This window comes from Lagopus leucura, unplaced genomic scaffold, assembly GCF_019238085.1.
Source record: "Lagopus leucura isolate 7727_CA_CO unplaced genomic scaffold, USGS_WTPT01 Super-Scaffold_100076, whole genome shotgun sequence".
Taxonomy (NCBI): domain Eukaryota; kingdom Metazoa; phylum Chordata; class Aves; order Galliformes; family Phasianidae; genus Lagopus; species Lagopus leucura.
In genome coordinates, this window is record NW_024962316.1 from 359,477 (window position 1) to 414,918 (window position 55,442).

Below are 55,442 nucleotides of genomic sequence, written 5' to 3' on the forward strand. Positions count from 1 at the left end.
CCCCCCCCCCCCCGCCCCGCACTGCGGCTCCGCCCCGCGCTGCTGAAGGTCAGAGCGGCTGCTGCCTTCCGACGGGGCGGCCTCCGGAGAGTAAACAATAATTAACCTTAAATTAAAACTGGTTGTAATCTTTGATTACCCGCCTGGCTGTGCGATGTGCCAAAGCCCATTTTGTTTCTGGTTTCCTTGGAGATACCTCCTGGGTTCCCCACCCCCTCCCAGCTCCGGCTTTTTTAAAGCAGGTTTAAAAACAGCTATTAGGAGAGTTTGTTAATCACCATACCAGGCTGCTAATAGCACTCCGGCCAGCGTTAATCACGGAGAGCTGCGGAGATGCTGCAAATGCTTTCAGCGGATGTCATTCCCTGCTCCATCCCCCTCTCCTTTTTAGCAGCAACTCCTTTTCCACCCAAGGTGGGAGATCCGGGCCTGCGGTGCTGCTTCGCTTTTTGCTTTCCGGGTGCTCCTCTGGTGGTGACACCTCCACAAGGACAGGGATGGGGACGGGCAGCACGGCAGCAGTGTCCCACGTTGGGTTGGGGGCACTGGGGACCCAGGGTGAGGCATCCCCAGGGCCGTTGGCGACAGGTGATGGCTGCAGCATCCCATCTCAGTGCTTGCCATATCCAGGGGTGCTGCCAGCTGCATGCACAGCAGCCTTCTCCCCAAGAAAATAAGCAGATGGAGGTGAGGATGGGGATAATGCATGCCAGGGCCAGCTTCATCCCTGGGCATCCTCTTCCTCCCTGGAGCTCCTCCAGCTCCGTGCTGCTGCAGGTGGGGCAGGTTTGGCCTCCAAGGCTCCAGGCTGTAAATCAGCTCAGGGAAGCCACTGCTCAAGCACTTTGCTGCACAGGGCTGGAGGTCGAGGTGCTGCCGTAGTGCAGAGCTGTGTGGGTCGGGGGTTGTGAGCCAGCAGTGGGGTGGGGGGTTCAGCCCCAGAGCCTCCAGCCTGCCCTGTGCCGCCCCTATTGAGTGGCACTGGCAGAGGGTGGCCGTGTGCTGCTCCTGCTGAAATGACACATAGGGGACAATTCCACCGGTTGGCAATAATTGTTGTCCTAATTACAGCAATGACATTTACTGGAAAGCCGCTGCAATCCCATTACCTTCTTATGCTAAATTCTGCGACTTTAAAACTGCTTTCCCTGCCTTCCTCCCCCGGCAGGAGCCCTCTGGATACAGCCTTCTCTACATCCGTGACCACACAGCACAGCAGATCACCCTGCAGTGCCCTGCGAGAGCTCCTCCATTGGCCATGGGGTTTTTCTGGGGGTGTCCCACTGGGTTTTGCAGATCTCATCCCCTCACCCAACTGGTGATGCTGGTGCTGGGACAACCACCAACGCCCTCCAGCCACATTCCTCTTCTTGCACTGCAAGGAGCCCATTGGGGCACACGCGTCCTCATCCTCCCCCCATAAACAAGGCTCCCATGAATAATTAATTTTTTAGACCCTTAATATTTTATAAATCGCTGTAACGAGGTGACGTTCTGTCTTGCTTCGCTCTGCGTGTGCTGTTAAAGTCAGGAGGCTGTGAACAAGAAACTTTAATTTAACACGCTGTCCTCTGAAATCTCTTTTAATAAATAAAGCACTGTGATTCCTCCCTGGAGAGCCCTTGGCAAAGGCACTGGGATCAGTGCAGCCCCATTGCTCTCCGCCTGGGTGCAGTTATCCCATTCCATCACCCCGTGCTCCTGCCCGGCGCCCACTGAGGGCTGAAATTCCATCAGGAAATGCTGCAGAGCGGCCCGTCCCTCCCTGCCATGCGGAGAAGTCGAAGACGTTGGCCAACCTCCAGGGGCGAGGAGCAGAAGTGCTGCCTTGAATTATAGCTCTCCCTTGAAAAAAAAAAAGGCCAAAAAAAATCATCTCTCTCTCTCCAGGACAACTGCTGGGAGGTGATCATTTTTCTTTGAGAAACTGAGGCTCCCTTGTAAAACTCACGGAGAAATAAGGTCGTTTGTCAGTTCGGATCATCCTCGTCCATACATAAAAACATGGCGAGTGCAGCTTTTGTGAAATCTAAATGGAAAGTAAATAGCAAGCAGGAAGTTCTTGGTGATAAAACCTCCCATTCTGTAGATTTCTGGTACAATATTTATTTTATCCTCTTTATAACTACAAGGGCTGTCTCCGTGTGTTATTAAAGTAATGCATTTGCTTAACCTGCACTTAAATTCCCTCCCAACCTTCCCTGATTGTACATCTCACTGCAACATGTTCCCAGCCTGCTGGTCTCAGCTGGACAATTATATTAACTGCTTCTATTTGCAATTACTATGAATCATAAAGCAAGTCTGAATGGATTGTTTTTCCTTATTGAAAATGTTTAAACTTAATGCATCGCAAATGTCACTGCTGTGGGGCGGCTGCCCCGCGCCTTCCGTGCTGGCAGCGGAGCGATGCCATGGAGGTGGGCGCTTCCTCCCCTCTGCCCATCTCCTCCCCTTGAAGAGAAAATGGAGATAAAGAAGGGAGATTTGGGTCGGATCCTTCACCCAGGGGGCGCTGAGGTCCCCGCACTGCCCACAGCTGTGGGTGCCCACGGCCACGGATGGGACCTGGGCAGGCTGAGCGGGGGGCAGCCGGCTCACAGCAGGGGCTGGAACTGGGTGATCCTTACGTCCCTTCCAACCCAACCGGGGTGGGATTCTGTGGTGCTTTCCCCAGGCTTCCCCATGCTGGTAGGGCACAGCCTTGGAGGTCTCTGAAGCTTTTGGCTGCCTTCGCTCTCTCTTGGCGCAGAGGAGCGCAGTGAGGGGATGATGGATTCTGTTCAGCAGGAGCTGGATTATGTCCCACAAAGCACTCTCATTCCCGCAACTCATCTTGCAGCCTTCAGCTGTACTTCTTTTTGTCAGCCCTGCCAGGACAAAGTCTCCTTGCGCTGTGGCTCTGGTTTGGCCAATGCCCCTGCATTGCTGTGCTCTGACCGACACCAAAACCACCTGAAACCACGGGAAACTGGGAGGAAAAGGGCATTTGTGGTTATGGTGGGCAGCCTTGGTGAGGACCGTGCCTGCAGCCAGGCGGGGTGTGCCATTGCCTGTGAGTGACAAGGACTGTGCTGGGATAAGAGGCTCAATTAGAGGAATGCATTTTGACTTGTTAATCGGTGGGTTTAAAATGTTACTGGGGTGGTTTGTGCCGTTCAGCTGAGAGAGCCGACGGGACGCGTGTGGACGGGGCTGACCCACCCAGAAGGGCTGGGTTTGGCTCTGCGCAGAGCCCGTGTCACCACGTCTGACCTGCGGAGCCCAGCGCACGAGGCGATGAGCCATGCACGGCAAAGCACCGTGCTGCATGAGGGCTGCGCAGGGACTCGGGGTGGGACGCAGCCTCGGGTGCCCCCATCTCATGGAGCAGTGCATGGGGAGCCCTGGTTTGGGTGCGGATCTTTGCAAACCCTCTGCAGCTCCAGGGTTTGCTTTTCTGCATCGAGGATCTGCATTTGTGACATCGTGAGCCCAAGGTGGAGCCGCGCCAGCACTGAGCGCTGGTGGGCAGAGCGCGGCTGATCTCACTCTTATGCCACAAACTGGGAGGAACTCCAAGGACGTGGGAGAGGTTGGACAGTGGCTCAGGATGAAGCGGGGCTGAATGAAAGCCAAAGCAAATCCAATTTTCCTTCCACCCCTGAGACAGAAACTTACAGAGTGGAGTTCAGATCCGGCTCTGTGCTGGGGCTCAGCTCTCGCTGCTCCTCATTGTGGTATCATCAAAGTCTCCTTAATGAGATTTGTATCTCCGACACATTCATTTTCAACATGTTGTTAATGCATCCAAAATGGCAACGTTCTACATCCCATAATAGTTGCATTTTTGAAGAATTATATGTGTTTTTTTTGTTGTTTTTAAATGACTTTTCAGGTTCAGGCAGAACCAGATAACAGTACAGACGGAATCAATAGCACGCAGAACTGATACAAAATTACCCAGGCTTGATAAACTTCACGCATGGCTTCCTATTGCAGCTGTATATCAAGAAGAAAAACAAATAGAGATGCTGTTTTGGAGAGACAGTGAGGAGAAGTCAGCACTGTTTGAAATAAGATGGTTATTAAAAGGGTTACAGATGATGCAGCTTTTATCTTTTCCGGGTGATTTTGTTTTCCACACAGCTCTCACGACGCTCCCAATGGTTGCATTTTGGATCTCCATCTCTTCTTTCCCCAGGAAGCCCCAAAAGGGGAGAGGACCGTGCCCACACGGCTCAGCCCTTCCCCAGATCTGCGGAGGCATCAACGCAGCGCAGTAATTAACAACTAATAATCACAGACCAGTGGCAAAGGAAGAGGCATAAAAAGTGGGACTAATTTTATGACAAGAAACGAGGCTGTAAAACAGGAGCAATTAGACCACAAAGGCAATTAGAGCGTTTTTGAAAGGCTCTGTGACATTTATTTACTTCTTCTTTTTTTTTTTTTCCATGGGAGCTTTTGGGGAGCAGGGTTTTCCCTCAGGCAGACGCTGGTCGTTCCCTTCCTTGCAGGCATTGCAGCAGCGCTGTGACGGAGAAATGGGGCTGCGTGGGGGAAACCCGCATGACATCCAGTCATTCCATGGCCTGATTTTTGGCTGCTCCTGTGTGGGGTTGGCCTCGATGATCCCAACTCGGGATATTCTCTGATCCAAAAGCCCTTTGGTGCTGCCTGGGGAGCAGCCCGGCTGTGGGTGCAGAGATGGCAACCAAAGGCTGCAGCAGCCCAGTGCAGGAGCTGCAGTGCTGATGAGGCAGCAGCTGAGGGGCTCGCAGGGCTCACCCTGGGAAGGGCTCACGTGCAGCAGTGCTGAGCTGCACTCCTCTCTCACTAAATACGAGTCTATATATATCTCCATATTCACTTAAAGGATGCGGTTGGAGCCAGCTGACGTGAATATTTATGGCTGCATTCCACGTGCTGTGTGCTAACAGAGCCCTGGGGTGCAGCAGCATGGTGTCGCAGCCCTTTGGGGGCCATGAGCCCCTCACCCGGCCTTGGCTGACCTCTGGGGGTTCAGCCGTTTTGTTTGGCCCCGCTTCCCCTCTTCAGCTGCAGCCCAGTGCTGTGCCTCATTCGGCAGCTGCCCGTTCTGCCTGCAGCATTCAGGATGGATGGACTCCGAGGTCCCTCCCAGCCCAACGTACTCGTGGCTCTGGGAAGGAGGGCTCTGCTATTCCACATTCCTCGTTGGAAAATACCAAAAATACCAAAAAGAGCCAAGCAGGGGGGGAGGAAACTGCTCCCCTCCAGTGCCCGAAACAAATGGGTCTGAATCTGTCCTGATTTCCCTGGAAGATTTCCTGGTTCACAACCAGAGAGAGATGAGGGTCTGAAGAGCCCATAACTGGGACTTATGCTGTTCCCCTTCCCTTTGAATTAGGAACCATCAATAATCACAGTGTATCACCGGGTATTTCTTTTTGCCCCCGCCGCCCCGCCGCCCCCCCAACCCCCACCTCCTGTGCCGATTTCTGGCAATGTGAATCAATTGCCTGCACTCCAAACCCACGTGGTGCTGAGGGCGTCCCACAGCTCCGTGCTGCCTCCCCTGATGGCGGTGGGTGCAGCGGCAGAGGTTTCCCCCTCCCTCTTCCCAACTGAAGGCTCTGGGATCCCACACTGCGCTCTGCTGCCCAGCCGCTCGCTTTGGGCCTCACTGATATACTGGGATGCACTGCGTGTAAATATCGTGTTATCCACACTGATGAAGTGAGACAGAGTACCTACAGTGATACGTGGAAATATATGGTGCAAATATATGCTATTACTTATATATTTACATGTGCTTATATTTGAAGTATCCAGGGTGATGTATGAAAATGTATGTTATTACTTCTGTTTACACACATATATATATGAAGTAATACACCAGGTCTGCAAAGTAATATCACAGGAAATAAATCCTGGTCTATTCATTTACAAAGGAGAAGGAGCAGCAGACATTGGCTCCGTGCTGAGCAGTTCCCTCCTGCTCTGGGGCAGCAGGTGAGGCTCAGCCCTGCGCCGCAGCCCGGCTCCCTTTGGGCGCCGCTTCCCTTCGTCTGTTTTCTCCTCTCTCTCTTTCTCCAGAAGAAGGGAGAGATGGAAGGAGGGGTTGGAGAGGGGAGCAGAGGAGTGCGGAGTGGATGTGACCCATTTCTGTGCTCACCAAGGCGATGCGCAGCGCTGGGGGCCCGATTGCCTCCTGGATTTGAGGAGAGCTGAACAGGACCCAGATAGCTGACCTGCTTTCCGGCGCCGTGCGGATCTGAACACAAACAGAGGAGTCCCTCTGGGTTTGAGAAACTTCAGCTGAAGTTTTACCACTTGCAGCAAACGTGAGCCTCACCAGGTAGCTTCATTTGGTTCCCTTAATGAAGGCTGCGCAGCGGGGTTAATTCTGCTTTCTGTGTAAAAAGATTAAGTAGTAGTTGGGTAAAACACTTCATCACTGGAGTGATTTTCAGGATGTACTCACTGCGAAGGCACAGATGTAATACCTGCTTTTAAATTCAATTAGCTCTGACTCAGTTGTGTTGCCTGAATACATTACCACAGCTTGAGACACTCGCTGTTATTCTTTAAAGCCAGAAAAAAAAAAAAAAAAGAGAAAAAGCCACAATTTGGAGGTTTCCCTAAGTGTGCCTTCATGCCCTCAATGCGCCACGTGCCGACCGCAGCCGGGGCTTCCCTGCAGCCATTGGGTGCAGCGCCCACATTTCATCGCCTTCCTCCTCTTTTGGGCCCCCTCTCTCTTTGACACCTCAACTTTCCAGGCTTTCCCTCCACTCCATCCACCTCTTTATTGAATTTTTATACGACATCAGAGGGAAAGGCTATTTGAAAACTAAATTAATTAACACTTGTAAAACACTTTGAGATCCGACGATGAAAGGCACAATAGAAATGCAATTCATGTTATAATTATTGAGACAGACCTGCAAGACAACAAGGCTCCGTTTGGTGAAGGACAGTTTATTTTAATTAAACCTGGGGGCACGGCTGCACATTTCCAGGCTGCTCTGCTGGGGACCTCCTGGAAGTGATGTGAAGTGAATAGATCAGCACTGGGCTTGGGGCTGCTGAACTGGCAGAACTGGGCCATGGACACCCAGAGGTTTGTGCTGGAGGTCTCAGCTCTTTTCTCCACCTGACAAGGTGGGGACAGCATTGAAGCCTCCTCCTCTTCTTGGGGTGGGAATGGGCAGAGCCATCACAACCTCCCACACTGCAAGGAGTGGAGAAAAAGATCAATTCAGAGCAACTTATGAACTGGGGAGGGAAAAAAAAGAGCATTTTTGAGGTCATTCCAACAACCCTGAATGTCTTTTGTCGGCTGTTCCTCGCTGCATCCAGTCGCTGTTTGCCCGTTCCTCTCAGCTGCAGACATCTGTTCGAGCTTTGATGCCGATGGAAGTGCTGTGGTTGCAGCGTTGGCTCAGCCAGGGCAGAAGGGAAGAGAACAGAGAACACACTTGATAGCTGGAAATGTGGAGCACGCAGAAATGACGTGAGCAACCCAAGATCATAGAGAAAACCTTTAGCAGAGGCAGGAGCTGCCGTCAGATCTCCCCTCTTCATCTCAGTGCATTCCTACAGGCTGGTTTGCTCCTCCTGGGCCCAAACCCCACGGGAAGCTCCGGGTTCGTCCTGCAGAGCAGAGATGCTGCCACGCTTTTTGAAATCAGTTCCATCACCGCGTGATCCCCACGCACTCCTTTCTGCCCAAGGCAGTGGGATCTCTGTCTGTTGAGCCTTGGCTTGAGGAATTCTGATTGAAACTATTTTAATAGTGTGTTATTTTTGAAAGCTGTATGAGCTCTGCAGCTGCATAGCAGATCAGAGCAGGGCAGGGCTCCCCACGGTGAGACAGGGGGCTGCGGGAGGTGAGTAAATCCAGCCAGAAGTGCTGCAGCTCCTAATGAGTCTCCCTGGGTTCTCTGGCTCTGAGAATCCTCCCGCACTAATGACAGAGCGAGAGGCCCCGGTTGCCTTGCTTATCTTAGCAGCAGGCACGTTGGCTCATTGATTTAATGCAGCTTTGCTCCATAGATTCTTTATTTGTAGCTGGGAAGGGTCAACTGGGGCTGCAAAGCCGCCCCTGTGGGAGTGGGGCACAGCCACGTGCAGGGCTGCAGGGTGCGAGGGGCTGCGGGGAGCGGGAGGAGCTGTGGAGGGGTCTGCTCACAACCCGCCTTCTCCTTGCCTGGGGCACAGCTTTGGCTCAGGGTTTGATCCCCATCATCTCGGTTGTTCTGTGCTCTCCTTTCCCCCCATCGCTGCCCCCACCATTGCATTTCCCGGGGCTGGGCGCTCACAGATCACCTCCCCAGCGTAACCCCCAACGTGGATTTGGGGATGTGAGGCCAAACCGCTCTGCGGTCACCCAGGGACAGCCCCATCCCACTGCTGTGACTGGGGGGAGCTGCTCTGGGGCCATGTGCTGGGAAGCAGCAGCTTTCTCCGCTGTGGAGAATCCAATTAAGCTCTTATTAAATTCATTTGCGTTTTTCTTCCCATCCCTAACATGCTTTTAGAGCCCCAGGCTGAAATTTTCCTACAGGAGCCTCTAATGGGGGTCACTTTAGACCTGGCAGGATGCCCCTTCAAGCAGTCCCTGGGACAGGAGATGTGTCCCCATGGGGATCTGTGTCCCTGTGGGCGTCCATGTGTGAGTGCTAAAGCTGGGGGTCTGTGAGCCCCCCCAGCACACAGACCGCTCCACCCCCACCTCACCCCACTGGGGGCTGCAGCTGGGAGGGGGTTTGAGTACAAGCCCAGCCCCAGGGGCAGGGTGTCCAAAGCACCACTAATGGCAGCGTTCGAAGCACGGCTGGAGTTTTGTGGGGAGAAATGTTTGATTTATGGTAGGAATCAATTATACATAAAAAGTCTGAGCTGGTGGGGCCAAGGCTGTTCCCGTAATGGTTTGTTGCCTGGGGGGGCAGGCAGGGATGGGCCTGGTGACCTCCACGGACTGTGCGGGGATGGTTCAGTGCGCATGGGAAGGCCTAGGAGAGAGATCCTGTGTACATGTGCATGTAGAATACATTTATATATGCACATAAAATACATCGGCAGTGACAGTGCAGAACACAGCAGCACAAGCCTTGGATTTTCCCACTCAGTCCTCCATGTGGATGTCCACCACTGGACGTGGACCCATCGCTGCCGACATGCAGTGTGGGAGCCCAGGCCAGGTACCAGCGGGTGCCATTTAATCTCCATTTTAAAAATCTAATGATTTTGCATCAGTCTCGTGATTCCTGAGTCCTGTGTAATGATTTCTTTTCTGCTGGGAATCCGCAGCCCTGCACTGGACCTGTCAGCTTCTCTGTTGTATAAAGATTTCTTCCTTAAATGACAAGGAACACATTTCCCTCAATATTTATATTAATTCCACGCCACTATTTCTTTATTTCTGGGCTCCAGAAGCACGAAGGTTTGTGTTTTGCAATCCATGCAAGAAGACCGAGTTGATATATTGGGTGCAAATGAAGAGAAGCACGTGTGGCTGTTCCCTGGGAGGTTTAATTTTACCCATCTGGCTCCATCGTGGCAGCGGATTAAGAAAAAAATTTTAGTGGAGTCGCAGTGACATAATTTGACTTTTTGTCCATTTCTTTCTTTATTTTTTTCCCTTAGTTACTGATATTCCCCCAGGTGTGGGGAGGCCTTTCATTCTGTGCTTTTGTGCCTTTTCTATTTTCTGCAGACCCGTGGGCCCAGCTGGGCACCGCTGGCAGCTGAACTCATAGATTTGCTTACAACCAAACCCTGCACCGAAATCAAGCTTTGAACCCAAACCCTCAGATCTGCACAGCTGGGACTCACTCCAGCACCGTCCCACGGGAGAAGCACCAGGGCTCAGGCACAGCCCTGCACCAGTTTATTTCCTTACTGGGGGTGGCGGGAGGTTTATTTTTTTAATTCCACCTTCTTTCCTATCTTTTTTTTTTTGCTGAAAGCACAGAAGCTCACCATGATTTACCTCTGGTGCATCAGAGCAACGCCTGCAGGCAGCTGCACATCAGCAGTGGGATGAGGGACTGCCTGGAGTGCAGCCACGGAGTGGGGCTGCAGTGGGGCTGGGAGTGAGGAGATGGTGGGTGATGGGATGGCAGGCGATGGGTGGTGGGTGACGGGGTGACGATGTGATGAGGTGGTGGGGTAACGGGTGATGGAGCGACGGTGCGACGGGGTGCTGGGGTTGGGGTCACTCAGCCCTGTGTTCTTCCCCAGCTCCACACCCAGCCAGCACATTTCTAACCAGGTGAAATCCTTCCTTGGAGAAAGTGGGAGGCGTTTCCACATGTCAGGAGCCCCAGGTGGGACCAGATCTGCAACTGCCAGCATCTAATTAACCTTATAATTAACCTTAGAGAGCAGCGATGGAGTTGTTAACGTCCATCCCCCCCTGGGACGTGAATCAGACCTGCAGAGAGGGGCAGAGCTGGGCCTGCTGTTACCTCCTCAGCCCTGTCCAAGCCCAATGGCTTCCTTCACTCAGAATCATGGCGTAGTTGTATTGGATCATTTTGGGGCTGTTTTGGGGTCGTTTTGGTGCTCAGGGCCACGTTTTGCTCCCCTCACCCTGCTGTGCGATCAGCCCAGTGCTGGGAGGCTGCCCGAGCCTCCAGCCTGCCATTTAATGTGCATTACGAAATGTTTGTTATAATTAATTACGATAACTCTGAAAACTCTTCACATAAATAGAAGGGCCCTTTTCTTCCTAATCTCATTCAATTTAGCTGTCGTTCCATAAATTTCACAGTCATTTTGCAAAATGCTGCAGAGTTTTCCAGTAGGCTTTTTATTCTTGTTATTTATTTATTAATCACCGAATTTTCATCTTTTTCTCTTTAAAAACAAACCATTGAACTGAATGGATTCTCAGAACAAAACGGAATCCTTCCGAGTGACGCTGTGATACTTTGGGACGCGGTCAGAGTGCACGGCTGGGGGGGGGCTGCTGATCAGTGATCTGCGTGCTCTTTTCCAACCTTGGTGGCTCTGTGATGACAAAACCCAGCTGAAGTCACACACCGACCCCGGGCGCATCCCTGCGCTCTGCCCTCTCACACAGCACTGCTTCTGAGCGCTGAGCGCTGCTGTGCTTCCGAGCAGCCCGAGCTGGAATGGAGATATTTTTCCTCTTTAAGAACCAAGACATAAAATAAATACAACCCAACGTCCTCTGCTTTTTCACCCAGTAAGTGCTGCCCTCCTTCACAGGGCCGTTTGAAGCAGCCCTGGGCCGGCTGGAGCGCTGATGCTCCTCATCCCTCGCCCTGCTGTCCTCGTGCCTCACTGCTCACCATAAATCACCTGCAGCGCAGGAAAGTGGGGGTTAACAAGGCATGACTCTGCCCTCCATCTCCCTGTCCCAGGGCCCAGGAAGTGAGGGATGGCTGCGATTTGGCTTCAGAAGGAAGAAAAAGAGGGGAAAATGGGATGTGGGCAGCTGGGAGGTTGTGGGATCTCAAACCAGGGCTGCTGCATCTCAGTGCAAGCGGAGGGGAGGGGGGAGGGATGTGGCCATGGATGGGTATGTGGGCAGGAGGCTGAGCCAAAGCGGGGCAGTTATGGCAGGAAACGGGGCATGGTCTTCCTCGTGTAGTTTCAGTCACTTAGAAAAGCCCTCCTGGCCTGATAGACAAATCTTGTTCTTTTTCAAGCCGTCTAGACACAGAGATCAGATATATGTTCCTACTGCCTTTATTATCAAACGAGCCAGGATTAGTTCAGATTTTACTTGGAATTCAAGAAGAAAATGTTTCCTTCCCGACAATTTTATATATTTATCCCTTTGGCTAAAGCCTTTGATACTGAAAAGTGCAATTAGCAGTGGCGGCTGTGCAGTTTGACTTCTAACCACAGAAACTCCCCATGCAAATGAAAAGCAGAGCTGCAATGAAACGCAATGTTTCCTTTTGCTGTCTGTAATTTATTCCAACCGGCCGACACCTGAGCCAGCATGCGGGCAACGCGCTCAGGAGAACATAACAGTAATGGTGTCCTTGTCATCCGCAGCCCTCCAAGCACCAACATAAAGCAAGAGCAACTAGTGCAGAGTGGGGACTCCTGCAATTGCAGCCCTGTTTAAGGAGATGTTTCCTGCACCCTAGAGCTGTGGGTGGGCAGGCTGCTACCTGCTCTGTGTTGCTCCATTTACCAGTCCTCATCCTGCCCGCTGCTGGGCTGCACAGCAGTTGGAGTGAATGCATGGAGAGGGAAGTGCGTGCGCACTGGGAAAGCGATGGGAAAGGTCAGCCAGCGTGATTGAACGCTCCCTCCTGGCCTTACCTCCAGGAATTTATTGAACAACTTCAGAGCCTGCAGCTGTGGTGGGATCTCCCTGCAGGCAATGTCCTCAGGTTGTTCTCTGTCAGTGCTGTCAGCTTTATTTGCAATGTCTACAAATAGGCTGGGGCCGCATCGCAGTCCCTCGTGGTGCTCAGCCAGCGCTGACCCCTGACTGTGTGCACTGCTCCCCACACCGAGCTCCCTGCGCTGTCAGCAGCCCCCAGCAGGAGATGTGGGCGGTGACACAGCACAGCCGGAAGGGGAAACGTGCGCCAATCTGCCGTCAGCACCCGCTGTGCCCACAGCCCATCGTTGCCCACCTTCTCTCTGCTGCTAACCCAACTCCGACCTTTACCCAGGCACTGCACACCCGCAGGCGTGTACATGCACGTGTGCACACATGCTCTCACCCATGCACACGCATGAGCACATGCACAGCTCCAGGTGTTGCTGCACCCCGCTGCTCTTCCAGCCCTGCAGCCTGCAGGCAAAGCTGTGCTCCCAGCGGCTGCTAGAGCAGGGAACCCGGATCCTGCTGCTGTAGGAATGGAATGGCGCAACAGCAGCACGAGGAGACAGAGATAAAAGGAAGGTGGCAAGGAGGGAAACCTGTTGTTCCTTAATTGCACAGGGGGAGGTGGGGGAAGGCAGCTGACGCTGCCTGCAGCGCGGTGCACTGAGGCTGGGACTGATCTCTACCTCCGTCTGCTCCAGCAGTGCCCTTCGGCAGGGAGAAGGAGCAGAAAAATCAGAGCCCTGCATGCATGCGTGGTGCTCTCCTGTGCACGCTGGAGAAAAGGCCTGTAGGCAGAGAAGTCACTGTTAAAAACTGTGTATCCCTTTAGGCTGATGAAAGAGCTAAGGTTGGGTCTGCTGCTTGGGCTGGGGTTTTCCTGCTGCCAGGCTGAGAAACAGAAAATAGACAAACATTTCGGGTCAAGTTCACATCAACACCCATCCTCAGTCTTGTCATCCCTACTCAGTAAATACGCAGATCCCTTTGGTGTGCAGTGGGAACCCCAGGTGCTGTTGAACTATGGATATTTTGTGCTGCTTTGGAAATAAAAAGCACTCGTGAGGTATAAGCTAGCAGTGCTGGTGTTGCTTTGTATGATGCTGCTGTAGGTTAGGTGGGAATAAAGGAGCTGAATTGTTTGCCTTCAGGATGGGAGAGCAGAGCTTGCAGCAGCAGCGGCTCAGAAAAGGATTTAGGGGTCACGGGTGTATAACTCCCTCATCATGAGCTCCCAGCACAGAGCATCGGGGAAAAGAGAAGTTGATGTGATTCTTGATTGAGCTCAGAAAAAAAGGGAAAAAAGGAAGGGAAATTGAAGCTGAGAAGTGCTCTTGAGGCTGCACAGGGCACAGCAGGACACCATCACACCAACCCATCCCTACTCCCATGGCAGCCTGAGGGACAGGAGTTGCTCTGATGGTGGGAGGGGAGCAGAGGGCGCAGGCTTGGGGAGCTCGAGGAGAGGATGGGGAGGTTGGTGTGGGGGAGCCCAGCTGGAAACGGGGCCTCTCCAGCCACCAGGCAGAGCACTGGGAAGATACTTGCTGGGAGCTAAAGGCAACCTTGGAGGAGGACATGCTGCAGGGCAGCAGAGAGCGAGAGACCAGGGATTTACTGGTGCTCAGAGTCTCCAAAATGAGATTTGGTATTGCTACAAACCCAGGGCTCTAATTCAGCTGCTGGAGGAGAAAAATAGCCTCAGAATGAGAGTCTGGGAGGAGCAGAGAGAGAGAGCTGCAGCAGCCCTCGCTGACCTTAACCCATAAATCCCCGCTCCTGCCCACAGGGAGAGGGCTGTCCTGCTCTGCCCTCAAGATGTCCGTAGCCCTCGGAGCGCTGCAGCAAGGCCAGGGCTGTAGCTTAGCCTCAGCCTCAGCGCTTCATCTGCAGTCAGGGAGAAGCGTGTGCTCGGAGCACATCTGGCCAGCTGTGGGGCGGCAGTGGGGGCTGCGCCTCCTTCCCAGCCCTGCTCACTGCCAACCCTCCCGCAAATACTTGATCTCATCAGCAGATTTGGGACCAGGAAGGAATTTTCCATATGTCAGTCTGGCAGGAACCACAGAGATTTTTACTTTCCTCTGTATCATGGAGTGGAAAACATCTGGGCATATCAATTACCCGTGACTGCATGAGGCGTGAGCACTGGGAGTGCCTCGGGCTGCCTGGGAGCTCATGGGGATGTGCAGCCCCACAGGGCTCAGGAGCTCTCACCTGATCCCAGACCGGGATGCATGAAGCACAACACTTGGACATGGCTGCAGGTGGCTCTCAAGGCCAGAAAGTGGGGAAATGAACTTGAGGACTAAAGGCATTAAGGCCACGGGGGACTACTGAGCTCTTCCTTAAAACCGTCTTCACTTCCTGTGTCCCACCTGCATTAATCATCTCTGAATACCCTCACCTTGCACCCACACAGCCAGCAGTGCTGTTCAAAGCCCACAGTGGGCTGTGCTCCCCTCCAGCATCATTTCTTCCCTGGGCCCTTTGTCTGTAGCCCATCCAGGCCCCAGAGTTTCTTCTGGAGATGCTGTCGCCGTGCTCAGGTGAGCCAGGCTGAATCTTGTGTGCAAACAGGGATGTGTTTGAAGATCTCTGCCAATCACTGTTGCTGTACCTGATGATAAGACATTTGCTGTTACCCCAGCTTGACTCTTAGCCAGTGCTTCTGCTGAATTAGCTGTACTGATCGCCATCCCTCAGCCCAGGGGCCCTTCTCCTCCTGCTCAAACTGCTCTGCGTTGGTCCCAGCGCCGCTCCGTGGGACCAACAAATACACAAAACATGAACTAAAATTTCCAAGTCATCTCTCTGAATCAAATGCAACTGGTTGGAAAATATCAACATGGCTGTTTTGACAGACTGCTCTCTTCTAAGCAGAAGACTTGTCAAAACCAGCCAAATCCCTGCAAACACGTCTTGTTTTCCACTTTTCCAGCAGCTCCCCGTCCAGCTTTCCCCCCATCCTGCCAAGGTCTTAATGCATCTGCTTGAGCGTCATGCTCAAATTTTCTCCTTCCGTCATCCAAAACGATCTGAAACTTCAGCCTTAAACTTGGACTCATTGGGAGGAACCTCAAAGGGGATCAAAGCCCAGCAGAGCCCCAGGGTCCCCAGCTGAGGGTGGGGATCCCAGCTGCTCCTGGCAGGTGCCTTTCATCCCATGGCTGTGTCCTCCCCTCCGCCTGCCCCTTCCATGCATCCTCCTGCTTTTAATTACGTTGTAGAAAAGTCTCACAACTCAGCGATTCAAGGTGGCATTTGAGAGAAATGATTCCCTTTAGCATAGCTGACAGCTAATTTGTGTAAAGTTTAATTACAGCTAGCATTAATTAACTGGCAGTGTGTTGCGATACTAAAGCACGACCATCTGTTCTTTAAAACGCCTCTCCCGAATTTCAGCCCTAATGGTTTCAGTGCCAGCCAGGTTGCTCCCTTGGACCCGGCGTGACCGCAGCCCTTGCAGGAGGGCTGGGAGAAGGGCTGCAAGCCGCTGTTTGCTGCAGCGTGGCAGGGGCACATGCAGTGATGTTCTGTGCCAGCACAGCCAAAGGTGCACTGCTGCCCTCCCTTTTGTAAGAGCAAAGCTGGGGACTTTTCCCTGAAGGTGTCACAAACAAGTGCATGTGGTTGTATCCCATCAGGTGGGTTTGCAGCTGCCCCTGGTTTCAGTCTGTTCCTCCCTGTGCAGAGATGTGAACGCCAAAGGGGCAGCCTCAGCATGTAGCCAACAAAAGCCTCTCTGAGTGCACTCTGGGCAGTCCTGAGAGCTTGTTTTGGTGCACTCTGCCAGAGGCTGCTGTCTGGAGGCACATTTAGAGCCAGAGCTGAGGGATGCAGAGCTCTGGGCATGCACAGGTTGCAGTGAGCTCCATTGGATGCTCCTGGCTGCAGCAGCACAAAGCCTCTCGGTGAGGCGGGGATGGGGCAAAATGGTGCAGCCAAATGCCCCTGGGTAAATCCTGCGCAAGCCCTGTGCAGCTGCTTTGATCTCCTCATATAAATCCAGATGAAAACAAATACAGACCCAGTGAGAGGCAAGCTCATCCTCCAGGCTTTCAGCCAAGCCTACGGCGTGAGGGCTTTGAACAGAGCTCGGCAGCTGCTGGTGGGAGGAATTCCTTCGGTCATGCTGCAGCTCCCAGCTTGCCTCAGCTGTTGGCTTCAGGGCTGGATGGAGCCTTCCCTCCCAGTGCCCCACAGTGGGAGGTGGTTCAGTCCCTGATCTCAGCACCGTGGCTGGGGTCTGGCCTTCTTTGGACCGCAGATCTGTGGGTGCCCCATCCCTGGAGGCACCTTAATCATGGTTGGGCCCTGGACATCCTGAGCTGGTGGGGACACACAGCCCATGGCAGGGGTTGGGGCTTGTGGGGCCTTGAGGTCCCTTACAACCCAACCATGCTGTGGTTCTGCTTTGATGCAGGCTCACGGAGCCTCTCCATTGCCCCTCACAGCATGGCTCAAAGCTGAGGGGCTGCAGGAGGGAGGTGGGCTGGGGGTTCAGTAGGAGCCTGGGGTGTGGGTGGTGGGCTCTCACAGTGTTCTGATGCACATTGCCTGTCTGAGCCTGCTTGAAAGGAACCCATCAGGTGCTCGGGCCAAGGTCATGCTGCCAACCTCAGTGCAATCCCGGTTTCTTTTCTTCTGCTGCTCCTACCCGGTTCCTTGCACTGTTTGCTGTTGATGACAGCAGCCATGCAGCACGCAGCGCTGACAGACGTGGCCAGATGCAGCGGCCACCCACGTCACAAGCAGATGTGAGGAGGGATGAGCCAACCCAGGTACTGTGCAAAGCCCCGATTGCTACAGGTGGAATCCTCCACAGGCTCCCAAGTGGGTGTGGGAGTGAGATCCCAGCTCCCAGGAGCTGCCTGCAGCCTCCAATGCTCCACACCACCCTCCTGCACCAGGAGCCCAAATCTCAGTCACCAGGGTTGCCTGCATGCTTTCTGCTCGCTGTGGGAGCAGAGTGACATATTGCCTTCACCTCCCACAGCAGTCACTGCACTCATCCATCTCACTGTGCGATTGCACTGCTGATTCCTGCAGCTGGTGAGAGGCAGCGCAGAGTTCTGCTTTCCCCAAAACATCCCTTTCCCAGCTCTACAGCTGAGGCCCAGACCTCGCTTTGCATTTCACATTGGTGCTGGTCGCAGGTGTCCCCTTGGGTGCTTCTCACTTGCAAGGCAGCTGCACCAGCTTGTGCTACTGGGGCTTCGCAGGCACCAGGGACACCTCCTGGGAGCTGCCCTGCTTGGATTGAGGCTCTGGGTTGAGGTGGGGAATGTCTCCCTCCTCCACCTGCAAAGCAATGAAGGTTGTGGACAGACCTCTGGCAAACAAGGGTGTTAATTAAACAAATGTTTGCTAGTGCATAAGGTGTCTTTATGCAAAACAGCCTGGCAGAAGGTAGTGGTTCTACATGGAGCGCAGCTCGTTATTGCTGTAATGCGCTGCAGGTGGGCAGGCAGCGGCTGGCTCGGTGCAGGGCCAGGCCAGAGCCCTGGCAGCTTTGGGTTCTGCACCACAGAATGGGGCAGCTGGGAGCACCCAGAGCTCAAACGTGTCGGGTTTGCAGTCCTGTGTGTGCCACCGTCTCCAGGGAGGCCTTGAGCTGCTGTGTGTCCTGGTGAAGCACGGAGGCAATGCACCCAGCCCTGTGGGCAGCAGTCTTCACCTTGGCCTCTCACAATTAGTTTAATGAAGCAATTTGTGTGATATTGTTGCCCTCTATTGGACCCAGCTTGAATGTCTCAGTGGGTGCAACCAGGCCCAGGATGCAAGGGGAAGGGCTGGAGGCTTCTCCCCTGCTCTGGGGGGGATGGAGGGGTGATGCTTCCCTGGGTAATCACACCAGGGCTGCTTGGGGACGGAGCTCCTGCTCAGACCTAACGTGAGCAAAGAGCCAGAGCTAATGCCAGACGGAGGTAATGAGCCTCACCATGGGCTTCAGTGGAATTTGGATCAGACCATTTGCGTTCTCTGGGGATAAGTCAGCTCTGAGCCATTGCAGCAATGGCCTGGAAATATACCTGGGTTATTTGCAGAGAGGTTTTGCAGTGCAAGGAGCTTTGTCTTAACCCCCAGCTGCTATTGCTGTGCTCCCCAGAACAGGATTGGAGCTGGGATGGGGCCAGTGCTGGGAACCAAGGGCTGTGGTGCAAGGGGCCGGGCGCAGCAGCTGCTGGGTGCTGGGGGGTCCCTGGGCTGGTCAAGGCTCGGATGCAGGTATTTTCTGAAGCCTGAAGCAGCCTACTGCATTGAGGTGCCGGGGGTTGGCCCTGTGGGAATGCCAGCCCAATAGAGGTAAAAGCCCTTTTAGCAGATTGATTTGATATTGTTTTTGAACTCTTTCCCAGTGCGGGGAAGCGATGGCTCACCGCTCGATGACAGCACAGCAGGGATGGCGAGAGGAGGCAGAGCTGGGGCCCAGAGCATCTCCTCGTCCCCATCCCTCCCTTCTCTGTGTGCACTGTGCTGTGGGGACACGGCCCTGCCAGGGGACGCTGAGGGCTGCGGAACAGCTCGGCAGCCAAAGGAAAGCCCTGTGGAGCTGGGAGAGCTGTGCAAGCCCGAGAGCAAAGGCACCAAAATAAACAGCATCTCCTCGAACACTAAATATACAGAGCTAGAAATGGCTTGCTTTTCTTTCTTTCTTTTAACTGAGAACAAGCAGGGAGAGCTGGAATAGCTGGGAGTGTTATAAATGATAACACGCCTTTGAACTAGCAGCTGGGTGAATGTCTCATCCCACGCTGTCTCCGTTCATGCTCCCCTGTCATCTGCTCGCGAGGGCTAATAGAGATAAAACAATCCGAGGATGGATTTCCAGGCGGAACAGTTCTGCCAGGTGGCTCCTGGAGAGAAGGAAAAGAGAGCAGCCTTCGTGCCAAAACCTGCCTGGTGAAGTCAAGGGAGTGAACTGAGGCCTTGGGAAGGAGGAAATGGTTGGCTTGTGGCTGCAAAGCCATGGGATCCCATCCCAGAGAGGCATGGAAAACCCCAACAAGGACTCTGACAGATTGCTGTGTGGGGCTGCGGTCTGCAGGCTGCCAGGGCTGGGCCACGGCTGCGGAGATGCCGTTTGCTTTGTCTGTCACAAAGGCCTTTTTAAAGCCTTGAATAAATGTTTGCACAGTGATGTTCCTTGGGCACCATGCACCTGCTCTAATTAGACATAATTTATTTTGTGCCGCTCTTATTCCTGCAGTGGAAATCCCAACTACGGTGTGAACTTCGGACTCCTCCCGGACAGTCTGGGCTCGGATCTGTGCTCCCAGGACAGTGCCCTAAATCACCCTTTGGGTCATGCAGGGAGGCCTTGGGGAGGCTCGGCGAGAAGCTTTGGCTGTAAACCCCTGACCTGCAGAGTCAGGGCTGAACGAAGAGCTTGCTGCTGTTACCTCCCCGGCTGAAGAATTACCAGGACATGGAGGGCTGGGTCTGAGGCCGTGTCCTGGCATCCTGCTCACCAGAGCTGAGGTTTTACCCGTATTTAAGCTGCTGCTCATCCAAGCTTTGCTGTGGTGACAGTTACACCAGCTCTGCGCTCAGGGTGGTCTGCATTGATGCACCACTCTCCTGCTTATCTAGGTGAATGCTGTGCTGATGAATGAGGCCAGAGCTACTTATCAAAATCAATCAGGACTCCGGTTAATTAGGGCAGTCAGGGCCAGGTCAGTGTTCTCCCTCTTTCCTCCCGCCTTGTGGCAGAGGAGCACGAGGGTCAGGAGAAAAAAACTTGGCTGAGATCCCAATCCTTAGACTGCTACAGTGGTTTGCACTTAGTCAATAAGCAGGAGTAATAAGGAGATGCTTTGTGGAATGGGTAAACAGGAGTTCTGGATGTGCCCAATTTCTCCAAGCACTTCGGTTCCCTGCCTAGAAAATGAGGGTTTCTTGCACACTCTGCTTTGCACTTTTTCACTCAGATTTCTGAGTTCAATTCACACACACTAGGCTGTGCCACCCACACTTCTCCAAGTCCCTGCTCTCTTCCTTCTGCCTGTGTGAGCTCAGTACTGACAGGACAGCCTCTCCTGTGGGTGCTCTCCTGTGGATGGGGCATGGGCAGCAGATATGCAGCAGAGCCTTCCAGGAGCTATTGCTGCTGCTTCTCCTCTGTGGAGCTGCTTCATGGCCTTCAGCCTCTCTGGCAGTTTCTCAGTTCCTCCCTTCAGACTCTCAGCCTTCTCTGCAGAGCCATTCCCACCCCCTGATTTCTGGGAGACAAAAAGGCATTTGCCTGAGTCAGCACAGGCAACTTTTTCCTTCCCTTTAGGATCACTGTAACATTCTGCTTTTGGCACTTCCGTGGGAGATGTCTCTGCGCAGGATGCTCCCCAGCTCCTCCAGTGCCCTCTCCTTCCCAGCACTGCTGTGCCTGGTGGGATCTGGCACTGTGGGGACTTCTTACCCCACTGATCTATCATTGCTCAAATTTTTGGAGTAGTGTCTCTGCTGATTTACAGCGAGGAAGAGATTTGTGGAGAAATAATGCTTTTTGGGTCAGGGAAGGAGTCTTGTGCGAGATCACGCCTCATCTCTTTATGGGAGGTGTGGAATCAATCTTTGTGATTAAGCAGGAGCACAGGTAGCTTGAAGCCTCGGAGACTTTGCAGTCTACTCAGGTCTTGGTGCAGATGCAATGGGAAATGCTGGATCTCTATTTTCCAAGTACGCTTGAAAGCGAAAAAGTACCAAAAAAGCAGAATTGTTCTACTGCAAAATCAGACATGGACCAAAGGTATGATCCCTGCTGGGAACAAGAAAGGAATGGAAGCAACGCAGCAGAGCTGCATCTTGCTCCTTGTTGGTGCAGCTCGGGGCTGGCACGCGTTTCCCTCGGGATAAGGAGTGTTCCCTGCATGGGTTTGACCTCTGCCCATCCAGACCCAGCAATGTCAGCTGTAAGCATCCATGCTGCAGCATTGCTGTGTGCAAACAGTGATGCGTGAGCTCAGAGCTGTTATAGCAGAAGCGGATTTAGTGAGTCAAGCTACTTTTTTTCCCAAGCGCTGATCCCATTTCCTTGTATTCTTAAGTAGCTTCAATCCATCTTACTGCATCACAGAAACTGTGTTGATTGTTCTACTGTAGTGACTAATAACCAGCCGTACTCTGCAGATTACTCCCGAGAGCTGGATTCCTGGCTTAGCTGTACCAGGCTGCTGTGTGCAGAGGCACCTCAGGGTAACCTCACTTGGTACGGCACGTAGGGAACCTTCTGCTAGCAGGAGAGGGGAACACCATGGGGTGTGAGGGAGGCAGAAGGGATGAGATAAGCACAAGAGGAAAGCAGTGGGGTTGGTGAAAGGGAGAAGTGGGCTTTAGAACCTGGGGGTGGGAAAACTTCACTTGGAAAAGCAAGAGGAGGACAACTGGAGATTGGATGAAAAGAGAAAAAGAAGGACTGAGTCTGTCTTAGGTCCTGAGAGCTACAAAGAGCCAGCAGCACATCCCTGTATGCTCAGGATGTTTGGGGAAGGGCAACAGAGGAACCTCCTGGGCCCCTAGAGCAGGATGGAGCACGGCTGCTGGAGCCAGCCCCAGCCCTGCTGCGGGATGCTGGTATGCTGGTGGGGCTGTGAGGTGGCCCTGTGGTGAAAACGTGGCACATGGAGCTGTGCTGACCTCATAGGAAATGGGTTCTGCAACGCGATGGTGTGGGAAATACAGCCCTAGGAGGGAAGGAAGGCTTCATGCTGCTGCCTTTGGGTAGCAGAGGCTCCTGGCCCATGGGCAAGCGCGTTCTGTCCTTCATGTCCAACTCAGCTGGATTATGGAGATCAAAGGTGAGGCTCTCTGACGCTGCAACACTATTGATGTCAACTGGGTTGTGCAGTGGGGAAGTTGGTGCTCTCTTTTTAATTACAGTAGGTATTAAACTTGAGTGCTCAAGGTTGAAATTCCTACCTTTGGCCTGCACAGGAGCTACGGATCACTCAAATCTCACTTAAACCCTCAAAGTAGTTCTTTAAATGCTGTCAAGGCTTAGTGCTGGCTCTCAGCATGAGGAAAATGTCTACACTGGATGGCTGCACATGGGGGAGTCAGCCCCCCTAATTGCTCCTGGTAATCTGTAGCATCGACGTTCTGCTGGTTAAGTCAATAGTTCCCAGCGCTGGGTCGTCAGCTGCTTCCCTCTGGGTCACAGTCTGGTGACTCTCCCAGCAATATACTGAACCATGTTTGTGCACGAAAAAGGCCAGCAATAAAACGTGAGGGAAACTGCAAAGACCCCCCTGACAGATGAGATCAGTAAGTCATTCTTTGTGGCTGTGCCGGAACCTGGTTATTGCTTAACAGAGTGTGTGCAGCAGCGCTCGGTTCGTGGGGCCAGGAGCTCGCTGAGAGCAGGAGGGCTCCTGGCAGCTCCTTCAAGCACAGCGTTTGGGTGCTCTCACATGGGTCTCCCATAGGTGCTTCTGCAGAGCAGATATCAGCTCCCCTCCTCCTCAGGCTCCCTGAGGGTCCTTGATGTCTTTGGCTGCTGCCAAGCTGCTCCTGGCTGGATCCAGGAGGCTGCATTCCCCTTCCCCCTCACTCCTCCTCTTTCTGTACTGGATTTGTCTGAACGCCTCCTGCAGGGCGTGCCTCCCAGCATGGCCATCTTCGAAGCTCATCCCCCCACGTTTTCCCTCTCCTAACTCACAGCCTATGGGGATGCACAGCCCCATCCACATCTGCACGGTCAGCTCAGCCCCAGCAGGACCCAGACCCCTCCTCCTCCTTTTCCCTGTGGTGCTCTCTGTTGTAGTTTATTTTAAACACAGGGATAGTGCTTCCCCTGGAGAAGTTAATAATCCTCATTGAGGCTCCAAGGTCTGCGTGTCCCACCCCGGCAATGAGCTAACCTCACCGTGTTAGCACTGCCATTAATGCTGATGGAGGGCACTGGATCTGACGGCTGTAGGGCTGGAGGTCACGTTTACTGTGGCACACACTTCAGATTTTCAGTGTGATAGGCTTTGATAACATTAAATGGAGTGAACCACTGCTCTCTTACCCAGATCCTGTTCCTTTTTTTCTCTCCTTTTCAAATGAAGGCAATGCAGCATTGCATTGTGAGAAGGATCTATTTTTCTACTGACCCATTTCAGTAAAATTCAACCCATTTAGAGCATGTGCCACTTTGAAGATGGAAAAAAAATTCATAGATATTAAGGCACTACAATCATCTCATCTCTGCTCATGAATAATCCATCCCAAGAATTCCCCCTCGAGATTCTCTGCAGCCCAGCACACTGCAGCTGGATGGCACCGTGGCTTTGTGAGATCATCCAGAACCGCCTGGCTCAGGGCTGTCATTCCACCTCTCCTCAACCCTGGGATGGGTGCTGGGGGACACAGCAGCCCGGTTCGGCTCTTTTGTGGCCCCAGACAGCTGCACATAGAGGCTCTTCAGCCTGCTCCCTGCCTGCTTGTAGCATCCGTGCTTCTTCAGACCTCGGCTGAGGGAGAAGGAGGGCAGTGAGCATGCTGAGATGGGAGTGCTGCTGACACCGTTGCTTTTACTCCTTGCCTTTGTGGACGTGGGGTCACTGATCTCAGCAGGGTCTATAGGCTCAGGAGAGCATTTGGGTCAGCTTCAGGTGTTTGCCGGTGGATGAAGGCATTTGTGCAGACCAGCAAAGTAATTTCCATCTCTTTAAGAGCTGCTGACAGGAGAGCTACTTCCAGAAGGCAATTCAAAGCACTTAAATGAACTTCCTGTGCTAATCACCCTCTGAAGGAGCATCTCCTTCCCGGATGGACGCAGCTGCTTTTGCTTTTCCAGGCACCTCTGGGGCCTGGTTCAGCACTGGTAGTGATGTGGGGCTCCCAGGCAGCTGCACACCTTGCACTAGAGGGGACTTGTCTTATGAACTGACTTAAAAATCATTTTTCCCCATTTGTTCCACAAATGAAATGAAGCAGCTCAGTTGGAAGACTTGCAGAAAGTCTTGTTTCCATCAAGTCCTTGGAAACGCTGTCATGTTTCATTCCAGGAGAAATTGATTTGAAGTTTCTCCATTGCAGAAGGAATTCTGAAAGCGTGGTTTTCTCTCCGCTCCCACCTGAAGCTGCCCTGGTTTCCCCAGGCAGGAGCAGTAGATCCAGCTCCAGCTTATCTGTGGAAGTCACCTTTATTCATGGATTTTCCCCAGCCCATACACAGTACGTATAACTTAAAGGGACTCAAGTAATCCAGTGGCTATTTTCCAAAATCACCATGATTTCCATGCAGACATTGTGCTGCTCGGTTCCACAGCATGATTCTTTCCCAACGGTCTTTTAAAAATCTTTTGAGTCTCACTGTGGCCACTGAAAAGGAAAATACTTCAAGGCTGCTGTTATTTGCTGCCCACAGTGGTCGTCCTGGTCACGGTCCTGATAGAGCGATCTGATAACAGGCCGCTTCCTGGGCACTGCCATGGCTGCTTTATAGTTGGAGGAGAGGCTTTGATTTGGGTGTTTGGTATTTACACAGCTGTGAAGGTTTGGAGCCTCGGTCACAGTATCTCAGAGCTGTTCACTTCCTTAATTTTAGGCATTTCTTTGAGGGGTTTATTGCTTTCTCTTACATGAGATTAAATGCTAACAGTGGTTGTGTGAGCGTTCCCAGCTCTGCACCCCCCGTGCAGCCTGTGTGCCCAACTGCAGAGGGTCTCAGAGCCACCCAGGGTGCCCCAGGAGCGACTGCTGCTTTCTGCCTCCACGTAGAGCAGAGCTGGAAACTCAGAGCCCGTCCAAAAAGTACTGCTGTGCCTGGTGTATCTCCAGAGGAGATGATCTCTTTGCATCATGTTCCTACTTAAATCCAGCAACCCTTCAGACACCGGGGAACATTTGGATGATGTCTTGGAACAACCTGGCTGGGTTACCTGTACTGTCACGTCAGCCTCTGTGCCAGCAGAGCGGCCAATTGCACTCAGAAGCATTTCATCCTTTTTCCACCTCTCCAGCTCCACAGAGCACATCCTGTGTGAACACCTCAGCCTCCATTGGCATCACCCCGTCTGAGGAGATGGAGCTCCAAGTGCCCTCAGTATTTCCCATGTGGTTTCTCTGCTGTTGCAGCTCAAGGCTGTGCTACCCTTTGCAGGGCTGTGCTGAGCCACCCAGTGTGTGTGTGTGTGTGTGTGTGTGTGCTGGGTGATGGGAGGTGCTGGGCTTTGGGAGGGGAAGCCACTTCACCTTTACATTTTAGCATCCCGCATTATCATTTCCTCTCTGTACTGCGGTTTGTCAGGCCGGGAAATGGTTCCTGCTGGCTGCAAAACACAAGGGACAGATCTCACCCAGGGTGTTTGGGCAGCACCAAAAAGCAGGATTCGGTGTGTGGTTGTGTATCTGTGCACAGATATTTTGGGAAGGAGTTGAGGAAATTTCCTAGAAGATGTTAACAAGCCCCCATACCAAAGGTACTTAAATCCCAGCTTCTTCCCTGTTGCCCTGGCTTAAGGAGGTTCTGATATTTCCAGCTGTGAATTCATACCTTTTTTGTTGTGGGGACCAGAGGAGGGGAATCAAAACTGCAGTGTTAATTGCTTCCCAATAAAAGCCTGGAGCAAGAGCTTAGGGAAAGCACAAGAAAAGCTTTGCTTGGTTTAATGATAATTTATCCCACTCACAGCTCAGGTGGTGATGTCATACAGTGAATCAAAGCCTTCTCATTCCATTTATGCTTTCATTATCTCCCTCCTCTTCTACACACTCATCTTCATAATCATCTCTGAATGTGTCATCATCATGACCCTGCTCCTCCTCAATCTCTTCAGCCCCATTCTCACTCCTCTGCTGCTGCAGGAGCTCTGCTTGCCTGCAGAGGTCCACCTGCTGCTTGCAGAAGGGACAGGTCTTCTTCCTGCTCTGGGTGTCAAACCAGGTGTCAATGCAGAGGTGGTGGTAGGTGTGGGAACAGGGCAGGATCTTCAGGAGATCGCCCTCCTTGTACTCAGACATGCAGATCACGCAGATCTCGTATTGGTCACCCTGCCTGTATGTGTAAAGCCTGATCTTGTGAGCATTCCTCCACCAACTTATGCCAACCATAGCTGAGATCGTGGCGACAATGATGTAGAGCAGGTCTCTGAGCTTCGACAAGATGTGAGCGCTCTGCAGCATTTTCTCACCGCTTTGGTGGAGACATAGATTGTACTTGGGTGGTATAAGTCTGACGTACGGCCCTTTCTCACATTGTGAAGTCTTTTGTAAGTGAAGGGAGACAGACTCTCCAGTGAAGAGTGAAGGTATTTCAATCTGCTGCTGGATTTCTCTGTCATCAGACATCATGGCCATCAGCTCCTCTGAATCCACGTTGTACACAACTGCAGCCTGGTACCCGGCCTGCTGGGCACGAAGGACCTTCTCAGCATAAGGGCAGTCACACCCCTGGATGAGCACAATGTATGTCTCAGAGACCTTCCTTGGTGCTGGGGGATTCAGCATCGTATGGCAGGCGTTGGCTGGTACTGCCCTTATCAAATGTCCCTCCAGCCCTTCTGCTGGCAGCTGCGGCCCAAAGCACGCGGGCAGGGCTTTATACACGACGCATTCGGAGCTGTCGTTGTAAGCCACGAGCCCAAAGGCTTCTGTAATGGCAACCTTGTAGATGAAGGTGGCGACCACAAGGCAAAGAAGTTGGAGACAAAGACTCATGCTGAATGTAGCCGAGCAGATCTGAACGCAGATTTCCAGGCTGGTGCCAAAGAAGAAATGCAAGGGACAGTCACCAAGGAATTATCCCACCTGGGTGTTACCACTGTGCCGTGACTCAGAGCCACAGTAGGATGGAGATCAGTTTCTGTCCTGGAGGTTTCTGTTGGTTTTCCTTAGGTTTGGAGGTTCCCAGGACACAACTTGCCCCTGTTCTGTTGTCTGCAGCTGCTAAGCAACGCCTTCCATCATCCCTGCAGGTCTGTGACATCACCTGGTGACTGTTTGCTATGGCAGGGTCACGTAACATTACTGTCACCCCCTGAAACCAATGTTCCCCTTCTTTTTTTTGTCTTCTTCAATCACGTGGCTTCTTCATCTCCCTCTGGGTACTGATATGGTGCTGGTTTCTCTTTTTGTTGACGAATGGGACTTCCCACGTGCAACGTGCCCACTGCACACAGAAAGGAGGGCGCCGTGCTGGTGGCCAAAGCAGTTCCTGGGAAACCACCCAGATTGGTCTGGGCTGGAATGAAACGGATGGAGCTTCTAGCCATAAACACATTTAAAATTCTGCTTATGGTGAAAAAGCAGAAAAAGGAATGGAAAGCATGAGGAACGAGTGTTGTTCTTCCTGCAAAGCTCTCATCTTTCAGGCAATTCCCACCTCCAACAGCAACTGCACAGTACCCAGAGGAGCACCAGGCAATAGGTCTCCTGGTTGTCGAAGAAAACTAGGTCTGAATATGCAGTGAACCCAGGTCAGTTCTGAATCACAGGTCCCTAAAAACCTCTACCTTTTAACAAACAGCCCTTTTTGTTTAACGATCCACTTGGGAGTAGCCCTGTGGTTCCCGGTGCAGTTGTGTTGGACCTGTAGTTAAAAAATCACTCCACTACTAGGCAACTGATTTGTTACTTGCCCCCTTGGGCTCTGCTTGAGACAGATTTCACTGGGAAAAGAGCTACAGAAAATGTCAGCAGACAGTGTGTGTGTGTGCCAGAGACTCCCAGCAGCTGTGATTTTAAATCGATTTTATTTTCCCCTCATCCAAAGAGTTTTACATTCACAGGAAGACATTTTGTTGCATTTAAAAACAAAACAAAGGTTTGGGGAGGAGGGGAGGAGGGTGAAGCCAAGTGCTTCCCAGCACAGTGAGATGAAGAAGAAAATGGAGGAACGCCAGGAAATCTTTTGTGGGTCCATTTTTGGCTTTTGCTGGACCAGAACAGGAGGCACGTGCTGGTGCTCTGACACTTGGTGGGACCAGGGAAGGGTCGCCTTTGCATTCTGTGCAGATGATACGATGTACTTTCTCCAGCTCCGGCTGCGTGCTGCGATCTTCTGGAGGCTGCACCACCATCTCTAGGTGCTGCATCTCTACAGCCAGCAAGGCGTGAGCTGTGTCCCTCAGCAGACCCCTGGAAAACAAGTGTTGGTTTCTCAGTAACTCAAAGCAGCACCCCAAAGGGACATGTGTGTAGAAGGACAGATCCTCCTGACAGATCCACCCTGCAGGGGAGCAGGATGCCCATATTCCACCCACAGAGCCAGATAAGAAGCAACGTCCCATTTTGCAGAAGGAAGGAGAGGAGGGCCATAGAGGAGCTGCTGTTAAGGTGGCCCTCAGTGAAGGGGCTGAGGTGGGGATGCCTTGTCCTCCCTGGTTCCCTCTGTGCTGCCCATTCACACTGATGCTGCCTGCCTCCCTTGTCAGGGCCCTGAAGGCTTTGGCTTTTGCTGGATGAGCTGCGCTTCCCACCCCTGCATGGGGCTGTGCCAGGCTGTCCTGAAGGCCTTTCTGATCGCATTTGTTACAGCCAGCACTGAACTCTCCATATCCTGTGCTACCCCTATTATATTCATCTGTTAAATACATTGCAGATGCTCCTGGACATATTCTTGACCCATTTTCTCTGGAGTTCCAGCAATCTACTTTGTCAGAATAATTGCAATTTATTTAAATGTCAACAAGCCACACATGGGAGACAGCAGTTGTGTGCAAGAGCAGAGCAATTACGGGAACAGGGTCCCATTTTACCAATTGAACAAAGATCCAAGCTAGAAGAAAGGAAAAGCTCATTTACCTCTATTAACTCATCGTTCACCCCACCACTCCCAAAGTCCCGTTAGATTCCTTCTTTGGGGCTTTCACTTTGTGCAGGAGCAGAGATAACAAACCCGGCTCCTTCCCCAGAAAAAAAAGCCTTCTGACTCCAGAGGACTTTGGTGTTGATTTAGATCCCACATAACTGCCAACAGGATCTACCCCTGTTCCTGCCCAAATATCTCGTGCTGTAGCAGAGATGCCAAAGAGGACAACTGATGTGGACAGACATAATTACAACTCCTAACAAAACATGTGTAACCTGGACTGGCATTGGTTTAACTTGGGGAATAAGTCTAAATGCTTTTTATCCTCTGAGGTTTTTTCAGCACGAAAAGAGCAGCCTGGCAGTGTTACGATGTGAATTTGTACATAATCAGACTTCTTGTCCTTTATCTGTATTAGGTGGCGTCTGAGGTCCGCAGGCAGTGGCATTATACCAACAAACAGCAGCAGACTCTCCCTGCCCTGACCAGCCAAAGGCCGGGAGCAGAAAAAGCTGTGGTGGGGTTTAAAGCTTTGCTCAAGATATCTTGGCAAGTATCTCTGGTTCGAGCTCAGTGCCCTTCTTATCAGGGCATGCTGCTTCTTTGGGGTCACGCTGGAGGATTAGAGAGGGCCAGGCTCCCGAAGCAAAATACCAGCGATTTGCTGTGAGGGAAGATCTGGGGCCATCTAGTGACCTTCCAGTGAAAACCTCTGTGCTACCAGTGCTCCCAGTTGTTCCTGTCAGGAGGAAATGTGGGACGCGCTCCCTCCCTCGTGCTGACTGAGCAAGTCCCAGCTCTGCATTGAGCTGCTGGAAGGCAGACCTGCGTCCCGTTGCAAAGGATTTTCTTTTTTTTTTTTTTTTGCTAGGAGCTGATTTAGAAACTGGTGCATGTAACCACCTCCTTTCATCTAGGATCAAAGGAAAGAATGACCCACGTCTTTACAGAATAGGTAGCTGAAGCTGCCAGAGAAACCACCCAAACTGTTGTTAGGTAGATGAGAAACGGAGCAGTGTGTGTGCAGAGGTTTTGTGCCTTGCTCTGTGGGGAATGAGATGGGAGAGGAATGGAGGGCAGTGTGCGCAGCTCTGCAGGCCTCACTGGTGTGCAGCGCTCCCTGCACGTGTTGGCCACCATGTGAACCTGTGCTCTACCAGGTGTCTCTTCTGGATTTCCCAGGGGTCTGGGCAATCTCTCCTGTGTTATTACCTAGTACAAGCATGATAATCTGGGCCCTAATGCGAACAGAAGATTATAAAGCAGTGATTTGTGGACCTGCTACAAGAATACCCATAATCGGCTAATGCACACAATTAAAAAAGGCAGCTGAGCAAATCTAGGCCATTGCAACTTGTACCCATGTCTGGAAATAGATTCCAGTTCCAGCTGTTTGCTTTGCAATGGAGGGAGACATCTCTATTTGATACTGGTGCTGGCAGTAATGTCTTACCTTCCCTACGTTTGGCAAAATGCCCTGAAAATCTTGGACATAAAGCAAAAACATCCTCTCCATTTAGCAGCTTTTTGTTCTTTTTGAACTATATGCAAACCAGAAAAAAAAAAGAAAAAGAAAAAAAGAAGAGGGGGAATGTAGAGAAGAATGCTTATTCCATCAACCTAAACTTTTTGCTTAAAGTTACCTGATAACTGCAGTAATTGACCCAATGTTGGAATAAATCTGTCTGCAAACTTTGGATGGAGAGCTTGAGAAGCAGAGGGGAAAAGGGAACCTCAAGTGGAGCAGTCTGGGGCTCTGGCACGTGCTGCTGCGGCTGTTCTGCGGCTGTGGACCGACCTCACAAATCTTCTAGATCCAGAATGGGCAGAGCCAAGGATATGTACTCAATATTTCACTTGTCCTCTCAGTCTTTATTCCCTTACTCCTCCATTTCCAAATTTTTTTAATCCGGCGCTGTGCTCATGTTTCCTGAGAGGCATTGGCTGGAGCCTGAGCTATGGGGAGGGTGGGAAACGGATCTGATAGGAGCGTGCATAGGGGGCTTCATGTTCCAGGGGGGAGGCCGGGCAAGCCTTCTTGGGCTAATTCTGCTCTGTGTTGTGTGCATGGAGCGGGATCAGCGCCACAGCAGTCACTCTGCGCCGGCAGAGCGGGCAGGTCTTACTCCTGGGCTGGGTGCAGTGCCACAGGTCAATGCACTTGCTGTGGTACGCGTGGGAGCAGGAGAGCAGCTTCAGTGCCTCGTGGGGCTTGTAGGCCTGCAGGCAGATGGCACACAGGGGGAGCTCGGCGGCCCCCTGGACCCTGCTGGGGGGAGGCACCAGCTGCCCTTCCTTGCTCTGCTCTTCGCTCCGCGCCCAGCTCCAGTATCGCCCCACGCATCCTGCGAGCAGCTGGGTGCCCGCTAAGATGGCGACCAGGAAGCTGGTGGCCTTGCAGGCGGGCAGGATCAGGCTGTGGTACAGGAGGTCTAGAGAGCAGGCGAGGCGCCTGCAGGTACAGCAGCCGGAGCTGCCCTGCAGCACAGCGGCCCTTTGCTTGGGCTGCCCAGCCTGCCTCTGAGGCCCGGCACCTGCCTCCACAACGAAGGGCACCTCAGGCCGCCCCTCACCCTTCTCATCACCTCGTGCCACGTCCCTGCAGCCCTGTGAGTCTGTGCCGGCCGTGTGCCTGCATTGCCCGGCGCGACGAGAGGCCTCAGCTCTGCGGCCATGAGGGCTGTGCGCTGAGGAAGCCACCCAGGCCCAGCCGGCAGTGGGGCTGCCCGTCATGTTGGCCTCAGCCAGGCGCGGCCCAGGGCATGTGTTGGGAGCCAGTCCTCCTGGTCTGGAGCTGTTGGCATGGCCGCCCCCGGCCTGCTGGAGGCACAGGAGCACAGCGGCCACACAGAGAGGGGGCAGGAATGGGTGCCGCATGGGAGAGGCACTCAGTGGCGGCGCAGAGCCGTTCTGAGTTCTGGAAGGTTCTCCTCCTGCCCCGCCGTCCCCTCACGGCTCTCCCATTGCAGTGCTGCACTGACGCAGCCGCTCACAGCGGCTCTCTCCATGCTGCTCTCCTTGCAAAGCCACACGATACTGGTGAGGATGCGCACTCTTCCAGCTGCTCCTAATCTCTCTTTTCTCTTCTGTCCCAGTTTTCTTCACTCACCCCCTCAAAACCTTTTCCCCATGCCACGATGGGACCCGCAGTGCCCACAGAACCTTGAACTCCTCGCGTTCACCCGCCACGTTTTTTTTGCTCCTCCACGTCTTCCCAGCCGGCATTTCTGTGCAGCCATTCCTGTCACCCCGTCCCTCTGTGCTCTGGGTGCTGCAGGCAGCTGTGCGCCCGCCCCATGGAGCCGGAGCTCCCCGTGGTAATCTGCAAAGTGCGAGTTGTTATTACTCACTACAGCAGAACAATCGGCGCGGGCTCTGTAATGCGGTAAGATGGATTGGAGCTGCTTAAGACCAGAGGAAAATGGAATCGCTGTCTTACAAAAAGAAGTTTAGCTCCTGCAATCCACTGCTGATGAGTGATGAGACCTGAGCAAGAGCCCAGATTTGAAAATGGCTGGATTTGGGGAGTGAGGCAGAATTGTGCAGCAGGAGCCAGAATCAGCCCTGGATCACAGCGTGCCACAGCCACAAGCCAGATCCATCTTGTAAAGGTAACTCCAAGTACAGCTCTTTTCTTTGTAGCTGTGGTACTGTGCTGCACGTGGAGGCCTTCACCACCTCTACAGCTGTGTGCCAGGCTGCAGCCAGCACATCCCCACGTCAGGATTTAGCAGCTGAGTTACACAGAGCTCCTTTTGCAAGATCTGTGTGGGTCAGCGCTGCTCAAGTTGCTTTGCTCATCCTTGCTGCTTTGTTATGGAAGAGGAATTGGAAAACCGACATCAGTTGTAAAAGCAGTAAAACAGCTCATTCAGTCTCCAAGAGCCAGCAGAAATGCTGTAGGTATCACAGCTTTTTGTATCACAAAATGGGCTGGGATTTCCTCTCCTGCTGAGATGAGAATGGCCTAAAGAGATCTCTTACTGCAGCAGAGAACTAACTGCTTCAGAAAAGAGATGGGATTTGAAATGAGAAGGTTGGAACGGAGGAAACAGAGCTGAGGTACAAAGAAAGAGGGTGCTAAGAGAGGGGAGGAGCAGGGTTGTGCTTGGCAGCAGTACTCGGGGAGGGATCTGCACTGATTTTCCCTCCTAGAAGCAATCAGCAAGGAAGAATTTCCCCACATCCCTCTTGGCACTGCCAGTGCTGGTGTCAGTGTGCTCTGCTGACACGGGGAATTGCGAATCCTCTGGGAGCAACACAGGTGCTCAGCTGAAGGGGCTCTTCTGTCACTTTTGATTCAATGTTTGCTGAGCCTGGTGTGTTGACAGAGATAAGTTGCTCAGAAATAGAGAACTGTAGCTTTCCTTGTTAGCGGGGGGAACAGGAGGATTAGACCTGTGCTGCCTTTATTTCAAATGGAGGAGCTGATCCTACGCATGGACTTCGCGTTTCAGTTCCCAGTGTGGGCCTTTCCAGATAGAGAGGGAGATTGTGAGTGGAAAAAGCCATGAACTCCCACCAGTTTTATGGCCATGAAGACCCTGAATTCTTCTCATGTGCTTCTAGGGAATTTCAGCTGTGCAGTAATAAGATCTAGGTTATTACAAGTTTCTTATTTCTTCCAATCTCAGTGCAACTGTAGCTTTCCCTCTGCTTTGCCTAAGATGAATAGCAGATCCTCTACTGTTACATTAAGGTGACTTTAAAAATGTAATATACAAGCAATACAAACCTTTGTAGTCTAAGGCATAAAACAGGCTCTAACTGCTTGGGATGAAGGAGACAGTTGACTTAAATCAGCCAGTTACATTAAATACTTTTCTCTGTTAGCTGTCAGGACTGTATGCTTAGGAACATCTGGCAGGGAGGGAGTGAGGCATCTTGGGGCAGTGATCTCTTCCACTGGCACATCTGTATGTGGAAGGAAACATCTGTTTGACCTGGAGGTGTGATGACAAGCCATGACAGTTCTGTCTATTGGCATGCACCTGTCAAAGGAAACTTCTCCCCTATCCATTCAGCCTGAGATCATGAGCAAGTGTGCACACCATTGTGAAGCAGCTTATACCTCTCAGCCTTTGACTAGGTGCAAGGTATTTTCACCCATTTTAAATTTAAGCAGCTCCTCATTTCTTCTCAGGCTTGCATAGGACTGCATATAATGGGTGCTCTTCCCTAGCTGGGCTGCTTGCAGGGTGCTTGGGACCTGCACCAAGCTGTGAGCATGTGAAAACTGTGACACCTCACAAGTCACATTGTCCTCACTTTGGTTTTGGATCTGTGAGCAGCGGTTGCATCCTCTTGCAGTAAAGTAGCTCTGACCCAGTGATAGCACATGTGATTTCACATACCCTGATTGCCTGTTACCACACCAGGGGATTTGTGTTAGGCTTCAGCTCCCTGTTTGTGGCTGGAGGTGAGGAGGAACTGCAGCCTGAGAGGCTCTGTGGTATCTCAGAGAGTTTCTAGGTTTGCTAAGAGAACACATGCTGACTGCTTTGCTCTTCAGGGTGAGAGGAAAACAAGATTTAGCAAGCTTAGAGAGGAGCAAACAGCCAGGTGTGTTTATGAAGGTGTTATTTTTTTCCTTTTTTTAAGATTCTCTTCAATGCTAAATTATCAAACTTCACAGCAAGTTAATTTTGCTGGTCGTAAGCTCCCAGCAGGACACACTGTGAGCAACTGCACTCCAGATGGGCCCATAGGGTCAAGGCAGAGGTTTTTAGGAAGAAAGGCTACCCAGCTCTGCAGAGATGTTGCCAAGGTGAGGCTGGAGGGGGATCTGCCTGCAGCTGGGAAGCAAAGGGGAAGGCTTCTGCTATTGTAGTTTCCCACGTCGTCACTCTCTCATTCAAAGATCCAAGGTGAAGCAAGAGGCAGGCAGGCTTAAACTGACGCCAAAGCATCTGCACAGAGGTGTGCAGAGATTTAACTGTCTTGGTATTCAACTGATTTAGCTGCTGCAGCTTCAGACCATTAATGAGCCCCAGGAGAGGCCACGGTTGCAGCCCTAATGCAGCCACGATGGCTGAGCTCTCACCCGCTGCAACAGGCAGGGGCAAAGCTGAGCTGTGCCCCACTCAGCCCCCTGCTTCTCTTTCTGCTTGTGCTTACAGTGACACCTTTATGCTGGGAGGAGCAGGGCTTCCTAGGAGCTGGTGTGGTTGCAGGCACTGCGTGCTCCTCCTGTCTCCGGTGCTGACCCTGTGTTCCCTCCTCGCGTGCTGCGAGCCAGCATTTGCAATCTGAAAGCATCGCCTTCATTAGCAGAGGTCCATCTCCTCCCCTTTACCATTTCACCCGCTGCTGTTGATTAAGTTTCTCTTTGCAGCTCTTCCAGGAAGCCAGGGGCCTGTTGTTTTGGAGATAGCCTTAATTTGTTTACTTGTGCATATGTTCCATCTTGTACAATGATGCTTCGCAGCTGGTCTCCAGCAGCCTACGGCACTGGAGAAGCAGCAGGTTAAGTTTAAACCAAAGGAAGTCGCTGAATGCCGGCCTGACATGTTAATCCAAGTGCAGGCATCCTGAGATTGATGTGGTAAAGCATGTTGCCATATTGCTTTAGATAGCATCTTTACTTTTATTGCTGGTTTCCAGCACAATATGGGCACAATAACAGTTGGCTTATGCAGAATATCAGTTAAACACAAAGATTTAAAGATTAAAAAATCCCTGCCCTTGGTTTTACTATGCAAATGCTCTCAGGCGGTGAGTCAGGTGTTAGGCTAGAGAGGTTCCTGCTGGATGGGTTTTTCAGTTGTGCTCTCCAGAGCCAGACACCTGCAGAAACGCCTTGTTTCTAACATGCTGTCTGTCCAAGGTACTCAGGAGCTCACAGTCCCGTGAAGCTTGCCCCCTGTGAAAGCATCCCTGGGGCTCCTCTTGTCCGCAGGGCTCCTGTCCTGCGCCTGTTAGAATCACAGCGTGCTCCTGACTCAACAGGGGGACATCAGAATAATGGTACAACAAAGGGATTCAGCCCCTACTTTGGGTTTTGGGAGATGGAGAATGGCAGATCCTTCCTGGCCTACAACGTGCAGAATACGGCCCTATCAGAGGGAAAAAAGTCATTTGGATATTTTACTGCTACTGTAAAGCTGTTGCTTCTTTCCCCTGCCCGCCTTCTAGAAAAAAATATGGAAACCTGGTTTAATTTGCCAGCTTGCAAATGGCTCCTGAATAACACAGTTGTCTTTGGCTCAGCCGATCAAAGGGCTCTGCTCATGAGAACGACACTTTGCAGCCTCAGATTAGTTTTGTTTTGGAAGTATTGGATGTGTTTTTGTTGGTTTTAAATGATTCTCCTTCCAGATTGAGGTTGAGCCAGACAAGCGAATGCATACAGTCAATATTTTGCAGAACTGATAGAAAATTAGCCAGGTTTAATAAATGTCATGCATGGCTTCCTATTGTAGCTGTATATCAAAGGAAAATAAATATATTGACTGGATCTGCTTACAAAAGCATCTATAAGTCACTGTGTGCAATAAGGCAATTGCTCAAGTGGTTGTGTGAGGCCACGCTGATTAGGATAGAGGGGATCATGTTCAGGACACACAGGTCCTGTTCTTGCTGCTTTGCTGCATGACCTTGAAACTGGGGCCAAATTTCCAGGTGTGCCACTGACGTTCTTTTGCCTCCTTCCTTCTGCAGCTTTATTTGAAACGCTGGGGGTTAATTCCTTCACAGCTCCACGTTCTGCTCACCTCCCCTCGTACCAGGTGAAGCTGGTGGGACCTGTTGGTACTTTGTTCCACTGACACAGCTCGTAATGTTATCCTTAGGTTTACTGTTTCATGGTGGCTTTATTTCTTGGTGGGCTCCCTTGCAGTCTGGGGATGCTGCCGCTCATCTCCCTTGCTAGAGATTATGGCTGATAAGTGCTCTGAGACCCACGGCAGCAATGCAGCAGAGAGGTAGGAGTATCAGGATTCAAATCCCAGGTGAACTGTTTTCATCTGGAGCTGACCATTATTTTCTGGGATTTAGGTAGAAATTGCAACTTTTTGTCCCTTGCAAATTTTCTCTTGTGATATTTCCTGTAATTTGTGCCTCCCTGCAGTAAATGAACTGAAGGCATACGGAGCATCCAAACTCACTTTCATCCATCTTCATTTGGCTGTAATGGACAGTGGCCACACAACTGTCCTTTGGAAATTACTAATGCGAGACCGTGGCTGCTGCTCCCTTGCTGCTCCACCTATTGGCAGAGGAGAAACAGTCGTACATAACTGGGCACGGTTTGAGGACGTCGCACTTGGTCCTGCACGCAGCTGCCTGTACGGGCGTCCGGCACACAGGGCTGGCGGCAGAGCACAGCAGGCAGCGCTGCTGGCAGAGCCAGGCGGCATCGCGGCACCGAGGGGCGCAGCAGCCCGCAGGGCACTGCTCTGTGACAGCTCGGCCCCGCAGCTCTGCCGCCGTCCCTTTGGGTCTGTGCCTTCTGCCCGAGAACAGTACAGATTTTCCTAATGGTTTGCACAGTGCCCTGCTGAGAGCAGATCCATGGCTGGTGCGAGGCAGCACAGCCTCAAGCTCTGGTGGAGCAAAAAGAGATGTGCTGGTGGAGGATTCACGTATTGAGCTGTAGCTGTTTCTGCAGCTCATTGAATGGAAATGGCCCTTCCTTCCTGGTAATGAGGTGAAAGCTGGAACAGTTTTCTAGCCATGTATCTGCAAAGGGAAAATAAATGGGGAGGATGAGCAAGTCGTGAGTGGGTGTTACTGATGGGGATGTTCAGCGTATAACATAATTTATTGCTTAAGTAACCTTGAAACAGCATTCATGGCAATGGAGCTGCTACATTGGCACTGCGGTGGGCAGAGAAGGAAAGGAGCTCTGCTAGTGGGATGTGGCTAAGCATGCACCTGCCATCATTCATCATCCAGTTAACCCTGCGGCCAGACTTCACTTCAAAATCCGTATTTCCTTCCCCCTTCCCTCCCTCTCCACACCTGCGTGTCACCACCAGCCATCAGTGTCCCTGCTCTGCAGGGAAGGAGCTGCTGAGTGCCTGCGATGCTCTCGCGAGCGGCTGCCGCTGCTGATGTGTGCACAGAGAGCGTGGTCAGGCAGGGGAGTGCATGGAGCAGAAAGTTCCCGTGCTGACAGACACGAGGGGAGAGCTCTGTAGCTGGTATAAGAAATGCGTGAACCACAGATGTGTACATATGTGTGAGCGATGGCAGGCAGAGCACCATCAGAGGTGACGGGAGTGTGGGTACATGAGTGTGCATCAGGGACAGTGCGCCATCCACATGTGTGAGAGTTGGGCAGAGCCAACAGGGAGGGTCGTGCCTGGATGAGTGGAGCCTGCCTGCAGGTGTAGCTTTGACGTGGGAGGGCAGTGCATCAGACCCCTGGGAGCCATGGGCAGGTGAGCAGTGAGGGCAGGGGACACGGCTGCTGCTGCAAAAAGAGCTGCTTGCAGATCCGCGTCTCACTCTGCAGGAATGGGTGTGGGTTTGATTTTTCTTTTTCCTTTTCCGTTTTTTTTTTTTTTTTTTTTTTCTTTTCTGACTCTGCAATTCCCAGCTGCAGGAATGCTGATGGGCAGATGAAAGGTTTGCTGCTGGGGATTCTCCAGCTCAGCTTCACAGACCCAACGCGTGTCTGAGCTGCTGTGCCCTGTCTGCAAAACTCATCCCCTGTCTTGTCTTGCTAGATGTTTTCTCCAGTTGCTGCTGTAGTATTCAAGATCATAACAAAGCCTCTGATACATTGGAATTTCCCTTCTCTCTTTAATAAAGATCAAGGGGAAAGTTATGTCCCTGCATGTAGGATAATAAGCATCAAAAATTTACTCTATGTCTGAACAGAGTGTGAAAGTCAGCCACTGTCTTTGTTTTTCTACAAGACATGTGCAAACCAACTGTGCCGAGAGAAGGGCATTTATCTGGGAGGAAAAGGGGTGATGCAGTCTGCAGGAGCTCTGCTTGGCAGTTCCTCATTTGGGCTCCAGCAGAAAATGCCAGATTTAACTCTATTGATAAGACAGAGTTTTCTTGTTGTTTTCTGCAGTTTTCCATTGAAATCCTTTTCATTTGGGGAAATAGTTTTGTTGCCACCTGGACAATAGAGAGTGTCCTTTTCGGTGGCATTGTGTTTTATTTTAGCTAATTAGACAGCAAACCCTTTTGTTGTACACATTACAAAACACTGAGATCTGTTTAACACCACTGGTGCTTTTCTTACCTTTTGAAATCCCCATGGAAGAGGAAAGATCGGTTCCACCCAGCTCAACGTGTGAGCGGTCACAGCGCTGTGCGCGCCAGGAAGCACGCACAGATCGAATCTGCGTGTGGTTGTCAGGAAACAAAACATGCTCAATATCTTTTTCAGACACAATTTTGACTTTTAGCAAAGCTTTGCAGAGAACTTTGCAGCAAGGAAATAAAAATGACTCCTGCAATTTAGCAACAGGTAGGCAGAATGTATAAAAACCCATGGAAATACCCTACAGGCGTCTCGAGGGACCGTCCCACAGAACCACGGAACCACGGAGGTTGGAGGGACCTGTGGAGATCCTCCAGTCAACTGCCACTAAAGCAGATCCCCAGGTCTCACAGGAAAGCGTCCAGGCAGATTTCTCTGATGCAAGTTCACCTCTAGTAAAGGGAGGAACGGGACGCCATCCCACAGTCTGAGATCCCAAGGGCTGCTGATGTCATCTGCAGGCAGATCAGTGGGGCTCAGCGTGGTGTCTGACTGCTGTGGGCACAGCCGGAGCTGCAGGCAGCAGCTCAAGCGAGCAGCTTTCATCTCCTGGGTGGTCCTCGCCCGCAGCCCTCCGCTCCTCCTTTTCACCTTTTCTCAAACTCATCTTTTGCTGATGCCATTGTTTAATCCAGGCGGGGATCTGCTCCATTTTCCATGCTCCAAGGTAATTTTGGCAAGGCTGCTCTGTTCTCGCATGCCAGTTAAAAACACTTGCAGGCAGGTTTTTTTCCATAGGGTATTTGCAATCCTCTGAGGTTTGTGTGCAGTAAATCCCCACGCCTGTCTGTTGTTTTTTTTTTTCTGGATGAGACCAGCAGTGTAAAATCTCTGCCCTTCCTCAGTGTGGAAGCAGCTGACAAACAGCTCCGGCGCTAATTCCCTCCAGATGGGACCAAGACAGCTCTTTCCTCATGCAGAGCTCTGCAATTGCAGTGGGCCCATCTCTGGCTCTCTGGCCCTAGCAGAGATCCTCTCACTGGGATATTTCTGGCTGCACAGACGCTCCCAGGCTCAGCAGCCCACAGCAGGTACTGCTGCCATGAAGGTGTGTCCACATCACATCACTGTGCTGCAGCGAGGCAATCCTGGATATGTCCAGAGCAACAAACCTGGTATCTTCTCATGGTCCCCACTTCTCCTCTCTTTGTAGAGCCCATCATCAGAGTCACACGTCCCCACTTTGCCCCTTTTTGACTCTCTGCCTTTGGCCAGAGGCAGAAATTGCCATGGGCAGAGCGCAGCTCTGCCGGAGTGAGGAGCACCCCCAGGCCAGCCCTGTCCTCTGCAGCAGTGAAGGAGAGCGTGTGCAGTGCAGAGGCGCTGACAGAGGGATGCTGCAATGGGAACGTCACACCAGCTTAGGGCAGAATTAATACCTTGCCTTGTGGCTGTGACAGAACTGGCATGTAAGGCAGGACATGGCTGTGCTAATGTATAGAAAAGGGAATTATTTACTGAGGCTTCAGGACACAAACAGATGCTGCTGTTTGATGATGCGGGACAGAAGGGACTGAGTCACCGAACACAGCCCCTGCAGCCATGGGGTTTCGGCCTTACAATCCTCTTTCAAAAACAGTGCTCTGTCCTACACCACTTAGGCTTTTGGTCCCATTTATTGTTATGGGGATCCTGGTGCAGACCCTTAAGCACTCAGGCTGCTCTCTGAGGCAGGGATGTGCCCTACGTTTATTCCTATTTTCACCACCCTCAGCTCCCTCACCAATAAAAGTGAACAGGGGTAGCTGCTCTGAACCCAACCTTCACATCCCTGGGCTGCATGAACCTTTCAGGATATGCTTTTCAGGATCCCCTCAGCATCCTGAGCTGGGGCTGTTCAGCCTGGGGAAGAGAAGGCTCCAGGAAGACCATGATTCTCTGCCCCTGCATCCAAAAATCCCTGCCCTGCATCACAGGTGCCCAGAGCAACAAGTGCCACCCAGCCTCAGAGCCTTTCAGGCTGTCCCTGAGCATCTGGTCTCCTTGCTCTCACTTCTGTGCCATGGAAAACCTCTTCTTCAAAGAGAGGAGAACAAGGATGCAGCCAGCAGCTGGCAAACCCCCAAAATATGCTGGTACATTAAACCTGCCCAGCTGCGCACGTTCCCCAGCTGTTTTGTTTGCCCGAAGACATCACAGCGCGGGGTCGAGCCGCCTGCTGTGGGTGGACTGGAAGGAGGATCCAGCAGGCAGAGAAAAACAGCATCAGAATCAGAGCCTGAAGAATTCTTTTCTTCTCCCCCACCTCCCAGGCACCGCGGGCTGCTGCCCCTCCTCTCTGCACAGCTGAGTTGTGCCAGCTGAATTCAGCTGCCATGGGACTGTCAGCACGAGTTGGGTCTCTGCTTGTGTGGGTCTTTTCAGGTTGTGAGAAAAGCAGGTCAGCATGTGACCATTTCAGGCAAGCTGTTCTGCGCAGTTCTCCAGCAAAGAGATTTCCCTTTATTAGAGGAAGTTACTGAAGTGTCCAGAACTACAAAGCGTGGATTTAAAAGCATCTGTGAGTTTTGGAATTGAGATTAAGTCCTCTTGCTTTAGGGCACACGCTAAACTCTAAAGGAAAGGACAAGATAGAAATTTTACTTTGAGTGGATTAGACTGTAACTTCCAGAAAGGCTTTTGATTTGATAGGTGGGTCTTTGCATCTTTGCCTGCAGAAGCAGTTACTGAGGACCAAATGAGATGGACTGACCAGGGACGTCTCCAGCATCCACCCTCTGCTGCTCACATGAGAAGTGTGTTGGGAGGAAAGGGCTTGTGTTGGTTAGTTTATCAGTGATGCTGTGTAGGATCCAGTTATGGACGCAGGATGCAGTGGGGATCTTTTTGAGATCCATTTTCATGAGGTGTGGACCCCCTCTCCCTCCTCCCTCTCTCCTGCTGCTTGGCTGCAGGTACCCAGGGCAGATCTCAGAGCAGCCTGCCTGCCTCTGCCAGCGTGACGGAGAAAACCTGGTGCTGCATTGCCACAGCACGAGGTGCCTGGGCATCAGGGAGGACCAGTGTGCAGAGCTGCAGTCAGTGTGGGAGACTCTCCCTGCTCCGAGTTCAGCTGTTCCTGCAGCACTGTGCTGCAGAAGGACAGAACATGGCATGATCTCAAGGCACTTCAGCAATTCTCATTATCCTGGTGCGAGGCCCATGGGCCGGCTTTCAGAGCAGCATTTGGCTCACTTTCAGGCCAAAAATTCAGTCTTCTGTTGATGCTTTCTTTCAGCTGAAGGAAGAAGGAGGTTGAGTTTTGCTTGGTTTGTCCCTGGCAAAAAGAGAAAGCACCCACGCGCTCCATGTGCTTTGCAGGCTGATCCAAAGCCCAGCGGATACGTTCCCTTTGACTTCAATGCAGCTTGAATTTCAGCCTGCAGTACTAAATGATATCACCATTAAACCAGAAGGTTTGCGCTGCTGCCGGCTCAGAGCTGCCATGACCTCACGGTACTGGTGGTTTCTGTGATCTAACTGCTTCTGTCCCCAGAAGATGCTGTGTTTGGTGAGCTGTGCCTTCTGCCCAGACATGGGAGAAGAGGCACGCACAGACTCAGCCTTCGGGCTCCTCCTGGGCTGCTGAAATGCGTCCTGGATGCTGAGCAACACAGAGGCACCCGCGCAAACTTGCCCTTTGCACTATGCAGTTGTCCTCAGGCAGTGTGGAAGGTGAATTTTTCCCTACCAACAATTGTTGGAGATGTTTCCTCTCCCTTCAAACCTGAGTTGCAAGTTGGTCGCACCAGTGAATGACAAAACGAAGCAGATCAGTTGTGGGCAAGGAACCCACTTCTTGCAACGGTGCTCCAGACGGGCCGATGGCGTTAGGTAACGTAGGAAGGATTTTCTGAAAGGCAGCAGGAAGGACAGCAGCTGCTTTGGCGTTCTTGGCTTTGCAGCTCAGTTTTCTGCAGGTTTGTTGTTGCAGTTTGTCCCAGCAGTTCCCCAGGCGCGCTGAATTCCTGCAGGCTGGATCCTCCTGCGTGAAGCAGTGTTATTTTGGCAGCGCCATTTGCTGGGAGCTGAGCTGCAGCTGGCAGACGGGTCGGTGTGTGCCGCCCGTGCAGCACTCAGTGGAGCCGAGTGGAGCCGAGGGGCTCCGTGCTGGTTTCCATTCACGGCAGCGGGCGTTTGCTGCCAGGCTGATCCCTGCCTCCAGCCACTCTGTTGCTCACTTTCAGCAGAGACGTTCTGGATCTGCGCTGCTTCCACCTGCCGTGCTGCCGTGGCACCTGCCTGCATGGGCTGCAAAGACGGGCCTTCTTTAACGAGCTTTCTTTAACGAGGCTTCCCTGGCTTGCGCTGGCCCATCACTGTCCAAGTGGCTGTAATGCCTCATCAGTTTCCTCCTGCCTCAGTTTCCCCTCCCTTGGGCTAATTAGATAAAAGCTACTCAAATAAAGCCCTCCTATTGACTTTGCCAGGGTGCTTTGAGAATTAATTAACAGTCAGTGGAATGTACTGAGATCATCGGATGAAAGCGGCTATAGATATGCAAAGCAGCATCATTATGCAAAGATAAAATTTAGAACCTTTGCAAAAATAAGTGTTAAAATGAATGTATGGCGGTGTGTGCCTGGCTGTGCTCGGCTGCCAGGCCCGAGTGTTCCTTCACCTGATGATCCCCAGAGAAAGGGAGAAAATGAGATTTATGGGAGAAGTGTGAAAACACAGAGGAGAGGTCTTAAAATCAGATTAAGAATAAAAAAAAAAAAAAAAAAAAAAGAGAAGCTCTGAAAGCAAGAACTTTTCCCTCTTATCTCTTGGAGGTCTTTAAAGTCCTGTGTGCACACTGAGCTGCAATGCAAGGAAACGCCAGAATCCAGTTCCAAACACTGTTTATTTATTTGCTTCATTGCAGGAAAAAAAGGATCATGAAAAAAAAGTTGATTCCAGGTATAATTTAAAAAAGAAAAATGTCTGAGAAGGGACACACTCCATCAACTAATTAAAGATGTAACAGACGTGCAATATTCCCAATTAACTACAAAAGTGTGCTTCCACTTCTAATTGCTGACAGTTTCTTTTGGTGCCTCTGTGCAGATTAATTGTCTTCAATGGGTAGCTGGTTAGCTTGATAATGTAATGTCTGAAGTGGAGGTGGTAATTACTTTGATTATGGTTTTTTTTTTCCAAATGGCAGCTGGAGGTTAGGCCTGGGGTGCGCAGAATCAAGGGCAGCTGAAAAAGGGAGCGAGAGAGGAAAGAAGGGAAGTTTCTTTCAGGGTTTGAATTCTAAGGTGTCTGAGCCCCCCGGCAGGGTCCCTCGGGCAGCGCTGCTGGGCGCTGCAGCCCGGGAGGAAGCGGGGAGCCGCCGTGGGCACCGGCTGGGAACGGCGGGGGCTCCGAAGGTTTGGACCGCCGGCCCCGCAGCCCCCGCGGCGCCAAACGGCTCCGCACCGCTGCCACGTTCCGCTGTGTTGAGGAGCAGCGGGAAGTGCGGACAGCGAGGGGTGACTGCAGGACCCCCGCAGAAGGGGACGTCCTGGGGACCAACGGGAGGACGGTGCCCAGGGGAGGGCGGCCGGCTGCCAGGCGGAGCTGCAGGAGCGGCGCTCGCCGTGCTGCCACGCAGCCCTGTGTGATGGATGGCGCGGCTCAGCGGCTGCAGATGTTCCCCCTTCCTCGTCCCGGAGCCCCGCAGGCCGCTGGCAGCCGCTGAGCAGCGGGGCGGTGGGGCCGTCGCAGCCGTTTCCCTCCCGGCGTCGCTCCTGTCGGCTGTGCCACTCTTCAGATTTTTTCTCTGGCGTGGGAAAGACCCGGGGCAGGAGGCTGAGCCTGCAATTCAAACCCCAGCTTCCATCTCCTTCTCTGTTCTTGGCAGCTGAGAGCTCTGCTCAGTGGAGCCGAGGGATTCCCAAGCTTTTATCCTCTGCTATCTGTCAGCTCTTTGGAATGAGATGAAGTCACCTCCTTCCTCCTCCTGCCCGGTGCTGCCACTCACAACAACCCACTGCAGCAACCCTCCCTGGGCTCATCCTGCCAGAAAGCGTTCCCTGACCTTCCCTCCCTGCTGTTCTCTGCCCCCTCCCCTTTGCTTTCTCTTCCCAGCATGTATGTGAGGAGCTGAGCTGTTTCCAGGAGTAGCATGTGTAGAACTGGATAAGGAACAGGATCCACTGGCCCACAACAGAGCTTGGCTGAAGCCTGTGCCAAGGCTGTCATGGTTAGAGAGATGCTTGGGGGGCAGTGGGGCAGAACTTGGGCTGGTCCTCAAGGCACCGCGGAGCTGCCAGCCCTCCCGCTCCATCCCCACGTACTCCCTCATTCCTGCTCTACCTCTGCTTCCCCTCTGCCTCTCCTGTCTCTGCTCCCTGCTTCACCCTTGGCCAGACCTACAGGCCTGCCAAGCTGCCATCCCTGGCAGGTTGGAGGACAGTGAGAACATGAAAGTCTCCCAGCACAAGGTGGAGGCAGGAATGGGAGGTTCATTTGCTGCAGAAAAATATGGGCAGCAGCGGAAGGGGGTTGGCTTATCCTGAGGTGTGGAAGCTTGGGAGCAATGGCAGCAGGGCCAGCAGGGATGGAGGCACTGCAGTGCTGAGCCCCTCTGGAAGAGACCTGCAGAGGTTTACGCCTCCTGGCAGAGCACTTCTGTCTGCTGCTTTTTAGATAAAGCAATTGGGGAAACTGAGATAAAGCTCATCTTGCACAGCATTTGGTTTCTCTAGGGCATGTTTTCCTCTGATTTTCCCCTTCTTCCCCCATGTTCTGAGTATTGGGCAGGAAGAGATCCCATCAGGGGCTTGCAGGGATGCTTCTCCCCAGTGTGCTTGGTGCCACATCCCTGCCCTCCCCCCGGGCCCCTCTCATCTCATTGCACTTCTGAACACAGGTTTGGGCTGTGACTTCTGCAGCACTTTGCATCACAGGTCCCAGTGTGAGCGCACCCTAATAAGGAGGAGAATGTTTTATGAAGCAAACACTAATGAAATCCTCTATTTCAGCCATGCATCATCACACGGCCCTTTTAATGTCACACTTAGGGGAGATGATTAGATTCTGTGTTTGTTGGTGGTGCTCCCGTATTTTTCGACTCCCTCTGCCTGAAGTGAGTTTCCGTGGTTACCGTGTCTGGGTCTCTGAGCGGTAGAAAAATTAGAATCATTAAAAAAGAAAAAAGAAGAGAAAGCCTATTCAAAATGATCTGAAAGAACTCATTTTGTGAATCGGGCGCTCACAACTTTAGGGTCCAGATCTTCACAGAACGTCTTGCCGGGGTGACATCCCTGCTCACCTCGGGGTTGTTTTGCCCAGCACCAAAGCTGTGATGATGCTGCCAGCTCCGGCGAGCGTTTGTGATGCTGGGGCCCTGAACAAAGGTGCTTTTCAATCTCTTTTTTCTTCTTCCTTTCTGCTTAGTTGATCTACTTCTTAAGGGAAAGCTATTTCAGAGGAAATTTTGCAAAACTGAAACAAAAATGCAGGAAAACATGTTTGGAGCACTTCCAGCCTGTCCAGCTGAGCGGGGAGGGCAACGCTCTGCTTCCCTGGCACTGTGGGTTCATCCAGCCCGCTCGCTCCCAGCTGCTTCCCTTCCTGCTGCCTCTTCTGTTGCTTTAACCCTTCCAAACTCAGCTGTTCTTGCTCGGAGCCCCGCACAAAACCCCCAGGTTCTGGGGTGAGGTTTGGACCCCACAGAATGGCTGAAGCCATCCCTGGGATGAAGGGGCTGGGCGCAGGGGAAGCTGCCAGCCCGTTTGCCTCCAGATATCATCCCCTGTCCGGGCAGCCCTGGAAGGAGCCGGGAGGAGCTGTGGGCAGTGGGTGCTGCTAACGTGGCCCTGCTCACCATGGGAGGGATGGGGTGGGATGGGGTGGGATGGGGTGGGACGCAGCCCCGGGCAGCGGAGGAAGCGCAGCTCCTCCCTTCAGGAGCCCCTCGGGGTATTTTCCCCCCATTCTGTCTTGTAGCAGAAAATTTTTAAAAAGGCTTTTCTTGAATTATTTTCCGCGACATCTGCAGTCGTGAATTGGGCCTATAAAACATTGTGTAGGAGACTGTTCCTCCTTCACTTGATCTCCTTTCATTCCCAAGAACATTTTTCTCATCAAAGCTTGCAGATTTCAGACACGCCATAAGATATTTTTAATCATCTTCTGTCACGAAGTTTCCATGTTAAAGGAGCCTGTGCCATGCAGAGAAAAATCTATTTATTCTCCCTTGTTTAAAATACCCTGGCAGTCATTTTAATTACAATACCTTTTCTCTACCCCTCCTGGGACGTGCAAATGTATTTACACAATTTACAGTGGAAGTGGTTTCCTTCCCCCGTTCCCTCACGCCTTCCCCATCACCTCCCTCCTTCCCCAATCTGCGTAGCGTGCACAATTTCAAATATCACAACTTGGCAAATAAATATTACAAGATTCAATAAGGCAGAGCTGCATTTACAAGTCTGAGGCTAATTTAATAAATGATGGCAGGAGCTTTAAAACATGTCTCCTATTTAAAGAGCACAACACCGATCTCTGTAAGGAACTGCAAAGTGGGCTAAATCTTTTAAAGGCTTTAAATGAATCCTTTTCGTCTAAAGCTCAGAAAATTAAAATCCTCCGGAGCTCATTTTTGTTCGGCTTCGTCAGAGCCGACGTAAGCCAGGCCCTGTGTGCACCGCCAGCGCCGGGCAGCGCGGGACCGTGGGCAGCTGCTCTGCAGGAGACGAGGAAGGGGAAAAGGAAAATCAGGGTGAAGAAAACGGAAAGCCCGTTTATTCTTAGAGCAGAGAGAGGCTGAAGGTCGCCTTGCTGCTCGCGTGGAGCCTGGGTTGGAGGAGCTGCCCTGTGGCTGTGCTCCGGCCGCCGTGGCTTTGGTCCCGGTTTGTGCTGTGAACTGAGCGCAGTCTGAGGGAAGCACAGTGATGTGTGGTCGGTCTGCGTTTTCCATCTCCTCAGTGGCATTTCCAAACCCTGCCAATCTCCATTCCCACCACCCTTACCTTACCTTCCATCCCTGCAAACTCCCTGCATCCCTCACAGCCCAGAGGACTTTCAGTCCCCCCTCCTTCCACCCCGCCGTGCAGAAACACAGCTTGAGAAGATTATAGCGGGCCTTCCTGGCTTTAAACTCCATTAAATCTATGCGTCTGGGAGATGGCTTTAGCAGATTGGATTGGATTGGATTACGTCTCTTTGGATCCTTTGCCTGTGGGATATTTCAAAGATCACCTTTAACCACAGCTTGCTCCTCTAGAAGTCTGAATGGTCTGGTTAGGGTCTCAATTTTGGTTGAATCAGAGGCAGCTAGATGTCAGCAGCAGAGAAATAAGTACAGACATCTAACAGACTCTGCAGATGGGGAAATGGAGGCACAAAGCAGCACGACAACGTGGGAAGCATCCCTTGGGTTGGTGGCAGAGCAAGGAGGGCGGCGCTGGGTCTGCCAGCGCATGGTGTGGGTGCTCGAGCTCAAGATGCAGCCATGGGAGCCGCTTCTGCTGGGTGCCACCAGATGCTGCAGCACGGGGCTGGGGGTGATGAAGCTGTCCCTGTAGAAATCCCTGCTGGGGAGCCGCTGGCTGTGGGCTGGAGGTGGTTTGTCTGATTATTGCCAACTGCTGTGCAGGCAGGACCTTCCCTGGCAGCCTTACACCAGAGAATGTCATCTTACTGAGCAGATTCATGCAGAGGAGGAGACGGGAGAAGGGACAGCACCACCACCAGCTCAGCTTTGACAGTGAATCCTTCTGTGCCTGTGGGAGGGATCATCTGTGTGCCTCAGTTCCCCCATCTCAGTTCCACGTGGCCACGAGGCTGAGGAAAACCTGGAATGGTTCAGCTGCGTGCCTCGAGCCCCACCGTGCCTCTGGGGGGGCTGAGGCACAGCGAGGCCTCATCCCATCCATGCACTGAGTGACCTGAACTGCCACACGGGAAGCTTCAGCTGGAGTTGGGTTTCTCAGGCACATGCATTAGGAGGAAGTGGAGGACTTCAAATACTCAGCCCAAAGCCCATTTGGGTGATTCTTCAAAAAGTCTTGTGAGTTTTTACAGCTCTTGACCATGTTAGTGTGCCCAAGTACTGACAGCCACAGCTTTGCCCCCTCTTCCTCCTTCGAAGTTGGATTGTCTTCCCTTCCTTTACTGCCAGCAGAGCCCCAAACCACGTCCCTCCGTGCCTGATTTCTAAACCAGCCTCTTTACTCAGCAGGGTGTAATTAAGTCAGAGCTCTAGTTTGAGAGGTTGGAGCTTGGAGGAGGTAGTAGGGTGAAGAAGGACAGAAAATACACATAAATCCTTCCTCTGTGTGCTCTTATCCACAGTGACAGCTACAAAAAAGCCCTTTATGGCTTCAGTCACATCACATCTCAGCATGATGTGTGCCACCATGGGGAGACCCACCAGGCAATAGCTGCAAACGGCAGCTCCTAGGAAATCTGCAGGGTGAGGAGCAAAAAGAAAGGTGGAAAAGGCCCCAAAGACTGTGTGTGTGGCAGATGTGATTCCCTAGAAGAGAGAGGGGAGCAGAGAGACTGCAGCAGCTCCTCCTGGATGCTGTTCAGGACACTATGGAAATCAGTAGCAAACCCACTGCTGTGTGCCATCCCCATGAACCGAATTTCAGATCTGGAGGGAAATCCCCACCAAACCCCCCAGCTTCCCCCGCAGGGCGCGTGCTGTGAGACCGCAGTGAGACGGCCCTGCAAGAGCACAGAGCCCGGTTACGGGGCCCCTGAGTTCCTGCTGCTGACCAACAGCTGCTGCTCTGGGGCTGCACCCTCTGCAGCAGTTGGGGGAAGTTTGCAGATGCAGGTGAGTGGCTGTTTGCTGGGCAGCCCCTGGCCAGAGGCGAGGATTGAGCCGTTCGTTTACTCCCCGCTGCATCCGAGCCCATGCTGCTATCACATTCTCGCTCCTCCGCCCGCTGCCCCTGCTGCTGCGGCTCTCTTGCATCTCTAATCTGATTTAGATAAGAGCCCCGCTCAGTGGAATTGGCGCAGGCCGCCGCTGTGCCTCGTGAGCTGCTTCACCTGCAGATCCGCTCAGTGATGCATGAGGAGCGCATGGAAGGGCTGGATTCTCCTCTCCTGTGTGCAGGGAGGCAGGTGAGGGAGGCGGGAGCGAGCAGCCCCTACCAGCATTGGAGCAGAGTGCTGGTCCTGGGGACCCCGAGCAGAGAGATTAAAGCCCAGTCAGCCCCTTCTCATCTCCCTGATAGCCACAGCGACCGAGCTGGGCAGCACCACATCTCCCGACCCTCTCCTCTCCACTTCTCCCATGCTCTGTGTGGGCTGTGGATATGTATTTATTGATCTCACATATGTAAAGCTCATCCCTGCCATTCACTCCTGAGTAATAACCAGGGCTTTTTGTTCCCCTGCACAACAGACAGTGCCTCGGCAGCCCCAGGGAGCTGGGGAGATGCTTTAAAAGGTTAATGTCTCTGTTAGATTACAGATCACTCCAATGCGGTCTGCTGTCACACACAGGAGGTCTGAAATAATCACCTGGATCCTCTATTAACTGATCCTGAACAAGGCACTCTTCCAGCAGTGGGAGATGCCATGGCTGTGCTGCTGCCTCTGGCAGGGAACCAGTGTCCTCCTCACCCAAGCATCTCAGCTGCCCGTTTTCCAGCGCCCAGTTAACAGTGCCTGTTTCCCAGTGCTCTTCCCTTTGCTTTCAGACTGGGCATTGAGATTTGAGGGGATGTGAGGCCTCTGCCCACGTGCTGCCATCACACAGGGACGGGAAACCATGCGCTGCATGTCAGGCATGCCCACCCCGTGCTGTGCTGTGCTGCGTCTGCTGCCTGCATCCCCAGTGCTGCTGTGTGCCCCGGCCATGACTGTAGGTGGGGAAGTGGGGAAGAGGCTTCTCTCCTGCCTGCCCACTGACTTGCCCCGGGAGCAGAGTGGAAGCTGGGGAATGAAGGCCGAAGGTGAGAGGAGGAGATGGAGATCCCAGCTACAAGCCTGAAAAAATATCACTGGAAGAATTTGAAAGAAAAGAAGCTCGAACTGTATGCAGCTTGTGATTTAGGCTCGTTTGGGGGGAGCCGCAGGTCTGTGCTGTACCTCCATGCAGGGGCAGATGCCCTGCTTTGCCACCCCACAGCTCTCCTCGACCCCCCAGCCTGCAGTCACAGAGTGATGGGAGTGGGTTCATTAACGTTCTGTGCGGTCACATCTTGTGCACTGTGCTCTTGGATGAGTTGAATCCTAATTCGTCTGTCTTCAGGGGACAGCGGACAGCTGCTTTAATGAGTTAACAGTAGGGTTTAAAATAATCAGCATCTGTTCTTTGTGCAAGCAGGGGCTCTCCCACCACAGCCCTGCCTTCCAAAAGCAGCCCTGCAGGGGAGGTGCAGCTCAGGGCTGCATGGCGCTGCCTCTGCTCCAGTGCTGCCTCAGCCCTCATGGGTTGGCTGCTGGGATGCAGTGGGTTTCCCTTGGCAGCTCCTTCCACAGCATCACCTGGAGAAATCCCAGGCCAGGGCAGAGCACCGCTGTGGCGATGGCTCTTGCGAGGAGTGGGAATTGTCCTGCAGCGGTGCAGCTTTGGTCTCCCTGAGAGCACCTTGCTGGAGATGCACACTGTGGCTTGTTTTCCACTCACATTTCTGACCCTGTGGGCCTCCAAAAACCCAAAGGAGACCTATTCTATTTCCCCAGGCCTGCTCTGCATGTCGTCCTGTTTGAGGGCACAGCGCAGAGCCGCAGTGATTGTCAGAGTGGATTTCCCCCTGCACCACAACCACCTCTGCTCTGCGTGGATCCCAGCTCTGTCCCACGGCCACACTGCATCCCAGGGACCTTCTTTGAGCCCAGCCCAGCGCTGCCCAGCAGCTGCTTGCACCCAGCTCCTGCCGTCCAACCATTGGTCTTCAAGCAGTTTTCTCAGCCGGCAGCAGCATCCCACGTCCTGGGAGCAGATGGCATAGCAACACCCCGAGGTGAGAGGAAGCCATGGAGATGGCCGAGTCCAACTCCTGGCTGCATACAGGAATGCTCAAACCCTCCCTCTGAGAATGATGTCCAAACACTTCTTGAACTCCAGCAGCTTGGGGCCATGACCGCTGCCCTGGGAATCCTGCGCCAGGACCTCTGCAGAAGAACTTTGTCCTCTCACCCAGCTGGAATGCCAGGAGCAGCCTGGAGGTGACCACCGCGTGCACCTGGGATCCATTCGCTTGGAGCTGAAAGCAAACAAGAGCCAGAGCGAACGGAGCTGGGTCTGGTGCTGCAGGGCGTGGGCTGAGTCCTGGGATGGGGGGTCTGGATGCTGATCCTCACAGCCCGCTGCCTGCCTCACTCTCTCCCTTATTTATGGGGGTTTTTCCCAGATGCACCCAGCGCAGCGGTCTCTGCACGACACCAAATTAATTAATGTTGGGCAGGCGGAATGCAATTAACTACCCTGGAACACAGCCAAGGAGTGTGTGTGGGGGAAGCATTTCTCACTCTTGTAAGAATCAAACCGGCAGCTTTCCTGGGCAGGACCTCACTGTCACTGTGCAACTTTGAGGCGGGGGCTCCGACTCGGGCATCCCTCACAAAACACGTCCTCCAGCCGCTTCTGCCGCTCTGTGCTGTTGGCATCCCGTCCCCACGTGTCCCCACTGCTCTGCTTCCTGCATCCCCACACCGGGGAGGAGCAGGCAGGGGGAGGCAGCGCTGGCAGGAGATTGCGCCGCGGTTGGCAAAATCCTGGGCAGAAGTAATCAAGCGAGAGGCCGCGGGAGCATTTCAAGGACCGACTGGCTGCATTTTATTTATTGCTGCCACTCACTGAGAAAATGGACTTGGGAGGAGATTCCTGGGCCGCGGCTGCTGCGCGAGACGGGCAGCTTCTGTTAAATAGAGCATCGCCTGACAGAGCCGTGATTTAGCAGTGGCTATTTAAAGGGGTTTGGAGCAGCCAACACAGAGCATCTGCAGCCGAAATGGGCGGCTTTGGCAGATCGGCTCCTCTGAAAGTCAACTAAAGGGAGCGAAAAAGCCAACACAAATGCTCGTGCAGAAGTGTGCGGGAGCTGGGGAAGTGCTGGGGGGGGAACTGCAGGGATAACAGCTGGGGGCCCAACATGGGCTGAACTGCACACAGCCCACGCAGAAAGCTGTCCCATCCCGCTGGTTCTGGCCGTGTCACGCACTGCTGGGGCCGCTCCACCCGGGCAGAACCTGCACCCTCCTGCTCCCTTCAGGGGAATCTCAAAGCCCCAATGGCTTTGAATGATGAACAGGAACATAAATCTGCACAGAGCTGCAGCTCAGCCCTCGTGTTCCCGTCGCAGCAGAGGGGGACCCCCGAGCACCCAAGGCCCCCAGGGCACGGCCACATCGTGGCTTTACCCGGGGAGCTGAGCTCGGCCTGCCGCCAGAGTGCTTCTTTACGAGCTGTTCTCTCCCTAACACGACACAAGATTAATTACAGCCATAAAAACATTAGGAGCTTTCTAAATATTTTATGTGAATAAGCACACACAATATGCGGATTTTACTTGTTACATTTTTTGCAAAGGACATTTTGTTTGTAATAACTGGGAAACCTGACGGGTGGATTTATTTTTAGTGCTCCTGTCCGCTCCAAAGGACTCGGAACACAAGGAGGAGACAAGGGCATGAGAACTGCATGGAGAACCAGGAGCAGATAGAGCACCAATGGGGAGGAGATGGAGAAACACTGATCCCCATCCACGTGGAAGCCCCGCGCAGAGCAGAGCTGAGCAGCGCTCCGTGCCCCACGCGCCGCGCAGCGCAGCACTTGCTGTGGGACCCGTGGTAGTGCAGGCTGTGCCAGAGGCGGGTGTTGGGTCAGCGCTCATCTTGTACGAGTTCAGCACAGGTCAGTGCTTTTATTTATTGTAGCACCCAGACGCTGCTGGGAACTGGAATCGGAGAATCAGCAAATGGTGAGAGCTGGAAGGGACCTCTAGAGCCATCACTTTCCACTCCCTGCCCTGAAGCAGGGCACTCACAGCTCCATCAGTCTCAGCTCCCATCCCCTGAGCTCGGCTGCCTGCAGGGATGGGCACCACCACCTCTCTGGGCACTCTGCAGTGCCATAAAAATCTGCTTGCTTACACCCACTCTGTATCTCCCCTCTTCTAGACTGAAGCCACTTCCCCTTGTCCTATCACATGGAGCCTGCTGAAGTCCATCCCCTTCTTTCTTACAGACTCTTCAGGCCCTGGGAGGCCGCTCTCAGCTCGCCTGGAGCCTTTTCTCCTCCATGCTGCACAGCTCCAGCTCTCGGTCCATCCTCATACAGAGGTGTTCCATCCCCCAGATCCCTTTTGCTCACTGTTCCCCTCAGAGATAAGACTGTTAGTGCTTATTTGCTGCCCGCATCTTTCTCTGTGCCCATTCCTGGCTGCAATTTGGGCATCCAGCAATCACAGCAGGCAGTGCTGCTTCTCTCACCCTTCCCCACTCTCTGCAGCGATCACAGCAAGCCATCCAATTTCCCCGTCTTCCTGTGGCAGTGCAAGGCTAGAAGCCATTAGCGATTGGGTCTCGATGTACTTCACTCTTGGTTTAAATATTGAAAAGGCTTCAAAACACCTTTTCATTCTCGTGGTTGACCTGAAATGGTATCTGTTGCGCCACGCCGCTGTTATTTTTTGGTGAGCTGTCATGGTTTCTGATTGCGGAGCATGGAGATGCAGCACTCCTGAGCCCTGACACGCAGCAGGACTCGGAGTTCGTGCTGAATATTTCATGCAGACACATGCAGACAGAGGCACCAGTCTGTTTTCAATTCTGATTTTCTCTGCTCCTCTAGGTGTATAAATGATGCATCTTGTTTAAGCTTCCCAGTTTTGGAGGGGGGAAGAGCGCGGCCGGTCGCGTGAGGTTTGTGTGAAGCAGACCTCGTGTTTGCAGCTCTGTGAGCAGCGCATGGGGGCTGAGGGTGGCAGCAGGCACCCAGTGCAGCACAGAACAGCACAGCACAGCACAGCACAGCACACAGCACACAGCACACAGCACAGCACACAGCACACAACTCACAGCACACAGCTCACAGCAGTGGGGTTTGCTCTGCTCAGGCTGGCTCTGACAAGCATCTGTGACCTCCCAGTAATGAGGTGCCTGTTGCAGCCTCTCAAAGGCTTTATCAGATCGAAGCCAGTGCTGTTTTCATGGTGATTAATCCTCACTGAGCATCTCTGAGGGGAACTCCAATCTCTGCTGGTGCTCAGCACGCTGCTGCTCGAGGTGCAGCACTCAGCCCTGCAGCACTGAGCTGCCCTGGGCGGAGGCAGACA

General features: G+C 52.6%; 1 protein-coding gene across 1 annotated transcript; it reads right to left on the reverse strand.

Moving 5' to 3' along the window:
- Nucleotides 1-25,933: 25,933 nt before the first annotated feature.
- LOC122188749 (E3 ubiquitin-protein ligase RNF13-like) lies at nucleotides 25,934-26,932 on the reverse strand. Its single transcript, XM_042887318.1, has one exon. It carries the CDS (start codon nucleotides 26,930-26,932, stop codon nucleotides 25,934-25,936), a length of 999 nt encoding a protein of 332 aa, XP_042743252.1.
- Nucleotides 26,933-55,442: the final 28,510 nt, after the last annotated feature.

Coding starts and splice junctions, on each gene's coding strand:
- LOC122188749 (XM_042887318.1), bottom strand. CDS start 26,932: ATGAGTCTTTGTCTCCAACTTCTTTGCCTTGTGGTCGCCACCTTCATC.